The sequence below is a fragment of the Eleginops maclovinus genome, chromosome 19 (genome assembly GCF_036324505.1).
Source record: "Eleginops maclovinus isolate JMC-PN-2008 ecotype Puerto Natales chromosome 19, JC_Emac_rtc_rv5, whole genome shotgun sequence".
Taxonomy (NCBI): domain Eukaryota; kingdom Metazoa; phylum Chordata; class Actinopteri; order Perciformes; family Eleginopidae; genus Eleginops; species Eleginops maclovinus.
In genome coordinates, this window is record NC_086367.1 from 2,226,527 (window position 1) to 2,292,119 (window position 65,593).

At 42.5% G+C, this 65,593-nt stretch overlaps 3 protein-coding genes across 3 annotated transcripts; all 3 read left to right on the forward strand.

Moving 5' to 3' along the window:
- Positions 1-35,148: 35,148 nt before the first annotated feature.
- LOC134881660 (zinc finger BED domain-containing protein 4-like) lies at positions 35,149-39,328 on the forward strand. Its single transcript, XM_063909170.1, has 2 exons — positions 35,149-35,283; positions 37,847-39,328. The coding sequence occupies exons 1-2, from the start codon at positions 35,149-35,151 to the stop codon at positions 39,326-39,328; spliced, it is 1,617 nt and encodes a 538-aa protein (XP_063765240.1).
- Positions 39,329-43,453: 4,125 nt separating this feature from the next.
- LOC134882016 (uncharacterized) lies at positions 43,454-46,269 on the forward strand. Its single transcript, XM_063909659.1, has 4 exons — positions 43,454-43,849; positions 44,227-44,392; positions 44,970-45,085; positions 45,318-46,269. The coding sequence occupies exons 1-4, from the start codon at positions 43,691-43,693 to the stop codon at positions 46,122-46,124; spliced, it is 1,248 nt and encodes a 415-aa protein (XP_063765729.1). The 5' UTR covers positions 43,454-43,690; the 3' UTR covers positions 46,125-46,269.
- A 3,855-nt stretch (positions 46,270-50,124) lies between these two features.
- On the forward strand, positions 50,125-53,033 carry LOC134881662 (G2/M phase-specific E3 ubiquitin-protein ligase-like). The gene is given in 7 exon segments (XM_063909173.1): positions 50,125-50,138; positions 50,505-50,753; positions 50,755-50,816; positions 50,932-51,107; positions 51,596-51,768; positions 52,086-52,300; positions 52,798-53,033. Coding segments are annotated over 7 exon segments (1,125 nt in total).
- Positions 53,034-65,593: the final 12,560 nt, after the last annotated feature.

Sequence of the window (65,593 nt, forward strand, 5' to 3'; positions counted from 1 at the left end):
GGGATACACATTCTCAATATTGAGGTCCCTGGGTTTTATTCCCACCCAGAGCCTCGACATATGACATCACACAATATTTATACTCTTTGGAGAACGGGGCGGTCCCCTTATGACAAGTGATATGTGTATTTTTGAATGTGTGTGCATTTAGGTTTCTGGTTGGAGCACAGGCAGAGTCCTCGCCTCTTGGATCTACGAGTTCCGGGTGTCCAGCCTATCATCTAATCCTTCTCTACTCTTATCATAACTTTCCTCTTAGGTGCAGTATCCAGGTGCCTGGTACCACTATCTCCTTCTGGCCCCTTTCTTCGGCCTCTTAGCCTACTCCCACATGTGAATAAAGTAGCAGAATGCAGTTCCTTTCTGATGTTTAGCGTATGAGCAAACAGTAATAATTCAATAATATCCCACAATTGTTAGAATCTGGGTTACCTCTGATTACTGGCAGAGGCCAGAGAGAAGGGACAGTAGAAGTTAGTGAAGAGAGGCCCCTGGGTGCTTCACAAATGACAGGAGAGTTATGGCAAAGAGTAGAGAAGGATTAGATGACCTGGAACTCATGGATCCAAGAGGCGAGGATTCTGCCTGTCCTCCAACCAGAAACCAACACGCACCACACTCAAAAATATACATTTAACATGTCATAAGGGACCGCCCCTTTTCTCTTTCACAAAGTGTAAATATTGTGTGATGTCACATGTCGAGACTCTGGGTGGAAATAAAAGACAGTACATGGATGCATGGATGCATGGATGGATGGATGGATGGATGGATGGATGGATGGATGGATGGATATGGATGGATGGATGGATGGATGGATGGATGGATGTGGATGGATGGATGGATGGATGGATGGATGGATGGATGGATGTGGATGGATGGATGGATGGATGGATGGATGGATGGATGGATGGAACCCTCTTTATTGTCACATACATGCACACAGCAGAGCACACACAGTGAAATTCGTCCTCTGCATTTAACCCATCCTAGTGCTAGGAGCAGTGGGCAGCTATCGTGCAGCGCCCGGGGAGCAATGGGGAGGGGGGATTGGAGGCGTCCGGTGCCTTGCTCAAGGGCACCACAGCAGGGCCTAGGAGGTGAACTGGGACCTCTCCAAGTTTGCAAGCTTGCAGTCTGTGGCTCACTAAACCCAGAAACATAGATATTGAGAATGTATATCTTCATCACAACTGAAAATAAGCTTTATTATAACCTTACAGCTTGGTTTGGACTCCTTGCCTCGTAGAGAAATTCTAGAACACAACACTACAAACTATGAATTTACTCTCTTAATCCAAGGGGTCTACATCTAATTTGAAGTAGCATTTACGGGTAAGACCAACCGCTAACGTCAACTGACCTGTCTACTACAGCTGTTACTTTGGGACTGTTTCAAACAAAGATACGATTTTTTTTTTCTTAACAAAGTGTTTTTAGGTGCATGATTACCAGTGTTGGGCAAATTAATTCCAAAATGCAATACAATACGTATGACTTATTACTGTCTTTTTAAAGTAATAAGTTACATTACTTTTTGCGTTACTTTGCGTTACTTTCACCAAAATAACCTCTAAAGTATGGCTTTAAATGCTAAAATGTAGTTTATTGCAGCTCATTAATTAAAGCTATCTATCTATCTGGCAGTACATGCTGAACATTAGGAAAAGAGCGAGAAATTAAAGTCATGCTCTGTTTAAGTGGTCTGAATAATATGTGATACCGGTAACATGACGTCTCTGTGTGTTATTAACAACATGCTAGTGGAGCCTCTGCACGGCTCTGTGACCTGCTGTATATGAACGAGTCTCTATTCAACGTTAGCTCATCTTATCATTGGTGTGTTAACGGGGATTTGGCTGACAAGCTTTCTAAAAGCCAGCGATTCCACAGAGGACAGAGGCTGCATATCTTCAACACTCTGCAACGAGGCTCTGAACTTCTCTGGGTTCAAGCAGCAGACCCAGAGAAAGTTACCCTCTGTTGCTTCGGCCTGCGCGCACTCTGTCTTTCTCTTTTCTTTTCTCTGAGCCTGCAGCTCTGCATTGTGAGCCTGCAGCTCTGCATTGTGAATCTGCAGCTCTCCATTGTGAATCTGTTTCTGCAGCCCTCTTAACCAATAGTAAACAGGCTTACTGAGTTGCTATTCTACCTGCACAATTATTTCTCTGGTGTCGGAATGTCTCGAGATGTTTGTGAATTCTTAGAAAGAAAACACCACATCATGTCAGGTTAAAATGTGTTGTAACTGCGTTACTGAGAATCGTAACGGGGATTATATTACCAGAATTTCACAAGTAATGCATTATATTACTGCGTTACGGCAAAAAGTAATACATTACTGTAACGCTGTTACGTTACACCCAACACTGATGATTACCGCTATTAATCTTGACAAGTGATTATCATAACAAAGGAAGGGATAGCAGGACAAATAATTAAGCCAAACAACAAATGGACATGGACGGAACACATCAACAGAGCATTCCAATATGAAAAGGCTTGTTGAAATCGTACGTGTGGTAGAAGGTTTATAAAAAACATATATTGATAGAACATGTAGGGATGGATTCACACATGAACACATGTAAACATACAGCTCCAGAAAAAATTAAGAGAACGCTCCATATTTGTCTTCAATCTCAATCTCTACATGTATGGCAGCCATTTCAGAGTCTGTTGTATTCTAACACAGAGAAATGTTGTTGTGTGAGAATAAATCAATATATTGAAACGGACATTAAATGATATAATTCACTGTTTCCCGATGGATCAGATTTTGAACTTCCGGTAGTACCGGATGTTATTGTTTTTAGCCTAGCCTAGTAGCATGTAGCTAATGGAAGATCGAGTGTGTGAGTATAATAACAATGACGCGTGGATACTACCACTCTTTGACGCTGCATTATTGTGTGTTTAATCATGTAACAATCCCAATGAATATTAGATGAATTGTGTAACAGGATATTATAGGAGGCGTGATATGGTTACGTTATAAAAGAGCGACAGAAGAAGATGACAAAGTCAGACGTGCCGAAGACCCGCCCCATCGCCACTAACCAATGAGTGACAACGAGACCAGAAGAACCTTAGAGTAGAAAACAATTTGGAAAGTTTGAGATCAGCCCTTCTTCCTACGACGCTGTAGACAGCTAACCACTTCAAAGTGGACTGTGGACCAGAAAAATAGGAGAAGACCTCGGCCGAGTGTCCATTGTAAACTTATCATATCATTGGCGTTAATAAATCCTGTTAAATTTAGATGAGAAGTCTCTTGGATTCTTTTAGCCTTTTCCTACTATAGAATATAGAACCCTACAGTTGACATACCTTTTTAAATAGTAAAACCATAGAAACTGAGAATGCTGCAGTGGTCTCTTATTTTTTCCAAAGCTGTATATAGTTAATATGTGTCGTAATGTACTAAAAGTGAAGTATGGATAACTAGCAGTAGAATATTTTGAAAACAAATCAATCTGCGCATCAACTGGAGTTAGTAAGCAAACACACAATACATGCTAGCTTTAAAAGTTGACCCCATGCATAATATGCAGGAATGCATAAAGAAAAATATAAAGAAAAAATTAAGAAAAAAGGTTGGAGAAATAAAAAATAACTTTAGTCATGACTGTTGTCAGAAAAAGCATGTGAGTAAATTATCAAGATTCTCGACTGAGCTAGATTATGTATCTCACAATATTTACCAAATCAATTCCAAGAGGGGAGGCAGAAGAGGTTCCTCCATGTCCTCCTGTGTTAAAGTCACCTCATCAAAATCTCTTTCAGTCACATGTCTGTGTTGTAATGGGTCATCGAAGACAAGCAACTCTATACCAACACAATAAAGTGTAGAAAATGTTTCTCCTAACTCTAATGCTATAGTTCCACAATTAAAATGTCCACAATCATGCAAATAATCTCAACATTGCACTGGCAACAACATCTCGCTCCTGAGAGCTCTCTCTCCATTTTAGTTGGTTGTAGATTTTCTAAAACATTTTTTATGGTTGACCTTCATCCTCTCAGGTGATTGGCAGTCTTTTTAATCCCGAAGTGACCTTTCCATTACTTCCTCCTCACTGAGTACAACCACCTTGATGGTTGGTGAGGGTGGCACTTTGAGACACTCATCCTCAGCCTCCATGATTGTTGGTGAACTTTCAACCTCCTGACATTCCCCAACTTAATTTTTTTTTAAAAGATTGAATAATGCACCACTGCCATCTCAGGTTGTGTGGGAGTGATATTCTTTTTGACTGTGTATTTGCTGGATAAATTAATTAAAACATTGACCAAGAACTTTATTATTCATGACTGTACAAGTCCTTCACTGAGGACAATAGTTTTCAAACAGTGTGTTTCTTTCTGTTTTAAATATTGACATTAAGATAGTTCTTACCATCTGAAAATATCAAACATGAAGCCTGTAAAACTCAAATTATTACAAAGCTAGGTACTGAAGGCCTTTTCGAGAACCAGCACCTTATCGTGGTGGAGAGGTTTGTGTACCCCGATGAACCTGGGGGCTGTGTTGTCTGGAACCTTGTGTTCCTGGTAGGGTCTCCCATGGCAAATTGGTCTCAGGTAAGGGGCCAGACTAAGATTGGTTAAAAAAGACTCCATGAATAACACAATTGGAAGCGAGGATACCCGGCCCGGAGGAAGCCCGGGGTCCCCTTCTGGAGCCAGGCCCAGAAGGAGGACTCGTCAGCGAGCGTCTGGTGGCCGGGCATGCCACGGAGCCCGGCCGGGCACAGCCCAAAAAAGCAACGTGGGCAACACCTCCGCTTCTCCGTCCTGCGGGCCCACCACCTACGGGAAACAACGATGGGGTCGGGTGCGCTGCCAGAAGGGTGGCAGTGAAAGCAGAGGGTCTCGACGGACCAGACCCAGGCAACAGAAGCTGGCTTTGGGGACGTGGAATGTCACCTCTCTGGGGGGGAAGGAGCCGGAGCTTGTGCGGGAGGTGGAGCGTTACCAGTTGGATCTGGTGGGGCTCACCTCTACGCACAGCGTCGGCTCTGGAACCTTACATCTAGATAAGGGTTGGACTCTATTCTTCTCCGGAGTTGCCCAAGGTGTGAGGCGCCGAGCGGGTGTGGGGATACTCACAAGCCCCCGGTTGAGTGCCGCTTTGTTGGAGTTTACCCCAGTGGACGAGAGGGTCGCCTCCCTACGCCTGCGGGTCATGGGGGGGAAAACTCTGACTGTTGTGTGTGCTTATGCACCAAACAGCAGTTCAGAGTATTCGGCCTTCTTGGAGACCCTGAAAGAAGTCCTGTATGGGGCTCCTGAAGGGGACTCCTTAGTCTTGCTGGGAGACTTAAACGCACACGTGGGCAATGATGGAGACACTTGGAGGGGCGTGATTGGGAGGAACGGCCCCCCTGATCTGAACCGGAGTGGTGGTTTGCTACTGGACTTCTGTGCTAGTCATGGATTGGCCATAACAAACACCATGTTCGAACATAAGGATGCTCATAAGTGTACGTGGTACCAGAGCACCCTAGGCAGAAGGTCCATGATCGATTTTGTTATTGTATCATCGGACCTGAGGCCGCATGCTTTGGACACTCGGGTGAAGAGAGGGGCGGAGTTGTCAACTGATCACCATCTGGTGGTGAGTTGGGTCAAGTGGTGTGGGAAGCCTCTGGACAGACCTGGTAAGCCCAAACGTGTAGTGCGGGTGAACTGGGACTGTCTGGAGGAGTCCCATGTCCAGGAGGCCTTCAACTCACACCTCCGGCGGAGCTTTTTCAGGCATCCCTGTGGAGGCTGGGGACATTGAACCAGAGTGGGCGGTGTTCAAAGCCTCCATTGCCGAAGCTGCGGCGGGGAGCTGTGGTCTCAAGGTCTTAGGTGCCTCAAGGGGCGGTAACCCTCGAACCTCGTGGTGGAAACCGGTGGTCAGGGAAGCCGTCCGACTGAAGAAGGAGGCCTTCCGGGATATGTTATCCCTGGGTACTCCTGACGCAGTTGCAAGGTATCGACAGGCCCGAAGGGCAGCAGCCTCAGCCGTGGCCGAGGCAAAGCAGCGGGTGTGGGAGAAGTTCAGAGAAGCCATGGAGAAGGACTTTCGGTCGGCACCAAAGTTGTTCTGGAAAACCGTCAGACACCTCAGGAGGGGGAAGCAGGGAACCATCCAAGCTGTGTACAGTAAGGATGGGGCACTGTTGACCTCAACTGATAGTGTGTTAGGGCGGTGGAAGGAACACTTTGAGGAACTCCTGAATCCGACAACTCTGCCCTCTATGTTAGAGGCGGAGCTGGAGTATGAAGGGGGATCAATTCCAATCTCACGGGGGGAAGTCACTGAGGTAGTTAAACAGCTCCACAGTGGCAAAGCCCCGGGGGTGGATGAGATCCGCCCAGAAATGCTGAAGGCTCTGGGTGTTGAGGGACTGTCATGGTTGACACGTCTCATTAACATTGCGTGGAAGTCGGAAACAGTACCGAAGGAGTGGCAGAGCGGGGGGGTGGTTCCTCTCTTTAAAAAGGGGGATCAGAGGGTGTGTGCGAATTACAGAGGCATCACATTACTCAGCCTCCCCGGGAAAGTTTACTCTAAGGTGCTGGAAAGGAGGGTCCGGCCGATTGTCGAACCTCAGATTGAAGAGGAACAATGCGGTTTTCGTCTTCGTCGTGGAACGATGGACCAGCTTTTCACTCTCGCAAGGATCCTGGAGGGGGCCTAGGGAGTACGCTCATCCGGTCTACATGTGCTTTGTGGATTTGGAGAAGGCGTATGACCGGGTTCCCAGGGAGATACTGTGGGAGGTGCTGCGGGAGTATGGGGTGAGGGGGTCTCTGCTCAGGGCCATCCAATCTCTGTACTCTCAAAGCGAGAGCGGTGTCCGGGTCCTCGGCAGCACGTCGGACCGATGTCCGGTGAGGGTTGGCCTCCGCCAGGGCTGCGCTTTGTCACCAATCCTGTTTGTGATATTCATGGACAGGATTTCGAGGCGTAGTCGTGGGGGAGGGGGTTTGCAGTTCGGTGGGCTAAGGATTGCACCACTGCTTTTTGCAGATGATGTGGTCCTAATGGCTTCATCGGTCTGTGACCTTCAGCACTCACTGGATCGGTTCGCGGCCGAGTGTGAAGCGGCTGGGATGAGGATCAGCACCTCCAAATCTGAGGCCATGGTTCTCAGCAGGAAACCGATGGATTGTCCACTCCAGGTAGGGAATGAGGCCTTACCCCAAGTGAAGGAGTTCAAGTATCTCGGGGTCTTGTTCTCGAGTGAGGGAGCAATGGAGCGTGAGATGGGCCGGAGAATCGGAGCAGCAGGAGCGGTAGTGCAGTCGCTTTACCGCACCGTTGTGACGAAAAGAGAGCTGAGCCAGAAGGCAAGCTATCCTTCACAGCTAACCACTTCAAAGTGGTCTGTGTACCAGTTAAATAGGAGAATACCTCGGCCGAGTGTCCATTGTAAACTTATCATATCATTTGTGTTAATAAATCCTGTTACATTTAGATGAGAAGTCTCTTGGATTCATTTATACCATAGTTCACTAACAGGCGGATCGCGGTCCGGGTCCGGACCCTGACGCCGACCTATACGGACCCGGACCTATAATCAATACATTAATAAGGGATTTTCATTTTCTCCCCCGTGTGCATTTAAACAATTGGGACGTCCTTCAACATGGCGTGTCTCAACTCATTTCCGGGTCAAGTCATGGAGGAGAGAGTAGTCGAGGAGGGACATTAGGGGTAGATCTCCCTTCTCTTAACTTGCATCCCTGCGTCCCTCACTTGTGTCTTTTCCTTGCGCATTAGTCCGTCCAACCAGGGATGCACGGTGAACTCATTTTAAAAAAAAGATAAAAGCCTAGATAGAATATTTAGAGGAATCGATTGAATGGCTTGCCCTCATTATCTGCTGCTGTGGTGATTGCAAGCAAACTGACATGTATTCAGGCAGAAGCAAGTGTAATTAGAAATGTCTGCCAGTCTATTTGACACAGACATGATGAGCTGGAACTCAATCAGTGAAATGACCCAGCATGAAGGAAATCGCTCAAGGCTCTCCATGGCAGAAAAGGCTCAGATGACACAAACATTACGTTTTCTTTTAGATAAATTGAAATGACTACTTTCCATGTTTCGATGCATCATTTCTCATTCATTAATGAACGCTTCATAGTGTCACTAAATATGAATGTTCTGAGTCTTTGCAGAGAGCCTATACATGCATCACACCCAACCCAATTTAAAGAAATAACAGTTATTGTGTGAAATGTAGGACAGGCGTCTTGAGGCAAGAGTCTGTTGGGGGATTAACTCAAATCTCCAGCCCAGGAAGGGAAGTCTGTTTGGGAGGATGAGAGCAAGTGTTTCCCTGAAGACTGAGGGCGGCACAGGATCTAGGGCCTAATTAATCTCAAGGCTGTCACCACTGAGCGATTCCAAGAGCCCTTGCGAGTAAGCCTTCCTGTCTGAAAAAACAAATTCTCCACTTAAAACTGAGATATCAGGGCCCGAACTATCACATCAGGTCCCTAAAGAGCCGTGAACTGATGAACACGGGAGAACCCCGAGCACGGAATCAGGCTGTCCTCCAGTTGAGTTTCCAGAAAAACACATATATCCAAAATCCAAATATCATTATTCTGTTCAGGCAATCATCCAAAGTAAGGTGACCAAATAATTAAATCCCGACAAGGTGCCAAATAATATCATCTATTATAGGATAATCAACTCAAGTCATCAAATCAAATCAAACTTTATTTGTATAGCCCGATATCATAAAACACGTTTGTCTCAGTGGGCTTTACAGATTAAAAACAAACAATATATGATATGGGAGGGAATCTTCCTCTAGCCTGAACTTTAGGATTTCAGCATTTGCAGACTTACATGCACAGAAACATAAATAACACACTACAGGAAAGGGAAAACCCCAAAAAGCATAATATGGCCCCTTTAAAAATGTAGGTCTTTAACACACTCTTAAAAGTTTGGCAATATCTGCCTCTCTGATTAAAACAGGAAGCTGGTTACAGCAAGGGCGCTTGGTAGTGTTGGGTTCTAATTTCTATAATAATATGGTATAAAAGAATCCAAGAGACTTCTCATCTAAATTTAACAGGATTTATTAACACCAATGATATGATAAGTTTACAATGGACACTCGGCCGAGGTATTCTCCTATTTATCTGGTCCACAGTCCACTTTCGAGTGGTTAGCTGTCTACAGCGTCGTAGGAAGAAGGGCTGATCTCAAACTTTTCAAATTGTTTTCTACTCTAAGGTTCCTCCGGTCTCGTTGTCACTCATTGGTTAGCAGCGGGGGACGGATCCTATTGATGCAAACAGGAAGATCCATGACATATTTGGCTACGTCATCTTCTTCCGTAATAATTGTCTCATATTACCTTCGTTCACGTAATTAATCGTCACATTCATTGAGATTGTTACATAATCAAAAACACAATAATACATGATAATGCAGCGTCAAAGAGTGGTAGTATGTATATCCACGTATCATTGTTATTATACTCACACACTCGATCTTCCTTTAGCTACATGCTACTTGAGGCTAAAAACAATAACATCCGGTACTACAATAACATTTTGTCCGGAAACAGTGAATTATGCCATTTAAAGTTCCACTTCAATATATTGATTTATCCATCAATCCCTCCTTACACACCTTTTAAGGTGTGTACACAATACCTAAATCAATATGTTCTCTATCCAAACTTTGCATAATACATAACTCATATCAAAAATAGAAAAAACAAATACAAAAAATAACACCAAAACAATAAGACATTATCAAACGAAGTGTTTTTATTGTGCATATAACTTCTAGCTTAATCCTTTTGTATCACCTAGGAAAATAGTAGCAATTAGCTTAATGTCCTTTCAAATCATTTATGGTGTGAACAAATCATTTAGCATCTTAACTCCAGTGTAAAGGCACTTGTTGAATACGAGCACATAAAAATAAATGGACTATTTGAATATTAGAAAATCATAAAAAGAAATTACCTATATAAGAATATCAAATCATAAAAAGAAATCAACTATATGAGAATAGTGTAACATAAAGAAATCTAAACAAACTCATCTTCTTCGTGGACTGAATTAAGGATGAAATCGTCTTGTCCTTTCATCAATACTTGTGACTGTTCCTTTAAAAGGAATTGACCTTGACTTTGTTCTTTTGAGAAAGCTGTAATGATTACTCGGTTGGCTAAAGTGGAATGCAACAGCATCCACACAGTATCAAGATTGTCACCATCCCTGCAATAGCTAACATAGCACTCAGTATCAGAGTTTTATATTGATCAAACAGCCTATCTAAGGTTCCTGAGAAGGGGTCCTCTATACCACTGTTCTCTGCCAACTCAATGCTCAGGGTGGTAAGTCCCTGTAGGGCTCTGGTTACAGATCCATCTGGGAGGTGTTATTGGGGACGAAATTACAGCACAAGGTTCCAAATAATTTGCATACACCCTCTTTTCAGCTAAAACCATATCAAGGGCCATTCTGTTTTGTCAGGCCATCAAACTGGTTTTATCTAAGTGTTCATGTAGCTCTCTTACTGCGTCTGGTGTAGTTTATGAATCGTTGTTGGTAATAATAGATATAATTCACCCAATCGACATTCTTATGATTGTTGGCCAGAGGAATATTAATTCTAACCCTGCTGTGATCTGGTTGCTTGCTTTGAACTCATCAGGTACTCCCCGAGGGACTCCAATGCTGTCATTATACACTGAGGGGTTGAAACTCCCTCCTGGGACTGACCTTTTATTTCTGTTGACTTTTGGGTGCTTTGCAAGTTTGGTTTGTTGTTCAGCTGATATTGGCACTGCATAAAAAGGCATTATTAATTGGACTAATGAACATGTCCCGGTCCAATCCTGTGGAAAGACTGGATACAAGGTTTTTGTTCCACTGTACCACCAGACATCTGCTCTCGGAAACTGCATGTGGGACATATTTATTCCTGACTGAAAACCTTGACTTGTCAGAATGTTTGTGGAGTTACACCGTTTAAGAGTTCCTACATCAAAACCTTTCGAGTTATCTCTAACAATATAATCATATAGTCCTTCATATGGTGTGAGGCGGGAGGAGTGTCATTAGCTTTTACTCTGTGGTAAGATAGAGCCATGTTAGTACAACCTGCAGGAAAGGTTTGTTCATATAGTTTATACACGCACAGCTGTGGGTCATTTTGAGTGTTAAAAGGAAAAGGCACAGTGCCCAGACTAGACAGTCAGACATTTTGTTTTGTTTGACAGAATACACAACCCAATCTAACCAGGAGTTGGTATATTCACACCCTGTTTCTATTGCAATGGTATGTTGATCAGAGGATATGCTCAGATAAGTCACTAGTTTGTCGTCCTTATGGTTGTCGTGGGGTATGTTCAAGATGGCGTGTGGGTTTGGGGTCACACTAGATTCAGGGGGTACCCCTAGATTGATATTGGTGGGATCATTAACTGAGGGTTTCTGAATTTTTACCAAGATTGATCCCATGGGGTCTTTACCAGAAACATCTATTCCTATTATCAAATGGAATTTATTTTTGTCAATAGTTCTTTTGAAAGGATTGAACAGTGTGTCTCTGAACGAGATTATTATGGGTTTGTGTTTGTTATTGTCTCCGTTGTGGAGTCCTCTAACTAAAGAAATTTGAGACTTGAACCTTCGCCATTTTTCTGCACTAGGGGAATAGGTATAACCTAGAAGCCTAGAACTCCAGTACTACACCGTCCCAGCGGGGGAACCAGGGTTTGCCAGTTGGTTCTCCCCAGGGGAATATGCAACCATCCACATCATAGCCTTGCCAACCTAGTTGTTCTTTGCCACAATCCACTACATCACATACATCAAAACTGACTGTAACAGGTTTCCCTTCTGGGACCGTTATCACCACTGTTGCCACAGTTAAAGTAATCTAATTACTCTTTTAAAAAGTAACTTAGTTACTTTACTGATTACTTGATTTTAAAAGTAACTAAGTTGGATTACAAGTTACTTTATTAGTTACATTCAGCAGCTGCCAACAACACCCCCGCCGCCTCAACATAAAACTGAGTCCACCATACTATCCGACCACCTTCTTCATCTCTCCCCCACTTACTGGTTTTGCACCGAGGTCCAGCTTTGGTTGTTTGGGTGGTGGGGACCTCCTGCTTTAGTCGCAGCTCTCTGCTTCGCTCCACCTGGTGGGACTTGCTCTGTAGTCTGACTGTGCCGTGCTGCGACTCCAAATGTTTCTTCAGATTTGACGTAGTGTTTGAAGCTGGATAGTACTTTGTCTCCAGCACAGAGAGAACAACGAACCTTAATATTGTCATCTTTAGCTGACTCAAACTCAGAATAGTGACTGTATTTCCAGCTAGAAAACGCCCATCTCTCTCCTCCCTCCATTGTTGTTTACGTTTGTGTCGCTGCGTGGTATTACACGTGAGTTGTCCTCCTGCTGAAAACGTGACTTAATCGTCGCATAGACGTCACTCCCCGAGACTCAAGAAGAAAGCAAAAATATATCTTTACTAAGGAAAATGACAAAAATAGTAACGCGCAGTTACTTGGATAAGTAACTTTAATCTGATTACTGGAAAATAGTTTGGAAATAGTAACGCGTTAGATTACTCGTTACTGAAAAAAGTGGTCAGATTAGAGTAACGCGTTACCGACATCACAGGTTATCACTAACTCTTCATCTGGTTGTTCAGTTGTACTTTTGGGTCTGGCGAGGAGGGAACGTCTCTGAAACACAGCTTGAGTATCATTAGTAGGATTGACCTTTTCTATTGGTGCTCAAATATCTTCATGTTGCTGAACTTCCCACCGAATCAAAAGGAAACCTATGAGCATAAATAACAGTGCTATCATGACTCTACTCCCTGGGGGGGCCCATAAATGTTTCAGTTTGGTTAGTGATTGGTGACCTGTCTTATCCACAGTTATGTGAGGAACAGGATTAGTATGATGAGTCGAAAACAGAGGGAACAGGAAATGTGATAACCAAATAGTTTGGCTCACTTATTCTACTTTAAGTTACAGACCCTAAAGGTCCTAATATGCAAACTGTTCCGGTAAAAGATGAGTTTTCCCTTTATGTACACTCTCTAAAAAGTCTAAAGACAATTTGTCTTATGGCGCTGTTTGTATTTCAACTCTCTTTTGTCAATTATTCCTTACTTTTTTGTTCCAGCTCTGCCAAATCAGTCCTAACTTCCGAGATATTTGTGGAAGGTGCCGGTGAGGGGACACAACGTGTGAAGTGGTGCCAATTTGCTCCTGTTTTCCCTTTGACCCGGAGCGCGTGTGAAGTGCGTTCTATCACCTCCCACGGTCCAGTCTACCTAGGTTCAGACAACTTTCTTTTGTGGACTTTCACCCTTACCCAATCCCCTAGTCCAACAATCTCTGGTGGTTCAGCTGGTATTTCCTCAGTTGTTCGAATCTGTGTAGACAAAACTTGGATAATGTTAGTCAGAGCCCTGACATATCATCCAAGTCTATCTGCAAAATATCTAACATTGGACCATGTCCTCCTTCTCTTGGAGGCCCTGGCATTGGTCTACCATTAACAACTCATGTGGTGACAAATGTGTTATTGCGTTCTATGAAGCCTTGAGATGTTCCCACTCACTAAGAAACTGCATGATGGCAACACTGCCGCAATGTGCGAGGTGATTGGCACACATTTGAAAACTCTTGAGGAGAAGTTGTCATTTTATTTCTCTTCAGCCTACACAGAATGCCTTGACTGGGTTAGGGAGCCATACAGCTCAGCATCCGTTGCTGGAAAGGACATGACTTTACAGGAGCAAGAGGAACTCATTGAACTGAAACAAGATTGTAGTTTAAAGCTAAACTTTGCTGATCTTCCTTTGGACAGTTTTTGGTTATCTGTTGCCAAGGAGTTCCCCATTTTGGCCTAACAAAGCTATTTTGACATTGCTCCAGTTTTCAACCACGTATCTGTGCGAGCTGAGCTTCTCAAGCCTGACTGCGATAAAAACTAAAAACAGAGAGAGACTGAGAGCTATTGAGGAAAAGCTTCGTGTGTGTCTTTCTACCATTCCTGCCAGGATATCCATTTTGAGTTAATCGAAACAGGCCCAGGTTTCACACTAAGTGAGTATGAATAAATTTAGGAACTATATTTTATACTATATGTATTATATGTACTGTTTTAGATGTCATTTTGGTTGGTGGTGTGCCCCAGGATTTTGTAAATGTAAAAAATGTGCCGCGGCTCAAAAAAGGTTGAAAATCACTGCTCTAGGGGAGCTATTTCCCAACTATCAATCATTCATACCCTTCTCTGTCCTTTTCAATTTTTGAATCACACTGCTTCTTGAAAGTCACTGTTATTTCAAAACACACCGCATAGTCACGTCTCAAACCTACTGTTGAGAATCGCTTTTAAATTTCCACTGCTTCACATTCCACTCAACCCACACAGCAGTGCAGTTGTCAAACATTAAAACACTCCACACAATTATTTAACTTAACACTATAACTATGCTTGCCTGAGAAGGATGACACGCAAACGTAAGAGTAAAACAGACATCGTCATGATCTGAGTGCACAGTTATAGCTATAGTCACTGCCTGTTTTCAGACAGGCCTTCAAAGAAGGACTTTTCCTTCTCACCAAAACACTCATTTCTAAGCAATTAGGCCTTCTCAAGGTCTTTTTACTATTACTTAACTGAGTATTTCAACCGAATGCGACTCGGGCCTACGCCGAGGTCTTAACTTGTTTTCCTTTTTATCTTAACTCTAGTTACTATCCGGATGCCGACGGTGCGCGCACACAAAACACAGAACACACAACACAGAACACACACGCAACAGAAAACAAAAATTCCTTTGCACTCTTATCATATCATCAGTCCTATGTGTTTATTTCACTTTTACTTTGTAACTTTAACTGTTTCTATCAGGATACAACTCACCGCTGGCATTCGCACCTAATATCCTATGTTAAGCTATGCAGATTTTGAATTTAACAGGCTCTTACCTTATCATTTGTAGGCCTTGTGCGAATGCCATTGTAGCATGGTTTGGCCTGATATTTAGTATAAAAAATCGAGCCATATAGGGCGTCTGAGTAAACATATTGATTAATATACTCAGGGTGCGATTTGTAGGGGGGGATGGTGAGGATTTCCCCCCCTCTGGTTTTCCTATCCCTACCTCTGCTAAATTATTTTTATCTCCGGTGGGGACAAGGATTTCCCCCCCTTGATAGCGATGAATGCAACTTAACTGCTAGCCTACTTAAACTCTTGAAATCTAACGATCTTCAGTGTCTTTACATCAGAGTAGGCTATTCAGCAGCCTTCTGGCAGACGGTGCATATTTCTGAACGTCATCGAATACAAAAACATTGTAACATTTTTGTGCGGGAACTTCGCAGGAAAAACAGCGCTGAACCAAACATGAAACGCGTTCAGAGCAGCATATCATCTTACTTTACAGGACCCATTTGCAGAATTGTGGATAGAAGAGGGCCGAAATGCTGCAGACAATGCCCCGATAGGAAAAACGAAAAAGCCACCACAAATTTGTCACCAGAGCCGACTGTTTACTTTGTCTAGTTTTCCAGACCTGTCCCTGAGTGTTGACAGCACGTTGTGCTATTTAGTGAATTATTTTGAGTGTTTGATTTAAGTTAATTGGAGGGTCTTTTCATGGAGAGCATTGATGCTGTTCTATGGTGCTTTCTGCCTGTTAGTGCGTACGCATGTTTTTGTGTCGTTGAATAGAAATCCATGTATGGGTTATTAAAAGTTTTGCCATGTTGTGATGGGGACTAATCCACGGACCCGAAAAAAGGGCCTGTCTACTTTTTGCGTTTTTTTCTCCCTAGTTATGCAAGTTAAAAGTCCAATGTTCTTGTCTATGAATAAATAAATAAAAACATCCCCCCCCCTCTGTTTTTTTGTCAAATCGCACCCTGAATATACTCACCTTTACCAAAGTGAAAGCTGTAGAGTGGAGGGAAAAGCTGTGTACAGAGTTTTTCCCGCGCAGATGGGTCACTTTTATTAACATGCAGTCCGTTATGGCAACCAGATTGGCCTCTCTCCAGACGCACGCCCTGATCCCCCCTCATCCTGCAAAAACAGAACAGGCTACCTAAGTAGTGCTTACTCACAGGTACATGTGATTTAGGCAGACACTTCCTAGAGCATTTAAATTGCATTTCAGTGGTTAAAGAATGATTAGTTTAACGGAGTATAATTCAGTTGTTCTACATCATTTTACCAGTAAGAATCCTGAGTGGTACACCTGACCGAGTCTCGTGCTTTGGTATTGGGTCAAATTAAATGTTACAGGTACAGGGGAAACCAAAAAAAATGTTTCCTTGTTCAATCCCTGTTGTTATGTCCAGGATTGACTCGAGGGTGGAGGGAGGTGCCCTGAGGGCCTCCTCCAAATGGCTTGGCACACTTAATGGGGCAGACATATGAATGGTGTTATTTTTTCTTGTGAGCATTGATTTTGTTTGTCCAATTTTGCTTATTCCATAATTTTTCACTATGTAATTCTGGCCCTCTGTAATTTTTCTCTCCGAGCTCCTCAAATGAAAAAAATGTCAGGATTGTCTGCCCGTTTGTCACTGCAGCTGTAGGGTTTTGGTCAGGGGCGGACTGAGAATGAAAAACAGCCCAGCCCAGCCCACAACAATTGGCATCATCGAAACGCAATGCGGCTGGCAGCAGTTTCACAACGCCTTTATCTTCCTTTTCACCTTATTGGATTGGCTCTTGCTTCCAAGTGTTTTTTATTATTCTGTCATTTCGGATTAGTTTTGCCTCTATTCTCAACCTCAGCCGTATGAATCTTTAATGATTTTTCCTTCTTCTCCACAGCATGACGCAGGCTTCGTGGGAAGGACGACCAAGAGCACCTGCCTTGAAGTCTTTTAAGTTCTCTAAGATGCTGTTTTCTCCAGAAGGACTGTCATCATTGTGCTTGGTTGCAATTTTACCTTTTTCAAAGATGCTGGCAAACCTGATGACCTTGTGGACGATGTAGCCTGCAAGATGGAAGAGAATACATTTCTCAGTTTTTGTGAAGTCAGGTGCTGCTCTGTTCACCACCATCAGCTGTTCCACTCTGGATGGAGTGATTATTTGCTCCACTTTGCCAGGAAGTCTGCCAAAAAGCTACTGTGTACAAAGTTCTATAAATTCAGTTGGGGAACAAAGACCCCACCTTATATCCCCAAGGCAATTTGCCATCCAATTAGGTTGCTATATAGACAGGGGTGCACATACATTTTTCAGTGAGTTACTCAGGTGAGTACCAGGAGATAGTGTTTAGTACTCACCCCATATGTAGAGTGGTCTTAATAAGTGCAGTCTTCCTCACTGTCCTCCTCAATGTCGCCCCCACTCTCCTCTGCTTCAGTTTCCTGCATGGTAGATGATGATGATGCTGCAGATGCACCTCCTGTCCTTGGTTGTGTTCTTGGTCCTCGATTAGCTGTCTCCATCCACAGGTCAACAGCTTGCTTTGGGTCAAATGTCTCTGTGGTCTGCTTTGACAGGTGAATGTGCATCAGGGCTGAGAGACGAGCATGTGACAGACGAGATCTGTACTTGGTTTTTATTATGTTGAGATGTGAGAATCCCCTCTCACAAGCTGCACTGCTTAAAGGCAGTGTAAGAGACAGCTTAACCACCGTGTTGATGTTGGAGTAAGCATCTAGCTAAATATGGTCCTGTATGCCTCATCTCCAAAACCACCAGGGAGAATAGAGGTAAAAGAATATATAATATACAGTATATATTATACATAATATAGTTTATATATATTATATATATAATTAGGGCTGGGCAATGATTAAACATTTAATCTCATGATTTCCCTGATTAATCACAATTAATCGCATTTGTACGGAAAATTCAATAATGAATTCAAAAGTAGTGTATAGCAGACTTTATTTTAAATGTTCTGCAATATAAACGAAGTGCCATAACATTTGTTGTGCAAACACTTTTAACATCAGCATTTTTAATACAGTAGCAGTTAAATAAAATAAATGTTTTGTGTAAATCTCAACTCAAACAATGTTATGAAAACAAACACAAAACTAAAGCGTGTTGCCACTGCCAGGGCATTAATGTTAGAGTGTGGTGAAGCACCAACAAGTTCACTGCTGGCATTTACTGTGCAGGGGACTAGTCTGTAATGTCCATGTTTATACTGGACTTCCTTTGGTCAAAAAGAACCAGAAAACACTTTCAGTGCAGTTTGTAGATATCTAAAACGTGATGTTGTTTACTCTTCTGCACTAAGCCAGTTGCTAAGGCACACGAGATCATTTACATTTTCAGATGATGAAGAAGCTCTCTTCTTCTGGACAATATGACCAGCAAGAGAAAACAACCTTTCACATGGAACGGAGGTTGCAGGTGTGGCCAAGTACGTCTGTGCATAGGGGGCCAGCCTGCTGTGTGAGCCTGCATGTTTGGACCACCACTCTAATGGACAGGAATCAGAACTGATGGCAGGCTCTGCTCTGTATCGATGCACACTGTTCTCAATTGAGTCTTCTTCCTGTTCAGAATCAGACTCAAATGAAGCAGCCAACAGTGCTAACTTTTTCTTTGGTGGCTCTGAGTTGTTTTCTTCTCTTGGTTTCTCTGCAATAACCCTCTGTTCCTTGACTAAGTTGGTGACTGAGGCCTACACCTCTCTCCTCTCAGCTCTGGGTATACACTAGAGGTCCTTGAATCTAGGGGTCCAATGCAGTAGCAATCTTCAGATATGCAATGTTGGCATTTTCCTCACGTGTCTCCTGGTCTTTTCTGAATGTAGACTTGAACTTGGTCACGTAGGCAGGGTCATCATCTGAGCTCTCCATCATCCGGGAGAGATGACAAAAAGCAGGCAGAGCCACAGAGCATGAGAGATACTTTTCTCCTCCCAAAAGTTCAGTCAAATACCTGCAACAGAAAATCAACTCCACTTCAGTCCAAATAAATTGCATTCACTTATACACAAAAGATATCCTCTACATATTCATGCTGCATTTACAATAGTTCTCTCTTACATGCACTCAGACAGGATAGTGAGAAAAATGTGATGTACAACATACCTGCAAGGCTCCAGTAGCGTTTCCAACCTCTGCAGTTTGTCAATTTCAGCTGTTATTGGCATGACGATTTTGGTGTTTGTGGTGAGGGACGTCCCTCAGTGTCTGCTGATGCTTTTTATCATGTCCAGAGTTGAATTCCATCTGGTTGGAACATTTTGCATAAGCGACTCCTTCTTCTGTCCATGTTCAACTTGTTGTTGCTCTAATTCTGCTGCGCTTGCAGGACTTTGTTTAACGTGCCCCACAAACTTTCTGCACTTGGCCAGGTCATTGTCAAACGCACTGTTATGCAGGGGACATGATCAAAAGGCAGTTATCTCACAGTAGCGATCATATTTCGTCACTATCTGTGCTAAGTGTGGTGACTTTATTTGACACATCCCACTGCTGTGCAACTTCAGTATAGTGTCCCGCGCACGTTTCAGCATAATGTCTCTCCTCTGTTTTCATCAGTCAGAGCATGTGAATGCAGCACCCACTTTTCATCAATATAATGCACTGTAACTCCGAGGTAGTTGTGGTTACAGAGTGATGTCCAGTAGTCCCCAGTGAGAGCAACAGCGGGTGCACGTTGTAAAGTGGTCCCGTTTGCAGTCCTTTCCTTTTCATACAACTCGCGTATTCTTCGTTTGATGGTGCGTCTTGAGGGCATCTCTAGCTGCCGTCATTTGTTGCGATTCTCAGATTGTTTCTCAGACTGACGTCTTCCACAACACTAATCGGCCCGCAGTCTGTAGCTATCCACTTCGCTATGGCATTTGTTAACTTCTCTTGCCTTTGTTTATCTATACTTCTCCCACACGCTGCATCTAACGTAGTCTGCCGAAGCCTTGCTCCACTGTCTGTTTCGTTGAATGATTTGCTGGTATCAACTGTGTGTTTGGCATTTAGGTGATATTTTAGACTGGAAGTAGTACTCCGGTGATAAGAGAATTCAACTTGGCAGTGTTTACAAATGACTTTGGTTCTGTCGACTCCGCCGTCTGGAAGCACTTTAAAATGAAAATGGCCATGTAAAGTTCCGTAACCTTCTCCATGTTTGTTTATCAATTCTTGAATTATTTTCTTTCCCGGTTCCGCAGCAACAGACTTTTACAATGATAAAAATAAATAATAAAACCTGCGCTAATGCGCGATCAAATAATTGTCGGCGTTAAACACTTAATGAGTTCACGCGATAACAACGAGTTAACTTGCCCAGCCCTATATATAATACACACACACACACACACACACACACACACACACACACACACACACACACACACACACACACACACACACACACACATACTTATAGCAACAGACGTTAGTAACTTGCTAAATTATGGATCTACTTTGTCCTGAAGCATGTTATAGATTGACCAGAAGTCACCTTTGTTTATTACCTTGTTTCTAATGCCTCTCAAACCATTCTGGTTGCCAGTTCCAACATTATCGTGGCACTCTGCGAGGGCAGGCAGCTTTCCGTCCTCGAAAAAATCAACAAAATGACATACTGCAGCAGTATGTCATTTATGTCATCACACATTTTTTTAGTAAGTCATTAGCAGATTTGCAATTATCTCCTATAAATGTTTTCAATTATATTTGCTGAGTTTCTTTAGTGTTTTCTACTCAGGTTTTCCATATGGTTAACACAGCATTTCAGTTACATTTACTTAATTTATGTGGTATTTGAGCCAAGTCAATTCATTCAGACGTATTTGAAAATATTACTTAGATTTACTCATGATTCATGTTTTGGTTTAACCGATTTGAGAGCTTTCAAATCAACTCAATATCTTTGAGTGTAAAAATGTTTCACTAATTGTATTAAGTAATATGCAGTATTACTTTTTAGAGTGTGGTTCTGCCCAATATAAAACAACCAGCCATCTACAAAATAACTGTTTTTTTTCTCAGGCCATATTGTACAGACATTCTGGTTTGATAATCATATATGGATAAAACAACAAACTCATAATTTCCAGCCTGTATCACTAGAGAACATGTTTGGTATGATCGTGCAAAAGAAAAGTGATGACCTTTGTTGTAATGTCATTTTAAGTCTTTCCAACATTTTTATTCACAAAAATTTGAATCCTGAAGTCAACCCGCAGATTGGTTGTTTGCTTAAGTCAGATTCAGTGGTACTTGAAGTCCTGAAAAACACAAAACTGACCAAAGCTCAACGTTATTCCTTCAGAATTTTAGTATGACGGGTTTTTAAATGAAAAGAATGACTGCTCTGTGCTTGAGCTCTCTGGCTGCACAACATAGGGGCTGTTGCTCTGGTCTTCGCAGAGGGTCTGTGATTGTTCTACTGGCAGAGTGTCAGGTACCGATATCAGTATTTTTTATTAAATAAGAACTAAACAAGGCAAAAAAAAAGTGGGGATCTAAAATAAACAACAAAATACGTGCCCTCCGCATCTTATCCAAAATCTTTTTGGACGTAGAAGAGGGGGACAAATGGGTAATGACATCTGCTACCCACTTCTTTTGAGGTTTGTTATCTCTTTGACGGTAAAATAAAATTGGCTTGAGGCCCAGATCCTCAACTTTCCGCACCTGAAATGAAAAAAGCAATTGCAACACATTAGCTCAAACCATTACCTTCAGGGCGGGCTCTGACCAATTAGCTGCCCTAGGCAAGATTTGAGCTTGTGTATAACTCTAAACCCCCATGTGAAAAAGAACTGCATACGTTTTAATAATCCAAAAAGTATGTGAACATAACCAATAACATACCCCAGCCAATAACAAATAAATGTAACTTATTTCATTTTTGTTGTTCATTTATAGTTGTGTGTCTGGGCTCCTGAATCTGTCTCAGAGCCCCTCTCTCTCCCCCCTCTCTCCCCCTCCTGGGAAGCGTCAGTAAAAACTAATTTTAGCTTTCAATACGTTTTAAAGTTTATCTTATTTTACCTAGCTAAATGTTTTTATTCATGCATATTTTACTAACCACTCCCGTTTTAAATGATATATTTGGTTTACTGTGCTAGAGTACACATTGGAATGATTTCATACCTTTTATTTATCCTAATAATCATAAAGCTGTGCCTTAGAAATATTTCTTTACATAAATGGTGATCAAAACGTTTGAGACCCACTGAGATTAACTGAACGTGAACTGTCTAAACACTCAGAGAGTCCTTTACCTTACCTGAGCTGTAGTTATCAGAGCCTCTGCCTTTTTATATCCGTTAGCGCAGCTAGCACCAGATGCTAACAACAGCAATCCCCTTAACCCGTGCGCTCTTTCAGTTCGAGCTGCTGCCGCACTTTGGCTGTGAGCTGCGGGCGCCTGATAACTCTCTATCCCCCACTTTCATCACTTTTCAGTGGCAAATGAAACATGTAACCGGGGTGAAAAGAGTGTTACCTCTATTTAATTAGTAATGTATGTTTCTTACTGTTAGCAGGAGTAGTGCCAACACACAGCAGGAGTCCAATAATGCAACACTAGAAAGGTAGACGAGACGAATTCTTCCTTAAGCCTTTAGGGCATATTTATTATACAGCAAACCAAGGAACTGCTCTTCCAGCCTTCATCATATTGGGAGCGGGCCAAGAGAAAAATCACGCGCAGAACATTCATATATATAGGGGGTGTGACGTCACCAATCATATTCATCTCATATAAAATCAATAGCACCCCCTTATGGTGTGGAGCAGGTAAGTAGTACAGAATACATCTCAGTCAATCATACACACATATGTTCAACACTCCCACTTATGAGTGACTTGTATCCTGTACAGCTTTTAACAATCAGAATAAACCCAGAAATAAATCAAAACATTTTACAGTACATACAGTACTTAACATATTTACAGCTCATCAGACGCTTACACCAAACATGGCCCCTGAAAATTTCATCAGTGTAGTCAACCTTTTGTTCACATGGTGTCTCGCGTGTTCTGCACTCCTGCATATCAAAACGGTTGAGAATCTTGTCAACATACCTCTGTTGTGACATTGTTACACAATCATCAGTCTGACTGAAGTCTATGCCTAGAAAATGCTTCAACCTGTCTAGGTCCTTCATCTTAAACCTGGTGGAAAGCATTGCCTTCACTTGCTCTAGACTTCTCATGTTATTCGCTGCGATGATAAGATCATCCACCCAAATGACTATAATCACCTTCCCTGCCTGCTTAGACTCTTTTGAGTATACACAATGATCCGCTGGGTTCTGTGTGAAGTTGTCCTTTATCAAGCATTTGTGTAGCATCTCATTCCAGTTACGCCCCGATTGCTTCAGACCATAAATAGACTTCTCTAATTTACACACTAGGTTTCCTCCCACTTTTTCGTAACCTTCAGGTTGATCCATGTAAATGTCTCGGTCTATGGGTGCATGTAGATACGCCGTCTTTACGTCCATTTGGTGTAGCACCAAGTTTTCTTGGGCTGCCTTTTGCATGACTACACGCACACTGGTCATATTGGCCGTGGGGGAGAATGTCTCACCATAATCTATCCCCGCTCTCTGGCTATATCCCTTCGCCACAAATCTGGCCTTGTACTGCTCATGTCCATCACTATCCTCCTTAATAGAGTATACCCACCTACCTCCCACTGTCTTTCTGCCCTCTGGCAATTTGGTCAGGGTAAAGGTCTGGTTTTCCTCGAGTGACTGCATCTCGTCGTCCATTGCCCACTTCCATTTACCTGCCTGTGGTGATGCCATAGCCTGTTTAAACGTCAGTGGCACACCACACACTGCTCGATAGCAATAGTCAATACTGGTGAGCGTACTATCATCATCACCACTATCTTCCTGAGTAGCGTAATCACAAAGATAACTCGGGGGCTTACGCTCTCTAGTGGGGTATCTCCCACTGCTTGGGGCCTGTGGCGTCACCCTGTGGTGCTCCTCACCATCATCTCCTGGGGATTGTGGACTGTCAGCCTGTACGTCTGTGCTCGTAGCACTGGGCTGTGATGTGTCTGTCTTCTCACTATTTTCAATGGGGTCAAATCCTAAGTCCTGAGTCTGAGTCTCACTGTCACATGTGGTCTTTGTGATAAATTTGACCAATCTGTGCTTCTGCACTTTTCCCTTGGTGGGGTGGTAAACTAGAAAAGCGGGGCTGCCTTTGTCGTGCCCTACGAAGAGCCCCTTCTTACACCTCGGATCTAGTTTACCCTTGTCTTGTTGGTACGCGTAACACTCTGACCCGAATTTGTGCATCTTAGCTAGATCACATTTCTTCCCTGTCAATGCTGTGTACGGTGTTGTACCAATGTGCTTGTTAAAGCATCGGTTTCTGGTGTAGGCTGCTTCCTGAACAGCATAATGCCATAGGGTCTTAGGTAATTTGCTGTCAATAAGCTTACACCTAGCCATCTCGAAGACAGTGCGCCCCTCCCTCTCAGCTATCCGTTCTGGTGTGGGGAGTAAGGACAGGACGTCTCATGTCTTATTCTGTTCTTACACTCAAAAAAATGATTTTTGGGTGTAGTAATATATATTAATTCAAAAGTAGTAATTTTTACATTGAAATATCAAGTTTCAGCTAGAACTAGTTAAAAACAGAAGTATATACCCAGTATATTCAGGTAATTCATTAATTGAGTGGGAAGAGTACATATTATTAGAGATTTGCTCATACCATTTACATGCTTTATTGTCATAGCACCAACACCTGAAAATATCAAGTAACTTTTATTCTGAAAAGTTCCATTTGAAATCGCGCGTGCGTCGTTTGACCGCCAAAATCACAGAAGTCAGAACTTCAGACTGTTGGGCTGAAGACGGTTGTGATGAGACACTGGAGTCGCCGTTTTCTTTTTATTGAGAGTAAAGCTGTAAGTATTGCCTTCTGTTTTAGATTTGTGATAATATATGGAATTCTATGCATTTTTATAGTTTGAGTCTTGCTGCTAAACGCAATAATACGTGTTGTTAACGTTAAGGTCCGTAGCTAGCTAGCCCACTGTAACGTTCATATTAGCATATTAGCTAGTTGTGATGCCATAACGTTAGCTAGCCCTTTTGGTCTGGACAAGACTATGACAATGTATTAGGTCTGTAAAGAGGTGAGCTGCCATTTATTTGGATAAAAAGTACAATAAAGTTTACCACGCGTACCTTAACATTTCTCAACTCAAAACGACGAGTTGTTTTTATATATATTTAGGGGTTTAAGGTCTAGATACATCTAGTAGAAAAAAAAATACCTCTAAAACTTTTGGCGGCAATGTTAGCCATGCCTAACTTTGATAAGTTAGCACTAACTTAGGCTGAAGTAAGCCCACATTTTCCTACTAAAATGCTTAGACTTAAACTGGCTTCTAATGTTGCATTACCTATGTGAAATTTATTTTACTCGACCTACACCTAAAAACTCAATTTTATAAGGGAGTTCTGCATGAGTGTTGCAGAGTTAGATCAGAGATTCACCGAGTTTCTAGCATTCCAGAACAGAGAATACATTACTCGTTTTAAATAGGCTCTTTACATAGACCTATTTAATGTATTTAAACAAAAATAAATATATGTATGTTTATGCTGTGAAAAAACTCAGAACGCATCATTGCTTTAGTTTAGACTTAAAACATTGTATTTATGAAGTTAATCTGTATTTTGTGCTATTAATATATTTCTCTCAACAGAAAGAAGTGAGTTGAGGTGTCACTTGTTGGAGGATTTGGAGTGTGAGTTCAGGGAGTGTGAGTCTCATTCAGGCAAGTACAAATCTATGCATGATATAATATTGCTGCGGTTAGTATTAGCCATTATTCACTCTTAATATTTTAAATTGTGATTTACAGGGTGACCTTGCAGGTAGGATGAGGGCAGTGGACAGATTGAGGACAGATTAAAGGGTTTCCATGCTGGCATCATCAGGGAGAAACAGTAGGAATGTTATGCTATGAGATGGTCATGCAAAAAATGTGATTTCAGTGCCTCAAAACGTTTAGATCTCATAAAGCACTATAGATTAAAACATTGCCACACTGGTCAAGGTCGGACAATACCCTGCTTGTTCTCAGATTGTCCTTGTTCATTTAAAAGTTGGGGGGCCCTTCATACCCATTTGTCTAGAGATCATAGGAAAGCAGAACAGTTAGGGCAAATTAATTCATTTTCATGTCTTGTATGCAATTCATATAGTGTTCACACCGAGAGGCAATATTTTGAACACATTGCAGTTCATCTAAAAAAGCACGAAACTGTTCATTGTGTTTTTAAGGATTGTGATTACACTACTAATATTTATTCTACTTTTGCCTCACACAAAAGTAGGAAGCACAATCCTCACAGCCTTGACGATTTTAAACATGCTATATTTCAGACATATTCATGTCAGGGAACAGAGGATGGTAGTTGGCTGGTAGATGAAAGTGAAGTTACTTCTGATGAAACACTTGTCAGTGAGGGTGAAGATTTTGTTCAAGTCATTGTTGATGAGCTTGGGTCCCTATTACTTAAATTAGACTGCATCTTCAACGTCTCTATTAGGTGTATAGATGAGATTGTAGACGAGCTTCGGTTCATAACCAGAAGCAGAGGTGAACTACCTTCCTCCACATCCAAGTGGAGAAACAAGCAACAGTCTGGAGATGGAAAGACAGGAACTTCTTAATGAGGTAAAGAAGAGTAACAACAACAAGGTGATTCAAGACAAAATGGCCAAAACATTCTCGATTCGAAGGCTTGAGATTGTGAGTGAAAGTCCAACTGCTGAGATCTTCAGAGAGAGATGGCCTGCATTGTTTTGTGAAGATGGGGTAGGTGAATCTATACTCTTACAAGTATGAACTGTAACTAACAATGTTTGGGCACTAACAATGTTTCTATAATAAATATCACCATGAATATCTGGAAGGTTTAAATTCTCTCATAATTTGAACTTTCATTTAGCACCAGATTATTGATCTCCTTTCCTGATTATTGTATTTGTCATTTATGTCATTGCAGATCAAGGAAGAATTCAGGAGGATATCTACAATGTCCCTGGAGCAGAGCTTCATGTACAAACTTGACAACTACACACCGAAACTTATTACCCTGATGAAGGCAAAGGGAGGTGTTTTGGGGACCACGCTGAGACCGTTTTTGTACAGACTAAGTCAGGTGTGCTTGCTCACTTTTTGTAGGAAGATGGACCTTCAGTTTTCTGACTCTCTTCTCACACACACATTCCTAAGCATATACAGCACAAATTCTCACACTCAGTAGCTTCAACACTGGCTCACATGACTCCTCCGCATGTACAGTATGCTCTTGTGTTTTCCTGAGACAGTTCATTGTTTATGAATAAGGCTTCAATATTGACACTATATTAAACTGTTAACAGAACCAAAGCATTGAGGAGAAACGTGACACTGTTATCCGCAGCCTCATTGTGTACCTGGGTGAGAAAGGGGAGGACCTTTTTGAAGATTGCCAGGTAAAGTATGATTACAGCTCAGAATCAGCTTAATGATTTACTTTCTGGAAATGACGTCATTATGAATGAAGAAATTCTGATTTGTCGCTCAATAGAACTGTCTTTTTTTCTTGTAAATTGTATGCAGGAGGACTGCCGCAGTGATGCCATGCAACATGTCCTCAAAATCCTGGTGGTTCATGGTGCAGAGGATCCAGCTGTGTCCATCATTGTTGAAGGAAAGGAGATGATCGAAGGATGTGGATGCACCGCTAAAGCATGCGCATTGCTTATGGGACTCATTTATGCCCTCAACCTTGCATATCCACCAGCTCTTCGATACACTTTTGAAGTTTTCCAAAAACTTTTCTTGGATTTGGATGGCATTAAGCTGTCCCCAAAAATACAAGCTTTAAAGTCCAAATTGCTGGCTTAAATGCTTCCACCTGATCACCATCTCAACCAGTTGTTGGAAGTTGTCAAATGCTTTTGGCTTCCCGTTAAGTTGTGTTGTGTGTTGTGTTGTATGTGTGTTTGTCTTTGAGAGCAAGATAATATTGACACAACCACATCTTTGTAATATTTGCCGACAAATGGAGTGTTTTATCTTTGATATATTGTAATACTTGGAGACAAAAACATTGGGTTGGAGTGGCATTGATTGTTAATTTTACTAATGGTAAAACATATTTTCCTTTTAGAATTTTGGTGGTGTTAGCTCTGTCGCTGTAAAACTTCACCTCCTGTTGTGTTTTTTTTCTTCCTTGTGATATTCTCATTTCTATTTGATGCCCTTAAAATATGGGTTAAACATTTTGACAGGCAGTATGTATGGTCACCACCAGTGATATTTTAGTTATTTAAAAAAAAAAAAGCAGTCATGTGAATGAGCATTCAACGGACCTCCGACATTTTTTGTTGCCCCCCGCCCCAACGTTAAGATAATATAATGTGTGAATGATGGAGTATCTCCATCAGTGAGCATGGCTGTTCTGACTAAATAAACAGTTAATTGCATTACATTTTAATTGTGTGGTATGTGGTAGAAGTATATTAACCGCATAAGGTTAAGATTTATCAAAAGAAAATAAGTAACATTGCATAAGTAGAGTGAGTAAAACAACTTAATACAACTACGTAATTATCAAACAGAAAAAATTAGTAAAATCTACTTATTCACTTCATAACAGTAAATATTACAGACATGTAAGATTTACTTAATATTTTGATAACTGATGGTCCTTGTATGAAAATAATTAAATAACATTTACTTAATATCTTCACAAATGTTAAGGTTAGTAGTAAGTACATTGTACTTGATACTGGTAAGTAAGTTATACTAAAATTTACTTAGAAAGTTTGAGTGCAAATACTTACAAGGATTTTATTAAGTAAATTCTACAAGTTATTTCTTTGAGTGTACTTAGTAGTGACTTAAACTCTCTGCTAGTAAACTCGGTCCCGTTGTCTGACCGGATGCACTTCACACTGCCATAAGGCGCTACATCAGCCAGAAACTTTTCAGTAGCCTGTACGGCATCATTCTTCGCTTTCAGAAAGTAAGTGAAAACTACTCCTGTGCACACATCTGTAAAAGATTGCATATACCTGTAACCATCAATTGAACCATTTGTCACTGGACCAGCTAGATCAGTGTTTACCAACTCAAGTGGTGTTTGCACCTTGTCAGTTGCATTTCTGTTTCTCGTCTGAGTAAACTTCCCCTCTATGCACACATGACATTCTTTGTCAGGCTTACGCTTTGCACCTTTAATGTGCATGCCTACGGTTACATCCTGCAGTTTCAGTATGTCATCATAGTTACAATGCCCCATAATTTCGTGCCAGGTTTGGATATCATGGCTAACATTGCACACATCATCTTCATCACACTCTGTTTGCAAGTAATACATTCTGTTACACACTTGAATGTTAAACCTTGCGCCGTTAGACGCCACAACAACATTGTTACCTTCCTCGAAGAGTACCTTGGCACCATGTGCAGTGGCACATTTCACGGAGAAGAGTTCTTGTGGGAATGAAGGGATGTACAGGGCGTTCTTAAGAGTCACTGTACATCTGCGTCCTTCGCTGTCGATGAGACACACCTGCGCGTTCCCTCTGCCTTCCGCCAACCCGAACGTCCGCCTCCCGTCGGCCAGCTCCATGCTGTGGCCCTCTGGTTTGAATGTGCTGTCGAAGGTCTTGAACCGGCTTCTGTCGTTCAGCATGTGGGATGTCGCGCCTGTGTCGACGATCAACCCTTTTCCCTCGATCTGCCGCTGCTGCGCTGGCTTGCAGGTGTCCTCGGTCTCTGTCCGGAATGTGACGTCGTCTCCCGCGGGTCCCCGCGCGCCGATCTGTCCTCCACCACTCGCTGCACGACCGCCGCCGCTGCCATCTTCAGCGTGAGCGCACCTAGAGCTTTGTGCACGCTCTTTCTTCCTGCAGGCTTTGTCGCTGTGGCTTATGCTTTTGCAGGAACCGCACCAAACTTTCCTCGTGCATTCATCTTTTCGATGTCCCTTTTCTCCGCACCGCCAACACGCCATGTTTGTCGAAGATCCGCCGCTCCTTTTCTTCAGTGCTGCGCGGGCTTTCAGCACCCTTTCTCCCGCCATCTCGGCTACTGGCTCTGCATCCTCCGACGCCTCGAAGTTTCGCAGCTTAGCCTTGAACTCCGCCAGTTTCATCTCCGCTGAACCATGGGTTACCATCAGCGTAAACGGCTTGTAATTTTCTGGAAGTCCCCTCATAATCATTGCCATCATCAGTCCCTCACTCGGTGCCTCGCCAGCACCTCTGAGCGGTGTAAAGATCTGCTCTGCCCTATGAGGGGCCGTTTAGGCCATAACACACTGGAATTCTCTCCCCTTCCCACTGAAACTGTCTCTGCACACTGGAAAAATATGTCTCTGCACACTGGAAAAAACTTTCATATATATTAATGGGTGTCAAAACACACTGGAATACTTGCCTCCACACTGTAGAATTGCACAATAAAAGCACAAGAGAGAGAGAGAGAGAGAGAGAGAGAGAGAGAGAGAGAGAGAGAGAGAGAGAGAGAGAGAGAGAGAGAGGGAGGGGGGGTTTGTGTGTGAGAGAGGGGGGGAGGGCGCGAGAGCATTTTTCAGTGTAACCGGAAGGCATTTCAGTGCGTCCGGAAGACCATTAGACTAGTAGCCTATGAGAAGAACATGACATTTCAGCGTTATTTCATTGCATATCTTTTTTGTGTTTCAATATGAAGGTGCAACTTTTTTATATTTTGATCAGTCTGCAGGCCTTATTCGTTATTGGCAATCGCGAGTACATCGTTTGTTTTTTATTTTTTTAAGCATTTTTATTTAAAAAGGTTTAGAGAAAAAAATAAAATGAAGTCTTATAATGAACTAAAACAAGTTAATCGAGGAATTCATGGAGTGCTAGGTCATGAAGACAAGTTATGGCACAGATATTAAAAAAATAAACTCGGCCGGGTCACTTGTGACCCATGTTATGCATTAAATGGTTAAGCTTGGTGTTTTTGAATATTTGAATAAACCGTTTCCTGTTTGTTCTAAACTGCCATAGACACACATGAGTTTGCAAACTGGCGCGTTTTTATTTATTGCAAGCATGGCCGACAGAAGGACCGAAGAAGCAATCGGCGAAGCAATCGGCGTATTAAGAGGTCTCTTAGGTTCTTCTAATGTAATAAGTACAATTTCAACTGCCATCAACAATACCAACGCTACGCAGGCAAATGGGCAAAATTTGGAAAACGTGAATGCGGAGATTAGAAATGCTTTCAGACCACGTACAGTTAGAACTAGCAATCCCTTGCCATCAATGCCATCAACGCCATCAACATCGACACTGGAAACCCCTAGATTTGAGGCCAGGCGGTTCAGCACCTGGAATTCCAGAGGAAAGTCGGTGAAAAGGTAAGACCGTTTTTGTCATTGATATGGCCTAACAGACACTTCAGCATGCTGAAACAGATTTTGCATCATTAAACCATTATACATATAACGGAGATGAAGCTGGGAAGCACTAGCCTAGCGAGCAGGTGTATGCTGTCCATGCTGAACCAGCCTTTTCTCCTTTATTTTATGCCTTGTCCTGTTCGGGATGCACCGTAGTGTCGTGTAGGCCTATTATCATTCTAGCACTACCATTTTGCGTTCACTCAGTGCCAAATCAGAAATAGTCCAGCTTAGCACCAGCTCATGTGTAACGGAGGCCAACTAGCAGAGTGTGGCGTGGAACGTTAGTAAACCTTCCTCCCAAAGTACAGTACGTTTTGCAGCTAAAAATGTCTATTTCTGGACTAATGAATACTTAGTATTTGATGGTGGTGGTAAGTAGCCTATTCATGAAAAAAGGTGCCATTTGTGAATGGGCAGTATGAATTCTGGAAATAAACAACTAAAAATATTTCACAGTGCACAAGAAGCAGCACTATGGAAACCCATTCCCGCCACAAAGAAAAATCCGGACCATATCTCGCAATTCTGAGATACTATCTCTGAATTGCGAGATACTAAGTCAGAATTCCGAGATAGTAAGTCAGAATTGCGAGATACTATCTACTATCTTGCAAGAGATATGGTAGTAGGCTAGGCTACGTGAGAACACAACAGGCGGCAGTAGGCACATTTGTTTCAGTGTCGCTGCATGCATGCCACAGTTGAGAAGCATTTTCGTGCACATTCCTCCATTCAATAATGCGTGGATCACTTTTAGTTTTGTAGGCTTCAAGCCAGATTCTCTTCCGCGAAAAGCCATCTATGCAACCACTGATGCAGATGCCATACGCTGAAGTTTATCGTAGAATGGCCGTTAGCTCGCTAGCTAGCACAACAATCACTCATAATTAACGAAGATCTGTCTTTTTTTCATTTCCCCAAGTTCTTGTAAGTGGCCCGTGACTGGCGCAAAACTTGGGCAGTCTTCGCGGTCTATTTTGGTTCGCTTGGTCTATTTTGGTTCGTTTAGAAATATGAATATGTGAAACCGAACCAACGTTTGTTTGCTACATTGTATCATTTTTTGGCCTGGTGCGGACCAAAGCAATCGAACTATATGTATGAAAGCACCTCGCAATTCTGAGATAGTATCTCAGAATTGCGAGATATGGTCCGGATTTATCTTTTTTTATGTGGCGGGAATGGGCTTCCACAGTGCACAAGAAGCAGCACTCCTTTTTCATGCTTTCTTTCTGATTTGTTCTGGATGATTACCCCTAGCTAAGCTACGTCAGCAGGTGATAGGCACCACCTCATACCTGCAGGGGTTTGAGACTGAAAATGCCCAGCACATGTGACCAACAATTCAGCTGGTTAGCCTGACAAGAGAGAAATGGTCTTTATACACCACCTACAGAATAACTATTTTGGGGGGTGTTTTTTGTTAGTACCTTTCATTACCACCCATTGCATAGTATGGAAATTCACAATGATTGTTGCTGATAATATTGATCTTTTTTGATCAATTTGATCTCAAGGGTAATATCGCAAATGTCTCTGTCACTATGTCATAGTGCATTCATGTAGTGGTTTGGGGAGTCTTTGATTTTGATTGTTTTTGTCATGTTGTCCTAAGTATGTTGATGTTCTATATCCTTTTTTTTTTACAGAACAAAGCCGGGAATACACCGGGCTTTTCATAAAGATGTTATCCTGCTGCCTTCAGCTGATGACAGCAGTGTCGTAAAACAAGCAAAGAAATCAGTGCTGCACCAGAGAGGCTACATACTGAATGCCTTTGAATTTGAAAAGGCATGGGACAGCACAGAGGTGATGGCCAGGCTTAGGCAGGCATTTGCAGCTAAGGTGTGCCTTCCTAATAATGTCAGGTAAGTACTGAAGTGGAAAACAGTCCATTTTGTTGTGTTGAGAGAAGTTAAGCCAGGGATGTCAAACCCGAATGTGTATTAGAGTTGGCCCACATACCACCAATACACTGCTCCCAACAAATAATAAAGGGAACACCAAAACAAAGCAATGCAACTTCAAGTCAACCATACTTCTGTGATACCAGCCTGTCTAGTTAGGAAGCAACACTCATCATGAATCCATTTCGACAACTGCTGTGCCAATTTAACAAGGCATGGGTAGAAATTAGCGATAATAACCAAAATGTGCCCAAAGTAGACTTATTCTGCAGGTGGTGTCCACAGACCAATTCTCTTTTTTCATTCTGTCTGGTTGATTGACACCGCCTCGTGGTACCTCCAGGGATGGGACACTGACAAAATGCACTTGTGACTAGAGACCGACCGATCGATCGGCAAGCCGATTTAATCGGCCGATTTTTGCTATTTTTTAATCAATCGGCATCGGCCGATTTTCCGGGACGATTTTAAGTCAGGCACATCTGCGGGCAGCAACTTGGAACGCACACCGGGACACGACGTTTCAAGAGTGAGCAAGACGGTCTACAGGTAAGGCATCAATTTTTACATTCCAATGTCCAAAAGTCGCATATTTTCTCTCATGATTAGTTGTAATCTGTGATGTTGCTTCATTTACAGAAAGGAAAAAAGTAAAATATAGTAATGGACAATCTAAGTGAAAATGTAACAAAAAGAGGACACAAATCTAACGTGAACATTTTATAACATTGTCATCCCATGTCCATTCGTTTTCAACTGCATCGGAGTTGAAGAAGAAAGGAAAGTGACAATGTTTTAAAACGTTCACTTGCTATTTGTGCGTCCTCTTTTTGTTAACATTTCACTTAGATTGTACTTTACTTAAGTTTAGATCGTAACATAGCAGTCACCAGCGTTGAGCGCAATTAAGCCCCCTCAACGCTGGTGACTGCTATGTTACGATCTAAACTTAAGTAACGGACAATCTAAGTGAAATGTTAACAAAAAGAGGACGCACAAATAGCAAGTGAACGTTTTAAAACATTGTCATCCCATGTCAATTTGTTTTCACGATGTATTACATGTTTGATTTGATTGTGAATTTGAAAAGGATCAAACAGATGTTCTCTAGTTCTTATTTCCGGTTTCCTGCGCAGCATGCTGGGAGACGGAGTTTTATATTGTTGAAACGGAAACATAAGAAAGTTTAAGGCATGGAAGTTCCACAGTGAAACTGTATAACCTGAACACGTATTTTGCCGTTTTGAAGTAACTATCTGAAGTTGTCACATCATGGAAGTCTTCTTGCACTCTGTTAAACATATTAAAATGAATAATTAATAGACTAACAGACTGCAAGAAGTCATACATTTGTTAATTCTTGTTGTTATGAATCGATGAGTAGGCCCCTACAGTCATTTTTATATAATAGCCTACATAATATTTCTACTATATACATGAATATATAGTGTATATATATATAGAACATATGTTATTTATAATGAATAAAATAAATGTGTTATGGATAATAAAATCTAAATAAAATTATTTTATTTTTCATTAACACAGTGGTTCCCAAAGTGTGGGTCGCGCCCCCCTAGGGGGTCGCGGAGGTATTGCAGGGGGGTCGCGGGGGAGGGGTACGGTTTGCGTGAACTGCAGAACCGCGTCTGTTGTTAAGGTGGCACGTAATACAGTTGTTTAGTCTACATGCCACCATGAACCTATACCACCTTAACTAACGGACCACTCACCCTGGGGTGCGTTTCCCAAAAACTTTTTGATAACAGTAGCCATGCGTGAGTCTGAGAACTGAACATTTTAAAATGGAAAAGTTTTTAACAGCGGGTCCAATCAAGCGTAAGCCTACTTTACAGTACGAGCCATCAAGCACTCCGACTCAGAAAAAGACGAGGAGATATGACGAGGTGTACATCGGGCTGGGCTTCACTAGTATGCTGGTAGGTGGTGAGGAAAGACCGCAGTGTGTTCTATGTTTAAGAGTGCTAGCCGCTGACAGTCTAAAACCCAGCAAGCTTAAACGTCACCTGGAGACCACACACCCTGAGCATAAAGACAAGCCGGCTGATTTCTTTCAGAGAAAATTAAATAACTGTCGTATCCAACAGACTAGTTTCGTAAAATCTGCGTCTGTCCCTGCCAATGCTCAGCTTGCCTCCTATAAAGTGGCCTACCGTGTCGCACAGTGCAAAAAACCACACTCAATAGCTGAGGAACTGATACTGCCCTGTGCTATCGATATGGTTGCCACTATGATTGACGAGGCAACAGCAAACAAGTTAAAAGTGATTCCTCTCTCTAACAACACTGTTGGGAGACACATACTTGATATGTCAAGTGACATAGCGGAGCAGGTCAACGATATGGTGCGTGCAAGCACCCGGTTTGCTCTGCAGGTGGATGAAGCCACCGACAGCAACAAGGACTGTTTATTAATCACATACGTCCGATTCATTGCTGCAGGGGACATGAAAGAGGAGCTGTTGTTCTGCAAAAAACTTAAAACGCGAGCCACTGCTGATGAACTTTTCAAAGTAATTGACACTTACTTGCAAGAGGCCAATCTGAAGTGGGAGGGTTGTGTTGGGGTGTGTACAGATGGGGCTCAGGCAATGGCTGGGAAGCACAACGGGCTCCAAGCGCTCATAAAGCGTGTGTCGCCCAACGTTCATTGGACTCACTGTATGATCCATTGAGAAGCGTTGGCTTCTAAACAGCTGAGTCCCGAATTGAACTAGGTGATGACGGACGTCATTGCCACAGTGAACGACATCAAAACGCGCCCTGTTAAGGCCCGACTTTTCTCTGCTCTATGCGAGGAAATGGGATCCAATCACACAGCTGTTTTGTTTCACAGCGAAGCGCGATGGTTGTCACGTGGGAAGGTTCTGTCCAGGGTATTTGAGCTGCGGGAGGAAATTCGGATTTTTTTGGAGGAGGAGGGTCATGACCTCGCGGTTAATTACAGTGATGAAAATGTTCTTACGAAAGTTGCCTACCTCAGTGACATGTTCCAGAAATTAAATCTGCAGATGCAAGGAACCAACACCCACCTTCCGCATCTTGCAGATAAAATAAAATCATTTTCAAGGAAATTGGAAATGTGGGAGCGGAAAATTGGGGAGGGAAACATAGACTCATTTCAGAACCTTCATGCTTTTCTTGAATCCAACAACATTCAGAACACAATCGTGCCTTGTATGAGAGCACACATCTCTGCCCTACAACAACATTTTCAGAGGTATTTTTCAGTGAAGGATTCAGCACAATATGACTGGATCCTAGACCCCTTCACTGCAGCCGCACCTACTGACTTCAGCACTGCTGAAGAGGAGCAGTTCATTGATATCACATCAGACTCCACACTGAAACTGCAGTTTCAGGCCAAGTTACTGACTGCATTTTGGATTGGGGTGGAGGAGGACTACCCACTATTGGGTGGAAAGGCAATGGCAGTATTAGGCCTACTCCCTTTTGCCACGTCTTATCTTTGTGAGGTGGGCTTTTCTGCAGTGGCCTCCATAAAGACCAAATACAGGTCAAAGCTGGACATTGAGAATGAACTGAGGGTCTCACAGTTGCCACCACGATTTGAAAAGATCTGCAGTTCAAAGCAAGCCCACACTAGTCACTGAGATGTATGCAATATTTTATGAAAAAACAAATCTGGGGTATTTTTTCAAATTCAGTGCAGATGTTAAAAAGATGAAATAGGTTCAAAGTTGTACAATTTAAAAGTAAATGTAAGTTACTTTTTTTGTTATTTTGTCACTCAAGAAGAGAAGTTGCAGTTGCAAAGTTGTTAAAACAGTGCTGTTGCACAAAACACATGAATAAATGTTATTTTGAAGTGTCTTGTAATGGTGATTATGCCCTTATTGTTTATTTGTACTGTTTGCGTGAATTTCAAAATACATTTTCAAGAAACTAAAAGTTTCGGTGTTTAGGGGGGGCTCCAAAATATGTTTAGGTCTTAAAGGGGGTCCCAGCATAAAAAGTTTGGGAACCACTGCATTAACATATGGTGATATAGTAACATTGAAGGCACTTTTAAATGCTAACCTTGAATGTTTGTTCTGTTTAGGAATTGTTGTCTGATGTCAGAAGGAAAACCATCCCAGTATGGCTGAAAAGAAAAACCCAGTATGGCAGCATTTTACGGACACAGAGCCAGCTACAAGTAAGGTGATCTGCAAGCTCTGTAAGGTACATGTGAGCTTGGGATCTGCAAAGAGCAAACATAAAAACACCACAAACCTCTGGAATCACCTGAGAGTACATCATCTCCAGGCTTACAATGATGCTCAGCAACAAAAAGCTCCAGCAGCTGCAGTGTCTACATCCACTTCCCAACCTCATCAGCCAACCGTAACAGATATGTTTGATGCCCATCGGAAATGGCAAAATTCAGACACCAGATCAAAGAAAATAGACACATTAATAACAGAAATGATTGCCACAGACAATCTGCCATTCGCTTGTGTTTCATGTGTTGGATTCCAGAGGCTGGTGGCTGCAATGGAGCCCACGTACAAATTAAAATCGGAGAAGCACTACCGCACCGACATGCTTGAGGACATAGTTGGAAAAGTGGAGAGAAAAGTCAAAGCACTAATTTCAGAGGAGGCTGGCCCTTTTTTGTCCTTCACTACAGACTGTTGGTCTGGGGACACTGAGGCTCTCATGAGTCTAACATGCCATTTCATTGACCACAACTGGGACAGGAAGCAAGTCCTCCTAAATGCAAAAACAATGTTAGGCTCCCACACAGGGGAGTATATTGGTGACATGTTCATCAGTCTGCTGGAGCACTGGGACATCAGCCATGACAGGGTTGTACTTGTTCTCCGTGACAGTGGGGCAAACATGGTCAAAGGTCTCAGACTGGCGGAAATACCTGATCTCAGCTGCAGCGCACACACCATACAGCTTGTGGTGAATGATGGCATCAACAGTCAGCGAGTAGTGCTGGACATTAATGCCAAATTAAAGAACATCGCCAAACATTTCAACCACTCTGTTCTTGCAAAGCAGAAGCTTAAAAAAATTCAACAAGAACTTGGCCTACCAGAGCACAGCATCCTCCAGTCTGAACCCACTCGCTGGAACTCCACGCTTCATATGATGCAGAGAATGGTGGAGCAGAAGAGAGCTCTGAACAACTACGCTCGAGAGTATGGAAAAATTGCCACTCTATCCCCTGATCAATGGGACATAGCTTCCAATTTAATTGATACATTGGAGCCTATGGAGGAAGTCACCCTTGAGGTGAGCAAGTCAGAGGCTTCCATCTCCTGCGTCATTCCGAGCATTGCTGTGCTGAAGATGATTCTTCAGACAGAGGGGCCAAACACAATTGGGATCAAAACTCTGCGAGAGTCAATGCTGCAAAGCTTACAGAGAAGATTCCAAAAGATGGAGGACACACAATGTCTAGTGCTCGCAACACTCCTGGACCCTCGCTATAAGGGCCATGTCTTTTCAGAGGGCACACTTGATAAAGCAAAAAGGTGGATAAAGGAGGAGCATGCTGTTGTGTCTGAACAGCTGAAGATGGCCACAAGTGCAGAAGAAGGACTACACTCGAAACAGAGAAGGGTGGAAGTTGAGGAAGTACCTGGTCCCTCCAGTGTCATTGACCAAATGTATGCCAACATCTTGGGACCTCATGGATCTCCTACTCAGGAGAGTGATGAAGACCACCTTATATCTGACCAGCTGCAGCACTACCTCCAGGAGCCAGTGATAAATAGGCAGACTGGTAAACCGCTAGAATGGTGGAAGCAAAATGCATCCCGTCTACACCTTCTTGCACCACTAGCAAGAAAATTCCTTTGTCCACCCCCTTCCTCAGTTCCCAGCGAGAGGGTGTTTAGTGAGATTGGGAACATTTATGACAAGAAGAGGAGCAACCTCAAGGGCGAACATGCCGAACAGTTGTGTTTCCTACATGACAACCTCCGTTTCTTGAACTGGCAGTATTGAGAAGCATAAAACATGCCTGTGAAACTTGAAACTTGTTTACATAATTTTTTATGTTGCTAGTATGCCCTTTGTTACTAGTGTGTTTGCAGCACTAATATATTTGTATTTCATATTTATTTTTATGTTGATTATATATTGAACATTTAAGACTCAGAGTTGGTATTTATTTATTTTATATTTAATTCATATGTTGATTTTTTTAATGTTCAATTTTCAATAAATCGTGTGAAGTTTACGAGTGTCGTGCCTCCTCTTACTAGTATGATTTTTAGCATGCCAATTAAGGATAATACGATAGCATATCGGCCCTAAAAATCGGCCCAAAAAATCGGCAGGACACATCGGCCATCAGCTGACTGACCGGTAAATATCGGTATCGGCATCGGCTTTAGAAAAACCCATATCGGTCGGTCTCTACTTGTGACTAATACAAATAAGCTAGAAATGATTAAAAAAAAGAGAAATGGGCTGTGGCCCCCACCTGCAGAATAACGGCATATTCTGTTTTGGGGAGCTTATTACCTTTAATTTGTATCCATTGCCTGCCAAAATGGTTGTTGATTCCTAACTGGAAAGGCTGATGTAACAGAAGTGTGATTGACTTGGAGTAGCATTGCATTGTTTTTGGTATTCCCTCAGAGTGTTTTAAAGAGTGCATTTCTTTTAAAATATATATTGAGTTCAGCCCATCACTTCGGCCTGTGTACTTTATCGTTCATTATTTTTTACTCTGTGGCCGGTTATGTGACTGTGCTGTATGTAATGTATGTGTTGCTTCATCAAACTCTTAATCTGCATTAGCTTACAGATCCTCATGCCCTGTGGCAACAAGCTTGTTCCTCCATCACTGTCTGAGGGCCAAAAGCTGGATGCAACCGTCATACAGAAAATATTCAAAAGGGCATCTTTATACCTGCGGCCTTCCCTTTCACTTGAGGTAAGTATGATTCTGTTGAAGCCTGGTGGTCATTGTGCTGAAAAAGCCTCCAGTTAGAAAGTTGAAAATGAGAGTTCATCTTTCATGACGACAATTAGCCTAATCAAATGCCTACATCAACAAAAGAATGGCTTCACCAGAATAAGATTTGAGATTTTGTGTAAAAAAGATGGTTCACCCACTTTTCCACAAATTTGCCCCTTGGACTTCGGTTTTCTGAAAATGGAATTAGTCTTCTATGCTTAAAACCTACATACCGTACATTTGTTTTGTTCTCAAGTGTTTGAGTGATGACGGCTCATATAGTGATGACAGTTCCGAGGTAGAGGACGACCTCATGGAAGACATTTCTGCCAGCAGCCAGCAGCCATCCTCGTGCACCACACCACCCCCACAAGCACCACCTCAGCAGCCACCTCAACAGCCACCTCAACAGCCACCTCAGCAGCCACCTCAGCAGCCACCTCAACAGCCACCACAGCAGCCACCACAGCAGCCACCACAGCAGCCACCTCAACAGCCACCACAGCAGCCACCACAGCAGCCACCACAGTAGAGGATGACATTTGTCGGGAATTCCCGCAGGACACGTGATTCCCGCCGGATTCACGTGAAACAGGAGTCAAAATTGTATTCATCTCGTGATTGGGACAGGACAGGAATAATAATCCATAATAATCCACAGGAGCGGGAACGCCAAAAATAGATGATTATTATTATATTTTTTTTTACCGTGTAAAACAACCACAATTACATCCGTTCATGTTTACAATCCTCGAGCAGAAAATTAACAGTCAATCATGGGTCAATAGAACTACAAATCCAATAGTGCTTTGAGACTTCCGTTCTGTGCCAGCAGCTACCGGAAAAGAAACACAAAAAACGCAAGCGGGAAAACAACACCGACAATGGATGCGCAAGCGTTCGGCGAGAAGGAAAAGTTGCAAGTTAAGGTAAAAAATAAAGACCCGTCTATTAGACTCGTACCACTTCAGGGAAAGTCTGATGTGCTTCAAAAGTTTAATAGAGTGGAACTCGATGGCAGTAATACGGTTTATGCTGCGTGCAAAACTTGTGTGACATGCATTAAGTATGTACCCGAGGCCGGGACAAGTGGGCTTAAAAGGCACACATGTAAGAGCCACAACGAAAACCAGCGCCAAATCGACTCATTTTTGAAACGCAAGCTGCCTGCCGGGGTGAAGGCCCGAATAACTAATAAAATTGCCCGAATGTGTAGTCAGGACCTGCGCCCTTTTGCCATTGTTGAGGGGCGAGGGTTTAGGGCTGTGGCACAGGAGCTACTCAGAATCGGCGCGGCATATGGCTCTTCAGTAGAAGCTGAGGACCTTCTGCCCTCAGCGAGGACAGTTTCGAGACACATTGAGGGGGAATATGATCGCGTGAAGGCTGCCGTTCTGGAGGAACTCGAACAGGTATGTATGTACTCGTGCTGCGCAATTTTGTGCTATATAATGTGCTATCTTGCAGTAGAACGTATGCCCTTACGAAAGTGAACTGTTGCACTGCAGCTCTGTGAAACGTAATGATTGGAACATGAAAAGACTGCAAACCTAAAATCATAATGCAGTATGGCCATTTCTGAACATGACAACACTGTTGGCCTGTGGAAGTGCAACTGCACTTGTTTTTAATGGTGTTTGTAACACCACCTTTTTTCTTTTTAAATATCTTCATGTGAACTAGGTCATGTATTTTTCAAATTATGGGGTCACATCATTAATGAAACCCATTTTTAATTCAGTGCAGAGAATATGCCCTGACGACGGACCTGTGGACTGAGGAAAGAACGAATACCCACTACATCACCTTAACAGTGCACTATATTACACACAACTGGGAAATGGCCAACAGGGTCCTGGCAACAAGGGAAATGGTTGGGGTGAAATCTGGGGAACGCATCAAGAACACTGTTGAAGAAATCCTTCAGGTACAGTATATGTAGTATTTATCTTGCAATTACTTTTGTTCATGTATTCAGCAAGCACACTGAAGGTATGACACTGCATTATCTTTGCTATTTTTTATTAAGTGATCTGGTTTAAAAGTGAAATGGGTATTCTGACTTATTTTTAAAATACATTAAAATGCATTCTAGTCTTTGTGATGTCTAATATGTGTTTGACATGTGGGTACTGTTTTTGCTAATCTTTTGTTTTTGTTTGTGTCTCTCTGTCCCCCCACCCCTGCTGTCTTTGACCCATCATAGGAATTTGGCATACAGAGCATCAGTAATGTGTTTGTCACAGACAATGGTTCAAACGTCGTCTCAGCTTTTAGAGATTACATCCGCCTGTCCTGTGCTGGCCACAATTTAAATTTGGCACTCAAGTACACCTTTGACCACCTGGAAGCAGACAGCCTAGTCACCAAGCTGATAAAGGACTGCAAGGTCCTTGTGTGCCACTTCAAGAAAGCTGGGTAAGATTAGATAACATTTTGTCACTGCTGTCTTGCCTCTTATGGTTGTTTTAAAGATATGCAAAACACAATTGTGACCACCAGTCAAATGCAAACAGGCCACAAGTAGGGCAAGGGACATTTGCATGAACCTGACACTAATAGTAAGAAGGAACAGTAAGAAAGTATGAATTAGGTGGACAATACACCTTGCATTCATCTTCAATTCAGGTGGCATAGAGAGGCACTTCTGTTAATCTTGTAATAACTGTAGCCTTGTGTTTCTTGTGCACTGTTTTTAAATGCACTTCAGATTACAAAAGAAGCTGGAGCAGACCTTGAAACAGGCTATAGAGACGAGGTGGAACTCGAAACTTCAGATGCTCCAGTCGATTCACGCCGCTTTGAAGACGGGGAAGCTGCACAGCATTCTTCTGGAGCGTCGAGAGCTCCGCTACCTCCAGAACATTGACTCCGATTTATTGGAGGACCTCATTCAACTTCTCGCGCCTTTTGATGAGGCCACCAGACACCTCTCCTTTGACAGCAAGCCAACCCTTCACCTGGTTCTACCCACCAAGATGACCCTCCTGAGGGGGCTAACAATCAAGAATGAAGACAGCCCAATTGTTAAAGAGGTAATTAAATAGTACAGTGCTGTTTTTGGGGGCAATTCAAGTTGCTGGTAGCCTGTTCTTCCCTAATAATAGGGCTGAACCTAGCCTGGCTGTCCTATCCCCAACCTAAATCACTAAAGCTGGGCAGACACTGTGCGATTTTTTCAATCGCGGTATTCAGCTGCTGCTCATACTGTACGAGTGAATCGCAAGGGTTAAAACGTCGCAGCTCACGATTCCCGTTCTCACACTGTACGATCCGATGGTCTGATGCGATCTGGCTGCTCACACTACACGACACGTCGGACTCGGTCGGACTGACCGGAATTGCAAGAAGAAGAAGCCGGAAGTGGGAGATGCTTGGATTCTCACAGATGCTTTCCTGAGATGATGCTACTCACCAAAGAAAAGCGCGTTGCTCTGGCAATTTGTGCCATTCTGTGTGCAGACAGCAAAAAAAAAAGACGACGGCGACGTGTATGGACGAGGAAATGGCTTGGTAGACGTGGGCAGTATGGCCTGTCAATTCTTCAACGAGAGCTGGAGGTAAGTAAATTGTTATAATAGCACATTAGGCCTATCAGACCCTTTCAGCTCGTGTACACCAACGTGGTCAGTCAATAAATCCATAAGTAGACTACTTGTTATAGTTCTGTCAACTTTAACTGACTTTCTACTGTTCTGTGTTTGTAGTAGCCTAGGGTAGCCTACAGTAGATACAATACAGTTGAAATGTGATGGTCTATCCAATGACTGCAGCTGTCTAGGGGGAGGAACTATGCAAACAATCTTATTGATGTGATGGAGGCATCAGTTTTACTTTGACAGTTTGTCTTATTATACAACATTTAAATGTTTTGATCAGACTCTTAAATTAACAACGACATCTAACATCTATAATGCGCCTGAGTTCTGTTTTATAGGTTGATGATATGAGGGGTTTTCGGGACCTCCTCAGAATTTCTGTAGAGGAGTTCTATTTTCTTCTGGAGAGGGTTACTCCTCACATTGTGAAGCAGGATACTCACCTCAGGAAGGCCATCAGCCCTAAGGAGAGGCTTTCTGTTACCCTTAGATTTTTGGCAACAGGCAAGTGTGTTGACATATGCTCCCTATTACTCAAAGGTTGAAAGTGAGGCAAGGTCATCTATCTGTCATATTAAAAATCAAGTTCACACATGCAACTGCATACAACCACACTACATCATACAACTTTCACCTTTCTACATCAGTTATGCTGGCACCTCCAACTACACCTCTTTCTATCCATGTAGGTACTATTACCACCTACTAGATTCTATTCTCAATCCATACTAAAATCTGTCGATGTTCATCTTCCCTTACATTAAAAGGTGGACTATGAGATCCTGCATGATGTCACTTCTGTTGATATTCCACGTAAACACCAAACAAAATGTTACTTTCAATTTCACACTACTAAATTAACTTTACTTATTGTCCCCCAACTTTGCTCATTGCCCATGTTGTCTCCCAAGACCGGACTTTTTCACAATGTATTCTGGGAGCAGGCAGCAAGCTGATCATAGGGAGATGCTTACGATTTTAGACAAAAATGAAAATTTACTAAAAACCAGGCAAGATCTCATTGTCCACCTTTAACATTTAAATCCACACAACACTATAGACATTTTCTCCATTTTGATAGGCGAGACCTTCAACTCGTTGAGTTTCCAGTATAGGATTGGAAGCACCACACTGAGCAGGATCGTCATGGAAACATGCACAGCCCTTACCTCTGTGTTGCGTGAAGATTACTTGAAGGTAAATTTAACTGGGAATAATAATCTAAAATCATACAGAACATCACATTACCCATGGTCAGACTATTGAAAGGTTGACTTGCACAATGATTTCTCACCTAAATCAGCTGAGTCCTTTGTGTATTTATACTGTCTTTATGAAAGGTGAAATTTAAAAAAAAAAGAACTCAAAGTGTTTTTGAAAACATTATTTCACCAGATTAATGTCATGTATTACTTTGTACTTCCTTCAGACACCATCAACTGATGCCGAATGGAAGGCCATTGCCAGCGACTTTTACCATAAGTGGCAGTTTCCCCAATGCTTGGGGGCTATAGATGGCAAACACATTTTCATCCAACCCCCTGCCAAGAGCGGAAGCCTGTTCTACAACTACAAGTCACGATTTTCCATCATTCTCATGGCTGTAGTGGATGCTAATTACAAGTTCGTCTACGCGTCCGCAGGGACACAGGGAAGGGTGTCAGACGCAGGAGTGTTTGCGCATTCGGACCTGAGGGAGGCGATGGATAAAGGCACCCTGAACTTCCCCCCTGTGGAAACCCTGCCAGGCACTGACGCTGTGATGCCATATGTGCTGGTTGGTGATGAGGCTTATCCTCTCCGCCCTGACCTCATGAAGCCATTCCCCCACAGAAACCTCAACACCAACCAACGCATCTACAACTACCGCCTGTCCAGAGCACGACGTGTGGTAGAAAATGCATTCGGAATTCTGTCAAACCGCTTCAGAGTTTTCAGAACCACAATCTGCCTGGAACCTGACAAGGTTGTGAAGATTGTCTTTGCCTGCATGTGTCTTCACAATTTCCTGCGGCAACGCAGATCAGATGCCTATGTACCACCTGGGTATGTAGACACAGAAGATGCCAACCACAGGCTCATTGAAGGAGCATGGAGACGGGAGGGAGGTCTTCAGTCAGTTGCGATGGGACGAGCAAGAAACCCTTCAGTGGAAGCGAAAATGCAGCGGGACCTCCTTTGCAGCTACTTTCAGACACCTGCAGGGAGTGTGTCTTGGCAAGAAGGCATGGTGTAGGAGATGAGACAACCAAATTGTCTGAGAAAAGTTACCAAGTCATTATTTTTGTGTTATTATAAAATGACAGTTCACTTCTGTATTTGAAGAAACATTACTCTTTGTTTATTGAACATGTATAAAAACTATGTACAGAAACATTAAACACATCCCTTCATTATTACAAAAATAAATCTACCTCTGTGGGGAAAATAAACAAAATGATTTTCTTCATTAACAATTATAAATAAATCCAAAAATATTTCCAGTAACACAAAGAACAACATTGAGGTAGTTGGTAACTCACATTAGTGACTTATAAAGAACATGTAAATTTAGTGAAAGAACACAGGAAGGGTGTTATTGTTGGACTAGTCTTGACTAGTGTTCAGCATTGACAAAAATGACATTGGCTGGGTTGTGGCCTGGTGGCTTTGGGGGGCTGACTGGACCTGATAGGGGTGCAGCATGGGGTATAAAGGTGGCCTAACCTGTGTACCTGGAAATTGTGCTTGGCTGCCATACAGATTTCCAGGAACGCTGCCCTGCTGGCTGATCGCTGTCTCCTGAGCATCATAAATTAAGTTCATAATGTTCCTCCTTACCCTTAATTGTACAGCGGGATTGGTAAGGTTTCTTAGCTCTGATGCTACTTGTTGGCCAAACCGTTCCTCTGAATCAGCATCGGAGCCAGATAAGGTTTTCTGGACCTGCTGAAGCACGGACAATTTGGCCATTTCAAGGTTGTGCTCATCAAATTTTGAGTTGGATTTCTGGACTCGAGGTCTTTTGCTAGACTGACCACTTGACACTTTGACTGGTGGACTGGGGTTTTCCGTGGGCTCTGACAGTGGACTACTGATGTTCGAAGTGACATCTTCGACATCTGCGTCAATGTCAACTGTGGTTTGGTCTTCCTCTCCCTCCTCTGTAATACTTGTGTCCTCCGACTCCGACCCAGGCTGAAGGAAACAGTGCAGAAAGCAGACAGGGAAAGTGATTACACACAAGTTAAGATCTTAACAGTGTTGTTTAGGTCAAATACCAATTTCTCATTGTATTACCACTAAACCTAGACAATGTGAGCAGGAGTAACTTAATTTAGACATAGCACTGCCATGGGAAAATGATTATGATTGTCACATGATGAGGGGAGTGGTCTGCAGGTCACAGTACCACCCACGATCCAGAGATTTATTCCCCTGGTTTCCAATTTCCAAACCAGATCTGGAGAAGCCTTTTGGATGAAAGGTGAAACGTCTTCAACTCCAAAAAGAAGTCCAGTTGCCTTAACTAACTGAACTGAACTCATCTTCATTTATATAGCACCTTAAAACAACTGCAGCTGAATACCATGACCTGGATGAATGAGAATCTTCACAGACATATTCTTAGCCTACTTTTTTGTAGTCTTTTTATTTGAAGCACTTTTGGATTTGGATCAATTATGTTGTGTGAAAGTGCTATATAAATAAAGTGACTAGACTTTACTTTATTTAAAACTTACTCTCAGAGTGGACTCTGTAGATCTGTGCGCGACATGGACCCTCAAAAAGTCCAAATGCTGCAGTATCCACTGCTGTTTGGGGGTCAGTGTTTTTTGCCCACTGCCACTGGGCTTGGGTTTGATCAATTTCCCAAACTGCGTCCGCAGTGATGCCACCCTCGTTTTTACCTCGTTCACTGCAAAAGTAGGCTAACATTAACATACTGTATGATGTATGCTTACTACATGTACTGCTAACATTATTATCTGCTAATCATCTATACATTTTCGATGGTCCCATAAACTTAAAAGAAATTGAGTCACACACACACACACACACACACACACACACCACCACCACCACCAACAGTTATTGATAACAGTTGTTATCCACATTGCTAAATTGCTAGTCCGGACAAAAACTTACCAGGCAGCTGCAATTGGGTTGCAATTGCCATCCAACTCTTATCCCTGTTGTTGCGGTCATGGTAGGACTGTGAAGCCACATCAAACAAGCAGGGATGTGCCTGCCATAGCTCAACAAGCCGACCCTCCGTTGCCGGCGTCCAGTTCACGCGTTGTGCTGCCATGCTGTTCTGTTGTCTTCTTCTTCTGTTGTCAATTTTCTCTTCCGTATCTATGTTCGCGCATGCGTAGTGTGACAGGATGAGGCAAATCGGCTCGTGAAACTGCTTCAACTGTGCGAGAGCCTCACGAGGGGCGACCAGAATTTCAAACAAGTTTGATTTTCATCCGATCGATCGGGAGGTGGTCGGGAGGGCTTAATCGTTTGTCGTTACCCCATGTATACTACACGATGCGAGACGCACGATTGAGCCAAAACTCGGCCCGATCTCCAAAATAGTCGCACGAGTGAAAATCTTGTCGATATCGGGCCAAAAATCGCACAGTGTATGCCCAGCTTAACAAGATTTGGTCTGGGAACCATCTAGTCATTTAAATATATACAATCTAGTCATTTATAATATATACATATACAGTAACTTTATTAATCCCAAAGGAAGTTAATGTAATGTTGAAAATACTAACACATTGTGTTTATTTCACTCCACCTCCCAGCTGAAAGGCCAGTTAGCCCAGGCAGTGGAGTTAAAGTTCCATGTCCACCTCTACCACAAGGTAGCCACTGCACTCGCCCCTTCCCTGAGGAGTTTTCTGAGAAAGACGGTCACGGCTCTGGAGTATGAGGAGGTGGTCAACACTCTTGCGGAACTCATAACAGTGCCAGGACAGGGAGTCAGGGTCCGTGAGGAGGAGGAAGAGGGTGAATAACACAAGCGAAGCAAGCGATGCAGCACCCACTGAGCATTATGTACATGAATGCAAAGTGTGTGTGTGTGCGCGCGCACGCATGTGTGAGAGAGAGACAGACAGACAGACAGACAGACAGACAGACACAGAGACAGACACACAGAGACAGACACAGAGACAGACACAGAGACAGACAGAATTGTTCTATAACAATGTCTTCTTTTCCTTTAGATACACCACCAATTGCAGGGCCATCAGAGGCCACAGAAGTCCACAGCTTCTTCTCAAGTTGTGTCGAGGAGGAGGAGAGGGAGGACGGTGGTGAAGAGCCGGCATCGGGCCGAGAGTTGGTGCAACACTACATGCTGCAAAACGTTGACACCCGTGGTCAGCATCTTCTTAGTGTCTGGAAGGACATGTCAGGTGACCTAGTGCCGGTGGCCAAAAAGGTACTATCAATCCCAGCAACCAGTACACCTTCTGAGCGCTCATTTAGTGCTGCTGGAAGGCTGATTGAGGAGAGACGCACTTCCCTTCACCCAGACAATGTGGATGCAATTTTATTTCTTCACAGCAACATTTAAATTATCTGATATTCAATAAAATCAATTTTTTGTGATTTAGTATTCAGTATTTTTTTTTTTACGCTTTTTTTAACTAAATATCTAATATTTTATCTTTGGGGGTAACCAAGTGTCAGTTTGTGAAAGGAATATGGTTAAAAAGCCATTTAAAATTGCATGAAATAAACCGAAAAAGAAGAAAAGTAAACCAAGTAAATATGCAACATTTCGGCAACACGTTAGGATTAATCTAATTTAGATGAAAATGTAGTGACTGTGTTGGTTCAACTGACATCCATTCCAAACGACTACAACTGCTTAGTAGGTGGCAAATATGCATACAGGTAGGCCCTATTAACACACACACAAAGATTTTTTTTTACAGGAGTGGGAGTACTTTTGAGTGGGAGCGGGATGGGATTGGGAGTCGTTCCACACAGGACAGGACAGGACAAGATTTATTTTTTTTACTCCTGACCAGGATTGTGCAGGACAGGATTTTTTTTCTGGGAGCGGGATGGGACAGGAGTGAAAATCCACTCCCGTGTCATGCTCTACACCACAGCAGCCACCACTGCAGCCACCAGTGAATGACCAGGCAGGATATCATCCAGATAATTACTATAGTGCATATGTCGACATCATTGAAGATTTGGCGGAGGAGGAAGACGGTGAACTGTTACATGCTATAGCCGTTAGCATGCAAGACCAGACGTAAGTGTGAGATCACCTTTGACACATTCCATAACTTGCTGGTGCGCTTCAGACTCCGCAACCTGACCCATCAATCAGTAAATAACAGATAGTGACATGCTTTGTCCTTGTGGCGTAGAAGAGGCCATGTGGACAGCCATGGCCAGGTGGAGAATTGGTGGAGTCTCAGTCACTTGTTTTGTAGGCTATAAATGTAAACTGAGTAGCAATTGCTGATACCGCTAATAATGATAAAATCAGAATCATGACAATGTTGTTTCAATCGTGATAAGAAAATGTCGCCATATCACCCTCCCTTACATTGCATTACATTGTGAAAATCAACTAGTTGTAAATGTGTGTGCAATTCTCTCTTCTCTCTTGAAGGCTCCCCAAAGAAGATGTCCCAGTCAGTGACATTCTGAAGGAATTGGCAGAGAAAATCGATAGCATTGGAATTTCAAGATTCAACATAAATCGCTCCAATGTTCTTGACGGGGCCATACAGGGTCTTAAAAGGTTGACATTCAGCCCATGCAATACTTTGAATGTGAGTTGTTCTGACGATAAGGGGGCGACTGAGGAAGCTATTGACCTTGGGGGGCCAAGAAGAGAATTTCTTCGCCTTCTAATGCAAACCAGAGTCCGAGATGTTTGAGGGACGCGAAGGCCATCGCAACTTGGCTCTAGATTTCAGAGGTTTGTTTACCATAATTATATGGAATTATTGAAGAATTTAATTGTTGTGCTTCTACGCTGACCATACTTGGCAAGTGATCTGCTGTACTTTCTGTTCTTTCTGTAATCTTTCTAGCTTTACGTGAGGACAAATATTTTTATGCAGGAACTGCCATTGCCCTCAGCCTGGTCCATGGCGGTCCACTGCCATGTTTTCTGTCAAAGACTCTTTTCACGGGCATATCCGAGGGAGCAGACCAGTCAGAGCTGGAAGACGTCACTGATTCTGATCTGCGCGACAAACTAACAAAGGTCTGTGGTTGGGGGAAGGGGGTTGCACATTTCATGCACTAATGTGTTGCTGTGTGTATCTATGTTAATTTGAAGTTGTTTCGGTTGGGTGTGTCAATGTAGAGTGGGTAGTGAACATAATGAAGCAGATTACTAGGGTTGTGGTGATGTTGATGCACTACCTAGTGTATGTGTCTTTATGCACAGAGGTGTCAAAAGTAAAAGCAGAGGTTAAAAAATGCCAGTTTCCTTCCAACACAATTAACTTCACTGAGTAACTGGTCTACAGATACTGTAAACCAATATACCTGATGCTGCGCTGGTTGGGTCAAATTTGTAGGTTTTTGGTAGGTTCTTAGTTTATTTTTTTCAGTAACAACGTCTATCAACCTCATTAGCTACAATGGCATAACTGGTGTAACAGTTGTGTACTGTTATGTGCCAGTGTTGTACTTAAACAATACATTTACTTTTACTTTTGACACCTCTGTTTATGCACTATTCCACAGGTTTCTGAAGCCACGACACTACATGACCTGCAGCTGTCTGTGGAGCCTATCAGCGACTACTTGGCCACCGCTGGCTGCTTAAGGCTCTTAACATCCTTGACCGACAAATATCCACTGCTGGAGGACATCCTGATGTTCCACGTGGTCCATCGTGTTCGGGCACCGTTGGAGCGGTAATTTTGTTTCACGTGGTAAAATAACACATGATGCAGGGTGTCCATGGAGAATTACAGCGATACTGCACTATAGTGAAGGTGGAAAAAGTTGTGAAATCATTCGTCTGTGTGACATTTTTTAACATCACAAAAATCTTAGCATTTGAACAGGTGTGTTCAGACTTTCTCTGGCCACAGTATGTCATAATGAAAATGCATGACATTGAGTGCTAACTGCAAGTACGTTGTTGTGACTAAAAGAAACGTCCAACAATATGGCATTGTTATGTCTTTGATATTTTATTTTTGTCGTCCCCCCCATGCAAAATGTTTAGATTCAAAGACGGGCTGAAAACCCTAGGCGTGTTGCCGAAAATACAACAGCACCCAGAGGCATTTCGCCCGCTGCTGTGCTACAACCCTCCCACGCTCACAGCCGACTCTCTGGATTGTCTCTTCACCATCAACTGGTCCAAGGATGGGAGCAACTCCCGGATTGGCGAGAACAAGACAGTGGCATTTTGGAGGGACTTCCTTCAGGATGTAGAAGGTGATTGAATTTCAATGGTGTTGAAGGCACTGGATGTTGTTGTGACACAGGACTATGAGAGGTTAAGGTCACTGAGATGAAATGAAAAGTTCATTGCCAAGGAAAATGTCATATAGGCCCAAGTAATATTACCTTACATTTTTAAAATAGGAAGTAATCTAAGTAGAAATTAACTTTTAAAGGTGCACTGTGTATGATGATGGCCAGAGAAGGTTGCAACTATGCTGCTCATTGAAACTGTGCTGCCTGTGGCCAAGTTTGATCTTTTCATGAATATTACACATATATGTATATACATAATATATACATGAATACATACACTTTCTCTGTAATCTTTCACTTTCTCTGCAATCTCAGAAGAATGTTAAGTAATGTTTACTTTTTCTTTTCTTTTTTTTTGCTGATTACATATTTGAATTGCTTTTTATACAAAATAGTTTTGATCATGAATGGTGTCACTAATGTAGTTATTGTGTTTGTGTATTATAATTTAACAGAAGAGAAGAAAATGACTTTGGAATCTATTCTTACCTTCACTACGGGGTCTAATGTGGTTCCACCGATGGGGTTCTCCCCTCAGCCATCCTTGGAATTCCTTCATGGTGGAGGAAAATATCCAATTGCAAACACTTGCATAAACTGCTTACGGCTGCCCCTTCACTCAGAATACGAGCCTTTCAAGGAGGCAATGGAGTTTGCCATCCAAAACACATATGGATTTGGTATGGCTTAGGGTGTTTTAGGGAGGATTGCACTCAGTTTGGTTTCGTTACACAAGTGAAAGGGGAGAGAATTCCAGTGTGTTATGGCCCCTCATAGTTAGGTGTATAAATCATGCATCATGAGCAAGAGCACACACACACACACACACACACACACACACACACACACACACACACACACACACACACACACACACACACACGGATATGCACGTACACACACACACACAGATATGTACACGTACAAACACAGTGACACACACACACACACACACACATACCCACACAGATAACACACGTACAAACACATGTACGCACATATCCACACTTACACACGCACTCCCTCACAGTCAGTACAGTATGCAGAGACAGATGCATCTCATGTAAACACACACACAGATGTTCACACTGTTTTACAAACAAGCACTGAAATGAATTAAAACAATTCATTGTCAATGGGGTCTACTCCTGTTTTATTGTCTACTTTCCAAGAAATTAACAAGAGTAACAAACATATTTATTCCGTAGTTTCCGTCATCCTCTAAAGGATCAATTGTATGACGGATCTCTGCTATAGTAGTGTCATTTACATGAAAATCGTTATCAGGAACTTCTACGACGCTGTTGAATTGGAGTTCAGGAGATGTTTCACGGTAAGCAGCACCTTGGGATCCGACTGGTGCAAAGACACCATTGACCCCTGTGATGTCCTGGCCTGCATTCCTGATGATGCCAGAGAACCAAAGCTGGAGTGGGGTCCTACATCTTTCAGTCGATAAAGCATGATTATTCCACTGATTACGGAAGTCACTCGCAGCCCGTTGTATTCGTGGTACATAAATGTAATGCAGTGCGAACAGGTGCAACTCCGACAATGAGTCTAAATAGTTTCGGTTTTCCATAAAGGTGAAAAGTTCGACATAAAAATAAGAGACAACACGATTCAGCTCAGCCCAAAGTCTTTCTATTCTTTGGTTATGCACGCTGCGGCCTGCAATGACACTTCCTCGATGCAATCCTCTTCTGCTCAGCATGAAACGCGCAACCTCTAAGTTTTCAGTTCCACGGTCGCAACGGACTCTTGATGGAAGCCCAAAGTCCAGCACTCCCTCTTCAAACAGCGTCAGCACTAGTGATGCGCGGGTTAAGGATTTTTAACCCCCGCACCAACCCAACCCATCGTGACAGCCAATCCGCACCGCCCGACCCGCAAAATTACGCTCTGATTTTTTAACCCAACCCGACCCAACCCGCGAAAATGGGAGAAAAAAAAAAAAAAGATACCAATGAGTTTACGTCGTGATTTGCCAAACGGTAGGCCTATTAACGAGGGGTTTTGCTCACAATTATGAGGAGATGCACGGCAGGCTATTATTTTCGCTAAACAAATGATTGACAGGAGGCATAGCTCGCAGCTTGCTGCTGCCTTCTGACGTGCTGCCTGTGTGCGGTGCATGAGACGGAGCGGGAAGAGAGGGAGAAAACCCCATTTTATCCTTACACAAAAGACAAGCATATGAACGGATACATATAACTATAATAGCAGGAATAATGGCGATTTTTACCCGACCCGCCCGCTACCCGCATTTTCCACGGAAAAAACAACCCGGCCCGCCCGACCCACGGGCTAGCCCGCGGGACCCACGGGTTTTGGGCCAGCCCGCGCATCACTAGTCAGCACACTAGAACCCCTATTGTTTGTTAAACAGCGTAGATATATTATGGTTCGACTATACCCGTCCACACATCCGTGGAACACCAATCTCCAATGGATTAATTTGTGGTTTGAATCAATGTGCCTGCAAATAAAGACAAGGGAAAGGGGCATCAGTTCAACGTAGGCTATGGCCAACACGTTTGTATTTTAAAGTGCTTTGCAGTTTGACGGCAGCCTCAATGGTAGGCTATGACACGACTGGCACAAAGTCATTCGGACACTCGACAGTGCTGTCATTACAATAGTAGACTAACTCACCATAATTCATTCGGACCACGAACACAGTAGGTCCTGCGGCGAATGGCCTGTCGGTGACGTACACTTCGCCCCACTGGGTCAATGGTTTGTAGAGCTTCCCGAACTCTCCTGCGCTGAATACGAATCCCCATGTGGCGCAGACTGGCCCGTACGTAGATCTCGCCAGCATTCGGCGTAGTATCCAGTATGTGTCTGATGGTTGACAGCAGGTTCTCCCTTGACAGTTCACTGTATTGAAGAGGTGGTATACCCAAGCGTTGTCGGCGGCGGTACAAGGTCCGGCGCGCAATGCCAAAAAGCGAGGCTATTCCTTGCCAGTTAAGCCCAAGACCCATGCACAACTCTATCTGTTCTGCTGTCAAATCGTACCGTGGGCGACCAGTGCCGCTTCTATTAATAGGTGGTACAATGGTCGTTTCTCTCGGAAGATCGTCATCGACCTGTTGCAGAACAGCCATCATGCACTGATATAATTGTTCAAGTAAAATTGTACACGGTCTTCCCTCCAATGTATCATGTTGCCGTACAATGTTTGTTATGTGGAATATTGTCCTAGCATGGGCTTCAAGTTCACGAAAACACCTCACATTTGGATATACCTGAATTCTTTCGAGACAATGTAGAATTTGCGAAAATATCTCAATAACATCTTCGTTGTTTGACCTAACTGATACGTGACATGCGAGGAAAATTATTAGGCCTACAATTATCTGTTTGTGCATCATTTTATGCTTTTGTCGTAGGCTACCTGAACTCGTACAACGTACAATGAACCTGTTATCGTCTAATGGCTTTCCGGACGCACTGACATGCCTTCCGGTTACACTGAAATGCCTTCCGGACACACTGAAAAATGCTCGCGCGCTTCCCCCCCCCCCTCTCTCACTCTCTCACACACACACACACACACACACACACACACACACACACACACACGCACACAGACATTCTCTCTCTCTCTCTCTCTCACTCACTCACTCACTCACTTGTGCTGTTATTGTGCAAATCTCGCCCCTTAACACCTATTGTCGCGAATTCGCCTCAAACCGCTTCTATTAAAAATGCAGCCGAGATCGTGCATGTGTTCCCCCAATGCCGGTTCATGTCTCTTCGATACGGACCTAGGAACGTTTTGCAAGCACTAGTTTCTCGTAGGACCGGTCAAAGAGTGCGAACTACATCCGGTCGACGAAGGCGGGCATATCCGGTTAGACGCTAACGAGTGGAGAAAGCAATACGAAATATACGGTCCTATTTGAGGTAAGTTATTGAAAAAAAAAATATTTTTGCTGTTTATTGTTTGTTTGTGCAGCTAACGAAGCAGAATAGAATAGTTTTGACAGATATTTCTGAAGTTATTCTGTGTGTCGCGAATTCGCTACATTCGGCCATATTGTCTACATTGGTTACAATCGGCTTCATATTGGCTACATTCGCCCGGATCTAAACAATACTATATTTAGCGGTAGTCATACACAATTTCTAGAGACAATACATTTCTTGTAACTTTCTATAATCCTTATAAAATTACAATGTTGAATATAAGTGCAATTTTTGCCCTTTATTTTTACTCAGAAGAAAAAATGAACACATCCATGTTTTATGGAAAACGAACTCCTGGAGTACAAACCAGGGTTCCACCATCAGATAGTGAGGACAGTTGTCTGAGTGAGAGTGGAGACAGTGATGAGGATGAGGAATATAGACCTGCACCAGGTGATGAGAATAGTAGTAATAAGGTTATAATAACAGTGTTTCCCATACATTGCGAGGCTGGCAGAAAAGTCTGTGGGAAAACGCTGAATATTCTTATAATATTGTGCAGCTCTTTGTTGTTAGCCTAATATTTGTGGATGTCACAATGAGTACATGTTTTGTATTATGTAAATAAAGATGTCTGCATTCAATAGTGACCTTTTATTTCTTTCATTTAGCTTGACCTCGAAGTATGGAAAGCTGTTTTCAAAGAACTTTTCTGTCTTACAACTGTACTCATAAATCATAAATAAAAATGTCTGCTCTTTTCAATAGTGACTTTTTTTTTTTACACCAGGTGATGAAAGCAGCAGCAGCAGCAGCAGTGATGACAGTGGCAGCACTGATGGAGACTCTGATGCGGTCCCTAGCACCAGTTCTGCAGCTACTGCTGCGAGAGCACCTGCTACAACAGCAGCTGCTACAAAACAAAAAAGACAGAGGGTAGAGTGGAAGACAGCCAGAAGACCGAAAGAAGTGCCAGTTTGGCAAGATGCTCTTCCTGAGGCCGATGCAGTCAGACTGCCCATCCAATACTTCAGAGACTTTTTCGATACAGAGCTTCTAGACAGTATTGTGGAACAGAGCAATCTATACTGCACCCAAAAAAATCCAAACTGTGCACTGAAATTGGATCGTAATGAACTGGAACAGTACTGGCACAGTCGTTTACATGAGCATTCTGCACTTACCTCGATCCCGAATGTACTGGTCCAGTGCATGTCGACTACCACATGTGGCTGATGTGATGCCCCGTGACAGATGGGAGGCAATTAAACATTACATCCACTTCAACAATAACATGACACCAAACAACGAGGATCGACTTTTCAAAATCAGGCCACTGATTGATGCACTTCTTCCCAAATTCCAGGCTCTCCCGCAAGATCAAATGCTCTGTGTCGATGAGCAAATGGTGCCTTTCAAAGGCAAATCAAGTCTCAAGCAATATATCCCCAGCAAGCCACACAAATGGGGATACAAAATATTTGTGCTTTGTGACACAAAGGGGCTGGTGCATTCCTTTGACATCTTTGCAGGGAAATCTGACCCTCCACCAAACGGGCCAGACATTGGGGCAAGCGGAAACATCGTGCTAAAGCTTGCACAAGTCATTCAGGGTGCACTCAATCACCTGCTATATTTTGACAACTGGTTTTCCTCATTGCAGTTGTTTGTAGCTCTGGCAAACAACGGGATACCTGCCCTTGGCACAGTGCGGCAGAATCGACTCCAAGGCTGCACTTTCACTGCGGACGGAGAAATGAAGAAGAAGGGCAGAGGGACATTCGAGGAGAAACAGGCTGTTGTGGAAAAAGTGGAAATAAGAGCTGTGAAATGGTTTGACAACAGAGGGGTGATTGTTGCCAGCACTTTTGCCAGTGCCCAGCCTGTTTCCACTGTGGAAAGATGGGACAGAAAGCAAAAGAAGAGAATGACTGTGGAATGCCCAAACATCATTAGCCTGTACAACAAATTCATGGGTGGCGTTGATGCTCTTGATGCACTTATTGCCTATTATCGCATCCACATTAGGTCAAAGAAGTACTACCATAGGTTCTTTTTCCACATTGTGGATATGGCCATTGTCAACAGCTGGCTGTTGTATCGACGTGATTCTGAATCCCTGAATATCCCGAAGAAGAAGCAAAGGGATCTGCTGTCCTTCAGAACATCAGTTGCACAAGCTCTCTGCATGCAGGGCAAGGACTTGTCCAAGAAGAAGAGGGGACGCCCTTCATCAGATCTGGAAAGAGACTTTGAGAGGAAAAGACACAGAGGCCCAGCCAAGGCCATACCAGCACAGGAAGTCCGCGCAGATGCTGTGGGTCACTGGCCAGTGGTTGAAAGTTCACGACAGCGCTGCAAACTCCCAAACTGTAGGGGACAGACTGTGATCAAATGTTCGAAGTGCAATGTTCACTTGTGCCTGAACAAAAATAACAACTGCTTCAGAGATTTCCATCAGTGAGACACCTTAGCTGTTTTGTTCTTGTTATTGTTATTGTTTTCATTGTTATAATGCAGACCTGGGCATCTTACAGCTCGCGGGCCACATCCGGCCCTTTGTGCGTCCCTGTCCGGCCCGCGTGAGGCCAATCATAAATTACAAAATACATTTTAAAAAAACATCTATGTGGTGCGTGCAAACAACTGCGCTGCTTTTATTTTGAAAAGTGTTATTTATGGACGTATGTGCGCGCGTAACCTGTGAGTGAAGGTGCACAGCGACAAGTGATGCTCGGTTACCCCCAAGATGTCCGCCCACGCTAAAAAAAGAAAAGTTGATAACGAATGCCGTGTTTTCAACAAGACATGGACTGCCAAGTATTTCTTTACAGAAATTAAAGGTAAAGCCGTGTGCTTAATTTGTGGTACACAGGTCGCTGTGTTTAAAGATTATAATTTGAATCGCCACTACACGACCAAGAACGAGGATAAATACCGGAATCTGTCTGATGAAGAGCGCGCAAGGGAGGCTGATGCGTTGATGGAAAAACTGCAAACCCAACAAGGACTTTTTACCAAACTTCACACCCCCAGAGATGCAGCCGTCAGGACAAGTTGTGTAATTTCTCACAAAATCGCCAGAAAAAGTAAGGCGTTTTCTGACGGAGAGTTTATTAAGGAGTGCTTATTGGACTCTGTTGCGCTGATATGCCCGGAGAAAAAAGCCGCGTTTGAGAACGTGTCACTCTCTCGACGCACTGTAACGAGGCGGGTTGAGGCTATCGCTGGAAACTTGGAGCTTCAGCTGAAGAACAGAGCGGCCGACTTTGACTGTTTTTCTCTGGCTTTTGATGAGAGCTGCGATGTACGTGACACCACCCAGCTGCTCATCTTCTTACGTGGGATAACTGCAGACTTTCAAATCACGGAGGAGCTGGCAGCCATGCAGTCAATTAGGGGAGAGTGGGGTGATTTGTGCCAGGGGGGAAGTTGTGCCACCCCTTGTTTCTAGGGAACCATGGCAAAAATTGGTCATGTGACCAAACATTTTTGAAGAGTCAGCCATTTTACTCATTCTGCAAAGAAGACAGCCTCATTGCATGAAAGGTAAGCACATTTAAGTTCAAAAAACAGTTTTTTGCTTTTCAAAGTAAAATATCTATGATCAATGTTTTTTTATTGTTGTGTCTGAACAGTTATAGACAAGTTTAAAAACATTTCACACATGTTTTATTGCTTTAGTAAGCTACACTATGAGTCTATACAGCTAGCATGATGTTACCTCAAAACTGCTGGATGATGCATTTTTTACAAAATGGTAGGGTTGGGGTGATTTGTGCCAAAGGGCCTGGGTTAAGTTGTGCCAGTGGCACAACTCACCCCCACTTATGAATATTTTAAACATATTATTTTATTGTAATTGTACATTGTATTCTTACATTTTATCACTAAAACTATGTGACATTCTAGACCATCATGCCACAGAGTTATAAGAGGAAGACAGGCAGGGCCTCCACTCCTCTAGAGGACATGGATAGAGCAGTGAAAGAGGTGGAGAAGGGGAAGTCCATTCGTCAGGTGGCGATGCAGATGAACATATGCAGGATGACATTAAAACGATACATGGAGAAGAAAAAGATAGATGGAAAAGACATCAGGCCAGGATATAAAAGAACTGGACTTGCCAATCAAGTCTTTGACGAACATATGGAGAAAGAGCTGGCAGAACATATAAAGGCACTAGCAGCAATGTTTCACGGTCTAAGTCCCATGAAATGCTGTGAACTGGCTTTTGAGTATGCCCGAAGAAATGACACCGATATCCCTGCCAGCTGGATCAGAGAGAAAAAAGCAGGTTGGGTTAAGTGTGCATTTATTAAGAAAAAGTAATAGGGAGCAAGAAATAATTATTTTCCCAGGGAATGCTTATTATCAGTTATCACCATGCAGATAGCAACAGAGAAGCAAAATTGGGTATTTACTCTTTATTTAGAGCGTATAACTTAAACTTACAGTAGGCCTATGTAAAAATGAATGCAAACTGCAATGGGTCAATAAGGGACAAATGCTAATACACTTTAATCTTTTCTAGGGCGTGATTGGTTTGAGGCCTTTAAAGCACGCCACCATTTGTCATGCCGCACTCCTGAAGCAACCTCTCTTGGTAGAGCTACTGCCTTTAATAGGCACAACGTGGGGGAGTTCTTTGATAACCTCTCTAAAGTGATGGACAGGTAATAATCATGGCCTTTACATGCCAGCCCCAGAAAGACACCCCTGTACAGTGTACTCTCTCACACTGACCAGGAAGCCTGGGAAGGAGAGGGGGAACATCATCTATAGAGGGTTCCCTGTCCTCAGTAGCAGAGTTGACATTTACATAACCACATCCATGTACCTAAAACTGCTGTAAACTTCTCTGATCAACATAATGTTAATCTCATTTCAGGTATAACTTCCCTCCACACAAGATCTACAACATGGATGAAACTGGTGTGACAACGGTACAGATACCCAAGCAGATTGTCACAGAGAAAGGGAAGAAACAAGTGGGTTCAGTGACATCAGCTGAAAGAGGAGAGCTTGTAACTGTGGCCTGTGCAGTGAATGCCACAGGAAATGCAATCCTACCCATGTTTGTTTTCCCCCGTGTACGTTTCAAAGAACAGTTTCTGAATGGATCACCAGCAGGATCCGTAGGTCATTCTACGAGGTCTGGTTGGATGAATGAAGAAGCCTTCACCATCTTCATGGAGCACTTCATCCACCAAACCAACTGCTCCACCAATCATCCAGTCCTGCTCATTCTGGACAACCATGAGTCTCATATCTCACTGAAGGCAGTGACCACTGCTAAAGAAAATGGTGTTGTAATGCTCACCCTGCCACCTCATACCTCACACCGCTTGCAACCGTTAGACAAAACAGTCTACTATTCACTGAAAACATTCTACAACAGTGCAATAGATGGATGGATGCGCACTAATCCTGGTAGAACCGTAACAATTTACGTGATCCCAGAACTTGTGAACCAAGCATTTATGCTGGCAATGACACCCAGAAACATAACATCAGGTTTCAGAGCGACGGGCATATTCACTGTAAAACATTACAGCTCTGTTTAGTTAAGTCCACTTACTTCCTCTCTTTAACACAAAGAGCTCTAACAAGTTTTGGATTTTGAACTCATCTGCGTGAGTTTTAAAAAGTAGAACTTACTGTTATTAATTGTGTTGACTATTTGAAAATGTTATCAGATCAGTATGTGTTGATTGAACTTGGGTTTCAAAGTTATCAGATGGGGGGGCGGGGCGTGGGGGAAAAGGCGGGAGTGGGCCAATGGGAGCTACAAAATTAATATTTGGACTTTTGAGTTTAATTGTCTTCTTTAATTCATGGCAAGGTTGAAGCATGAACAGAATAATTTAAACACCGCAGATAAGTCATATATCATATCGAAATACAGACACTTTGTAGTAAATGATCAAGGACTACTTCGACACGCGGGAAGAGACTATGCCTGACAACGGCCTAGAACCGAGGCGGAGTAACACGACGCGGGGACCGAAGTGACGAGTGGTGAACGTGTCGAAGCAGATTTTTTTTACACGAGGCTGAGGAACAGCAGGTGAGTTTAATTATCTCTAATTAAGTCTTTTAACATTAACCTCATGTGTAGTAACGTAATAACGTTAAATGTGTAGGTTGTGCTTTTTTAATAGCCTGGAAAATGTGACTGCAACATTAGTTTTTATTCGAGCCCGACATGAGTTAGCTAGTTTGCTAGTTAGCCACCTAACGGTTGAGGCTGCGTGTTAGGGCTGCTGTCACTTCGTGCTCGTGCTTTGCTCACTCTTTGTATTTTATATTGACTAGTTACTCCAATTCATTTAGTAAAGTTGTTTTAACATGGATATTATGCCGATAATTAATAATGAGCAGCATGCGCTGTTTTCCTCGGTCCCCTATTACCGGTATGTTTTACACAGACAGATGGAGACCGTCACGGTAGCGTATCGCTACCCAGGACATTATTAAGAGACTGAGTGTAAATGTTGCCTGTGTGTTTGTCTATGTGTTCCGTTATCTTCATACTGTTTTCAAATCGTTTATCAACCATGTCATTTATCATACCCGCTACGGCAGTTTATTATAATCTTGCAAGTACCAGCATTACAACTTTCTGTTTAGGGATGCAAATTATCGATTAATTCATTAATCATTAGTTGACTGATCTTATCGATCGACTTTCGATTAATTGATAAGCGGCGTTTTTCACCGGAATTTCAGTGTTTCAATAGGGCCTTTAAAAATATCAGCTAGGCCTAGTTAAAACACTGAGTTCAAAAAGTATATATTATATTATATTATATTTTGATAATTATATTGTATTATATTATATTATATATTCCTCAAGTAATTATGCATTAGGAAAAGAAAGCAGACATGTTTTTGATGGTATAACAAAATACATTCTTTAATGACTGGCTCAGTTCTTGCATTTGAAACATTAGACATATTTAAAAAATGTTAAAAAGAATAGAAGAAATTAAATAGAGAGCCAAACAGAATATTATTGAGCCTATAGATTATGAAGAAACTGCATCTAGGCTATTAATTAGGAAATCCTCAACTGAAACATCCACAACATTTTCTGCCTTAATTTGTATTACAGCAAATTAGAATGAAACGTTCACAGGGTCCCTGGACACAACATAAAACATTACAGGGCCTCAAACCAGAACAATCAAATAAAGTAATGATTAAATCATGGTACCCTTTCCTGTCTGAAATGTGGCAAATGGCTATACAGCTCATATCACAACTGGACCTATATATTTTTGTTCATGAAAATTAGCATGTTAACGTGGTCAGGGGTAAGGCGTGTGCGCAGTCTATTTACAGTGAGGCCAGCTGCTGAAAATACACGCTCAGATGGCGTACACAAATACCGTTTTGCTAGTTTTGCCAGCGTCGGAAACCTCCCTTCATTCACTTTCCACCAGCATGTGGGGTTCGACTCAAGAAGTGCAGGAGGGTCCTTAAAGTAAATCTCCACTCCGCATTACACAGAGAACATTTGACTTCTTTGCCTGAATGAACAACGTTGAAATGTTCCCACACCGCACTTCTTTTCGCCCGCTTCATTTTGTTTTTCAACCCTGGTCTCGCGCGCGAAGTGTTCATCTCTCGTTCTCACGCTCTGTTCAAGTTACTACAGTAGCGCCCTCTAGCGATTAATCGTGATTAATACATTTTGTTCGAGCAACCTCTTGATCGACAATTCATCTAAAGTCGATTAATCATTTGCATCCCTATTTCTGTTTAATACCATTTACCATTAACGTCACCTGTTCTTTTGCAATAACCACTCAAACAAGTATGTCGTTGTTAAATTCCATGTCCGTTTATTTAGTTTAGTTACATGTTAACACAGCGTAAATGTTCGTCTCACCAGCCTCGTCTGGTGTTTGTATTTGGGGTTGCGTGCCGCGTCAACGCGGTTTAAATTCACGTCACGACTTCCGGGTAAACCGGAAGTGACCCTGTGTTGTCGTAATTATTTTTATTGCTGTTTTTATATATTTTGGCTATGCCAAAATAGGAGCAATAGTACACTGTTTACGTGCTTAAAGGTTTTCTAGTTTATAGAGGGAGAATGGTAGCTGTTTAAAGCTGTTTTCATTTTTATTGCCTTATGGGCCTTCATTTGGGAAAATAAACGATCCCATCATTTTCCTTGGTGTTTACCACCAAGTTCAAGTCGCTCGAACACATCTACCCATGACAGCTTGCAATTTGATGAATTAACTGAAAATGAACGTCATTTATAGATAAAAAATATATAGTTTTAACTAACGTTAAGTGTCTGAGAACTGTTGAATTATTACTTTGGTTGACAGAGGAGTAGGCTGATGACAGAGGAGAGGATCTGTGATGGCACAGGGCTGTTTACCAGTTTAAACCATTGAGTTGAACAGATTGTAAAATATATTTATTTTAATGTTTAGTCAGAGAGGTAGGAAAGGAAGGATAGGATATTAAATGCTTAACTAATCATTATCAACAGGTTGGAGGTTTTAGAGCCTACTTAACTCATGTTGGCACTACTGATGAATTGAAAAATAATATTGATTTGTGTTTTTGTTTTATTCAGTTTATAATGTAATATTCAACATCACAATTTACAGTCTTCAAAATTAACAGCAACACTACTTATAACAAACCCAAACTGAATATTTTAAACACCATAAAGGTTGTAATTCTTGCAGGGTTGTTGAATCATACTGCATAAGTGTTAGCTAAACGTAATCCAATAAACTAAATGTAATTGAAAATAACATAGAATATTGGTTTATAGTTGTTGTTGTTTTTTTGTAGTTAATAGATAACTGTTCTTAACCACTAATTGTCTAAATAAATGTTATGTTAATTTCATTTTTAATTTTTCTGTTCACAGAATTCAAGCACGTCCAGTTCATGTGGAAATGTAAGTTTTGTGCCTTTTCCTCCAGTGGCCAAGGAAAAATAATACAGCATTATAAAGAGCATCATGGACATCACCGGAGGTGTTCAGGCCTTGTCTGCATTTATCAAGACTGTTTGAACACATTTCAAACCCAAACTGAACTTAAAAACCACTTGAAAGAACATTCAAAAGGTCATAAAATTGTGACCAAGTTATGCTGTGATTTGTGTACATTCTCAGAGCCTAGTAACATTATCAAATATTGTGCCCATCTGAAGACTCATTTGAGGAACAGGGAAACAGTTAAATGTCCGTTTGCAGGTTGCTCTTTCAAGTCCAATGTACTGTCAACATTTACTTCTCATAGAAGTCGCTATCATAGGTTGTCCACCTTAAACAGTTTAAGACCAGAGCTTTTTGTA

Excerpts from the sequence above, each read along its gene's own strand:
- LOC134881660 (XM_063909170.1), top strand. The coding sequence starts at position 35,149 with ATGGAAAAGTTTTTAACAGCGGGTCCAATCAAGCGTAAGCCTACTTTA. Across the intron at positions 35,284-37,846 it reads TGGGCTTCACTAGTATGCTG|AGGCTGGTGGCTGCAATGGA; the intron begins GTAGGTGGTGAG and ends GTTGGATTCCAG.
- LOC134882016 (XM_063909659.1), top strand. The coding sequence starts at position 43,691 with ATGATGCTACTCACCAAAGAAAAGCGCGTTGCTCTGGCAATTTGTGCC. Across the intron at positions 44,393-44,969 it reads CCTTAGATTTTTGGCAACAG|GCGAGACCTTCAACTCGTTG; the intron begins GCAAGTGTGTTG and ends CCATTTTGATAG. Across the intron at positions 45,086-45,317 it reads TGCGTGAAGATTACTTGAAG|ACACCATCAACTGATGCCGA; the intron begins GTAAATTTAACT and ends TACTTCCTTCAG.